The sequence below is a fragment of the Nicotiana tabacum genome, chromosome 5 (genome assembly GCF_000715075.1).
Source record: "Nicotiana tabacum cultivar K326 chromosome 5, ASM71507v2, whole genome shotgun sequence".
NCBI lineage: Eukaryota > Viridiplantae > Streptophyta > Magnoliopsida > Solanales > Solanaceae > Nicotiana > Nicotiana tabacum.
Genome location: NC_134084.1, coordinates 111,046,343 through 111,118,431, shown reverse-complemented (window position 1 = coordinate 111,118,431; position 72,089 = coordinate 111,046,343). Strand labels below are relative to the sequence as shown.

Sequence of the window (72,089 nt, the reverse complement as noted above, 5' to 3'; positions counted from 1 at the left end):
GCTGTTGAGCGATCGAGGACGGGCTACCTTTGCTCGAGGGCGCGATCAACATTAGGGACCCCCAAAACCACCTTCACCCGCTCGTACTATACAGATGATCATCGGCGGTGGCGATGATACGGCAATCAACCACGTAAAGTTCACCACTACACACAAACTCAAACGGTCAATGTGGTCAAAGTATCCTCAGTGGGTCGCCAATGTGGTCATGGTGAAAAAGAAAAATGGAAAGTGGAAAGTGGCGGATGTGTGTCGACTTTACCGACCTAAACAAAGCATGCCCAAAAGATTCCTTTCCGTTACCACACATCGACCAGCTCATCGATGCAACAGTGGGGCACAAGTTGCTAAGCTTCTTAGATGCCTATTCTAGTTACAACCAAATTCTAATGGCAGAAGAAGACCAAGAAAAAACTACTTTTATCACTCACCGAGGAACGTATTGCTATAGATTCATGTCGTTCGGACTTAAGAACGCGGGGGCAACATACCAAAGGTTAGTCACAAAAATGTTCAAAGATCAACTCGGTCGAAATGATACGCCAATCCATACGGTGTCCCTAAATGACTAACAACAAGGCCAAGTATGAGGCCGTAATTGCAGGATTGAAATTAGCCCTCAAGTATGGCGTTCGACGACTCGTCCTTTACTATGACTCCTAACTCGTGGTAAATCAAGTCACTGGGACTTTCCAAATCAAGGAACAGAGACTGCAGAAGTACCAGACAGAAATTCACAAACTACTACCAGAATTCGACGAATGCCTCCTCGACCAGATACCCCGGGCGTAGAACATCGAAGCAGACGGTCTCGCCAAACTAGCGGCAGCTACCAGAAATATCAACAAAGAAAATGTGGTCACCCTCCTCCATTCCTCAATAGACCAGGTCGAGGTACATTCTATAAATTTAACTTGGGACTGACGTTATCGCATCATAACATATTTACAGGAGGGGACGCTCCCACAAGATAAGAAAGAAGCCAAAAAGCTTCGGATACAGGTGTCCAGGTACAGCCTCGTAAACCATGACCTTTACAAAAGGACGTTCGGCGGTCCACTGGCCAAATGCCTTGGGCCAAATCAAACAAGGCGGGTGCTAGAAGAAGTACATGAGGGTCACTGCGGTGCCCATACAAGAAACTGAACCCTCGTTAGATGCATCATCCGCGCAGGATACTACTGGCCTATCGTGAAAAAAGAAGACATGGATTACGTCAAGAAATGTGAGCAATGCCAAAAATGCGCCCTTATGATACACCAAGCAGTAGAACTCCTGCATTCCGTCACTTCATCATGGCCATTCATAAAGTGGGGAATGGATATCGTCGGACACCTCCCAATAGGACAAGCTAAGGTACGTTTCCTTTTGGTTTTAATTGATTATTTGTGGAAGCAGGTGCGAACACCCAAATATGCGAGCAAGAAGTCATCACATTCATATGGAAAAATATAATATGCCGCTTCGGCATTCCCAAAGAAATCAGCTGCGTTAACGGACCTCAATTCGTCGGGAAGAAAACGACCGAGTTTTTTGAAAAAATGGCGCATTAAACGGACACTCTCCACGCCATACCATCCCGCCTGTAACGGTCAAGCTGAATCCTCCAACAAAACAATATTTAATGTATTGAAGAAAAAGCTCAAGGACGCCAAGGGGCTATGACCAGAACTGCTACCAGAGGTACTATGGGCATGTCGTACCACGCCAAAAACCAACACAGGCGAGACGTCGTATTCGTTAGTCTACGGTACTGACGCAGTTATACCCGTCGAGGTTGGAGAACCTAGCCTGCGATACTCCAATGAGAGTTGACCAAGCAACGATGAAAGCAGGTTACAAGACCTGGATGAAGTCGAAGAGCGAAGGGATATGGCTCACATAAGAATGATAGCCCAAAAATAACAAACAGAAAGGTACTATAACAAGAAAGCCAAAGTACGACCACTCAGAGTTGGGGACTATGTTCTCAAAGCCAAAACACAAGCAGCGAAAGACCCGAATGAAAGGAAACTGGGAACAAACTGGGAGGGGCCATATAAAATCATAGCAGCAACAAATAAAGGAGCATTCCAATTAGAGACAATGGAAGGAAAACTACTACAAAATAACTGGAATGTCTGATAAGTTAGGATTTTAACATGTTTTATGCCTCTACTTGCCTATGCTTTGATCATATATTATTACAAAATAGTCCTAAAAGGCTCACAAATTGTGCTTGATCGCAGGTTTGATCGACAAAGTGACGAAATGTCAAAGATCGCCTCAAAAAGGAGTGAAACCTGCTCAAGTATCAAAGACCAAGAAATTTAAGAAAAGAAGGCCTAGTGCGGACCGCGCAAAGTGGAATGCGGCCGCACTAGGTGGTTCAGAGAGTTGGTGAATCAGGCTAGAAGAAGCGCGGTCGCAGTACACATCTCGCGGTCCGCGGTGAAGGCTCCGCAACCGCACTACTCTTTTATGCGGTCCGCGGTCATGAGGTTTAGAGAGATGAAGTTTGCAAAGCCAGTGCCATGCGGTCCACGGTCGTGGTTGCGCGAACCGCGCCAGCTCCCTCCGCGGCCGCGGTCTGTTCTACGTGGTCCGCGGAGTCCAAGTTCAGAGAAGCAGAAGTAAGCCCAGTGCGTCCGCGGTCCATTTAATGCGGCCCGCACTGACCCCGCAGGGTATTTTTGTCCAGTTTTTCCAGCCTAGTATAAATAGAATATTTTACCATTTTTTAGGCAATCAGATACATCAGTGGAAAGCTGCGCTCGTGAGAACATATTTTGTAGCCAGTTTTGGCACTTTTGCTTTACATTTACGATAGATTCTTGTAATTTAATTTTAGCAATTAATTAATATGCTTAGTTCTTCATCTATTTCTTCTATTTCTTTATCTAGCATTAGTAGCTAAACCCATTAGCTAGGGTTGTGGCTCAACCCTAGTGTGGGTAATTAATGGGTGTTGCCATCTAGTGTTAGATTGACTATGGGTGTTTGCTATTTGGGTTGATTTTATGTTTTAATCTAGAATTGATGGTCGCAAACACTGATTCAAGCTTTGTAGGTTTAACGTTTCTTGAGAAAGAGAGTCTATAACCCCAAAATTGACCCAACAAGGAATTGGGATGGACTCATGAGAAATGATAGTCCCAATTAACGGGTTAAACCTCGAGAGAGTAATTACCCTACTTGAACCCTAGTTGCTTGGTCTAATTTGCCTACTCATTTGGTCTTGAGAGAGTCAATTAGGCAAAGTTACTTTCTCTACTGAGAGGTGTGAGAGTGGGTAAAATTGTGCAACGGTTATAGCATAAGCCCCAATTATTTCAATCGAACCTTAGTAACATCTACCCGTCAATTAGCCACCTAGGTAGTGTCACGACCCTAGTGCCCTTATTCCCATTAGATACAACTTAGCAATATTCTCGTAGCATAATTTAGTGTTAATCGATAGATTTATAAAAATAGTTATAATTCGAAAACCCAAAAATGTTTGAAGTGACATTAGGAGTACAAACACATCTCTAGGATAGACAGACAATCCAACTCCACTATTAGCTCCCTGAGGAATTTGATCCCGACCCTCATATAGGGTAAAAGCTATTGCGACCCGCTCTACCTACCTTAGTGTAGCGTCGAGTTGGCAGCGATCAATGTCTCCCACCTCAAATACTTCCATTTCTGAAAAGAGATGTCGCCTAAGTCATACTCTTTTTCCCTCACCCGGGTTTTGTCCCAATCGGGTTTTCTCGGGGAGGTTTTTAATGAGGCGACGAGGGATATGTCTCGAGGTCCGAAGTATTGTTCATTGCCCCGCCTACTGACATCATCTCCAGGCCAAGCAATGAAGGGACTAGGTATAAAGAATCTCCATTATATGTACGAAGTCAACATGTATCGCCATCGTAGATATAAAGAATCTACATTGAACGCACGAAGTCAACATATATTTCCGACAGGAATATAGTCATTTCATTATGTATACGAAATCAACACGCGTCTCCAATGCATGAATAAAATTGGCATATGCGACACTCCAACAAATACAATAGAACGCCATCCTCACGACAGAATACTACTTCGGCACTGGCTCGAAAGTAACATCCCAATGGCTAAGGACATTATCAAAAAATGAGTTCGACATCATTCGAACCATGACGGGATACTACTTTGGCACCAGCTCGAAAGTAACATCCCAATGGCTAAGGCCATCATCAAAAAATGAGTTCGTCATCATTCGAGCTATGACGGGATACTACTTCGGCACCAGCTCGAACGTAATATCCCAATGGCTAAGGCCATCATCAAAAAATGAGTTCGACATCATTCGAACCACGATGGGATACTACTTCGGCACCAGCTCAAAAGTAACATCCCAATGGCTAAGGCCATCATCAAAGAAATTAGTTCGAATTCACTCAAAACACAACGGGTTTAAATATTTCGGCAAAGGTTCGGAATAACGTGAATGCAGCACAAAGGTTACCACCGAATCGACAAAATGATTTTTCATTACAGCAAATATACTACAAGTACCTGTCTTTACAAAGGGCTCAAAGACGTCCTTACAAAAATTGTGAAGCAAAAGTAAATACAAACCAAATACTACACATCATTTCCGGTGGTATACACACCTTCGTACCAAGAGTCGGAGGCAAGTCTATTTGCATCATCATAATTAATATCAACCCCGTCAGGCGTGAAAGGATTGTACCTGCATGCCTCACGAGCTACACGGGCCTTGGCACATACATCCTGAAGCTCTACTTCGGACGCCCTCCCATCAACATGAAGATCCTTATACACATCAAGCTGGGCTTCAGCGTGAACCCACAACTCATACAAATGTTGAGGCACGATGGGATCAGCCGAAATATGAGATGTAGAAGGCTGTGATCATCGTTGTACGTCCTCCATTTTCAAAGAATCCACTTGCTCATTTAACGCGGACAGTTCTGCCTCCAATCCTTGAATACGCCCTTTAAGTCCCGCTATCTTAAGCGCAGACGCCTCCATCTCCTTGGCCCGCTCCAACCTACAAACATAGAGGGCATCTTCTAAAACCGCTGCCTCAGAGATGGTAGTTGCCCTCTCCCTCTCGGTGTGGGCCAATCTATCAGCATTCACGCTCAATTCACCCTTAAGCTCATTGACCTCTGTCGTTTTCATATCCAGTTCAGCAGTTAAATTGACCGCATTTGCTTAGAGGTCGGCATTTTCGGCCACTACTCCCCTACTTAGCTCAAGCTCATCTTCCCTAACCTTAAGGGCTGCCTCAAGCTCACTACTACGGGCAACGACCTTCATGAGGTCCTCATCTCGTTCCTTTAACTCCTCGACCTTACAGGCCAATTGATCCTCCCTCTGCTTGAGCCTTTCGCAGAACAGTTGGAAGTCGCGATCCTGATTGTAGATGTCGTCCATTGCACGATGCTTGGTGCGATATTCTTGATACTTAGAAGACATCTTTCCTTATACAGTCATCCTCCTCCTTTCCCGACGCTCACGCTTGATCTCCATGATGAGGGTCTAACACGAAAAGCAAAGTTAAAATAAAAGGATGGGCCAAAAATAGTAAAACAGATCCAACGACGAAAAGAAAAGAAAGACATTTACCCACAGAGCCATGCCAGAAATGCTCCGTGGCAACTCTGCATCACTCATCGCTCTAAGTGCCTCGCTCTCAGGGGGAGCACACAAAGGGGCAAAAACGGACGCCACCTGATCACCGACAGCAAGTCGTAGTCCCCCGGGACGACTATATGTCAATCAGAACCCTCCATTCTAACCTCTACGCAAGTATGGCACTCTCAAAACTCCTGAACGTTCCCTAGGTCGACGTCCGAACCCAACATATCGTCCTCCACACGTACGCCCCCTCCAATAATAGTTGACGCGCCAACCTCAGCGGAGCGCACAGATCCCCCTCCTTGGTGAACTCCTTCCGTTTGGGGAGACCTCCCCGCCAAGATAGCATCCGCCATAAAAGTGGATACAGGTGTCGTCCCCGACGTACCCGTCCTACTCTTATCAGTCTCAACAGCCATGTCTTTCCCGAGCTCTACCCTCCTCTTTTTTCTCAGCAAATGTTCGTCCTTGTTAGAGGACTCGTCCAAGAGGTGATAGGCCGGTAAAGAAGAAATCTCCTCTCTCATGACCATATCCCGAGAGGAATCTCTCACCTATACCGATGGAGCACGACCCTCTCCGACGGACTCATCCAAAGCAAATTGCATCCCCGCCGAGGCAGCGGCTTAACGAAATGCAGGAACTGGGGCCCTCTGCCTATAAGCTCCATGACCTGTCATCACAAAAAATCGTATCAATAGATAATGGAAAACAGCCGAAAAGTGGTGTAGAGGAAAACACTTACCAGACGAGACCTTCGGCCCAAATCGTTTCATAAAAGTGAGTCAGTCCCGAGTCTCCACTACGTGAGCAAGTAAACAGGATACCCAGTCCCTTATACCGGCAATGGGATGGGGTGTACGCCCCACAACTGCAAAAGAAATCCACGGATAAGTACTAACTTGAACAGAAAACAAAAAAAAGAGTAAAAATGTTATGACACCTATGATTATTATTCCACCGCTCCGGGAATCCAGCGGGGTCCGACACAATATGTTCAATTCTGACAAAGAAATACTTATGCCAAAACTTACGGCTCGCCCGTTCGTCAGTTCCGACCACCAGCCCTTTGGTTCCATGGTGCCTCAAGTGTTCCATAATACCCCTGTGAAAACTGGGGGAAAACAAGTGCAAGAGATGGTGAATATTGACTTCGCACCCCGCCAACTACGCATATTTTGTCAACACCAAAAATATTTTATACGTGTACGGAGAGAGATGCGCTGGGCAAACTCGATAAAACCGACAGAATTCTTCCGCTAACGGAAGAAGGAGGAAGGAATGAGCGATTATAAAAGGGTATTCATAAAAAGCACAGTACCCCGGTCTATGGACCTCCACGAGGTCCCTACCCGCCGGAACCATCTCGATGTGACGGGGAATGTTATACTTGGTACGTAAAGCATTTATATGGGCCTGCTCGGTTTTAGATATTAACGGGGTGGGAGTAGGAGCAGGGTTCTTAATAAAGTCACTTCGAGACATGGAGTGTCTCGGTAATAACTCGTCTACGGTGGGAAAACTATCCCATTCCCCAGCCGTCGCGTCCTCACCACCAGTAGCAAGCGCCACGGATAACGAAGTGGCGCCAGAAATCCCCTCACGTGATCGGTGTGTTCTAGACATGTCTATGGAGGAAGATGTATTAATAAAATAAAAGAGACCAAGAACAATGAGCTTCAAGAGGAAATGAAGAAAATCGCAGAAGCAAAGCTAAAAATATGAAAGGGAATGATCAGAAGAGAAATGGCCAAGAGTTTTTGAAAAAAACAAACCCTTCCCCTATTTATAGGGTTGGGTGGCAGCAAAACCAAAACGACAGGTCATCAATCTCTGCCTCGGGAAGATGCGCAATAATGACGCACGTGAAAGTGACGTCACTTCCCAAATAGAACACATTGCCCAGGGTATAGCAAAGTACGTCATTCTTCCATCATCGGCCAAAATCGTTATGGTATGCAGATCAAATTTCTTCGTAAGTATGGGCGACGTCCGCTTATCAAGGACGCCCCAGGTCGCGACCTCGACAAGCGGAGGGACTAACTATATAGGTCGAAATTTGGACGACCACGACTGTTACCGAGTGTAGCAAAGAACTAGGTCCTCACGATGCAACATCCTTCGATTGTTATGAAGGGTGACAACTAACAGTGGCTAGAGAATGCACGGCGTCTGTAGTAGTGTTATCATGATAGGAAACAATGGGAATATACCTTTCGAATATTTCTTGTGTTGTACCTTTTTAGGGTAAAAAGGGGGATTGTCCCATATAAAAAGAAAGGAGAACACTTTGTAAAAGGAGGGCATTTTGCTTATTACAAATCAAAAAACCCTTACATCATTCTTGGTGTTGACTAATTGCATTCATTGCTATATTCTCTTACATATGAAATTCTCGCATTTATGAATAATCATTTGTTTCCAACACACTAGGAAACATCGTTCACCTTGTCTTTCTCTTACACTATTTAATCTAGATTTTATTACACGTAGCTGAGATTTATCTCTTCACTTTTATTAATTGATTTAATCAAAAAGGTTTCAATATCTTTTGGGTCAAACAGTATATGTTCCTAGGAGTAAAGCTAAAATTTTCATTTCTTTACTTCAAAAAGTATCTAGGAACAGTTTTTTTTTAAATAATTAAAAGATTGGGTTGCAAATGATGCAAAAAGAATTCTTTGTTCACTTGGTTTCACCTCTGCAGCAATCCAGTATGTTTACTTTAGAGGAAAGAAGTCCCAACTTCTAGTCAACGTTTGTGTGATCTTGGATTCTTGTAAGAGCTGAACTTGGGCCCAAAGTTTTGACTTGGGGGTCCAACTCGTATAACCAACCTATACCAACAGTTTATCTGGGCTACCCCGACCCGTCACGGATGAAATGTCACCAGGTAGCTACTTTTGGTGGAAACGACACCAAGTAGCCTTTTAAGCATGTTATTTAAAATAGGGATTTTTACGTATCTATATATTATTAGAAACTTTATTACCCTTCATACTCAAGTCTTAATTTAATTACCTTATATATACAAACTTACCAATTATATACACTTTAGGAATTAAATGAGTATCCCTTTATATTAGGAATCAATTATTTCCCATCCTTATTCTCTCTCCCTCATGGGCACTCTCTCTCCGTCTCTCTCTCCCTCTCTCATGCGCCCTCTCTCTATATGTCTCTCTCTATCTCTCAATCTCTAATTTCAGTAATGTAGAGCAAAGGAAAAGAGAGTAGCAATTCCATCATTGACAGCCATTCAAAAGCTTTGAAGCTTTGAATTCGAATTTGGGTTTTCAAAAAATATTATTTATTTGAATTGGATGTTGTTACAAACAATTGGAAATTCTCTCTACGTCTCTCTCTGTCTCTCAATCCCTAATTCCAGTAATGTAAAGCAAAGAAAAAGAGAGCAGTAATTCCACCATTGACAGCCATTAAAAAGCTTTGAACTTTGAATTCGAATTTTGGGTCTTCAAAAATCATTACTTATTTGGATTGGGTGTTGTTGCAAACAATTGAAAATATTGTTTGAATTTTATATTTCAATTTTGAGGATGTTTTGGTGAAGATTAGACTTGATTTTAGCTGAATTTAAGATTGAAACTCGAAGAAAAAGATATGACATACATTATACTGTAAAATTGTAGTAAAGTTGTAGAAAACTTGTAGAAAAATTATTTTATGTTGTTTATATATATTTTTTTATTTAAATATTGTGTGAAAATTGAACAATATAAAGCTCCTCCTAATGTGTCAGTTAGGAATGCATGCGTCACTCAAGAGATGCTTTAAAGAAGAGGTTTTGCTCCATGCAGTAGATGTCTCTTTTGTGAGAAAGAGCAGAAATCTGCAACTCATTTATTCCTCCACTGTAAATAAGCTGGACAGATTTGGGGTCTCTCCTTAAACATATGTAGAGTGTAGTGGGTAGTGAGTCATGCCTCACAATGTACGAGCTCTAATAGAAAGTTGGCAAAGTCATAAATTGGGCAAAAGGAAGAAGAAGATCTGGAAAACCATCCCTCTCTGCATCATATGAAACATTTGGTTGGAAAGGAACAATAGATGCTTCCAGAATTTTAGATTCCGATCACCACTGAAATATTGAGAAATAAAATACTGAATACACATAGGGAAAAAAAATCTAAATTGCATTTGTTCGGAGAGAAGAGAAAAAAGGAAAAGGGTGTAACTAAATCCCTTGATTGAAGGCACAAACAATGGATTGAGAGCATTTTAAGGTGGATTGTATATATTTTGTAACTAAACTATGTTTAGGTCGGGTAAATACCAAAACATGGATATTTTTCGTAATAAGGTTTCAAATAGTGTATAGGTATGTAAAAATCCCGAATAAAATATATTCACAGTTTATAATGTATTTAAAGATTAACCAATTTTCTCAAATTTCAGGACGCGACGTTTTGAAGTTTAACGCTCAAAGTTCAAACTTCACGACATTGTGTCCTAAAGTTCAAAAATTGTATCTAGAAATTTGAATCTTTTGTCCTGATTTTAATTAACAATTCAAAAGTTCAAGATACTTAGTTCTAAATTTCAAACTAGCAGCTCAAAAATTCAAGATACAAAAATTCAGAATACTTAGTCCCGAAGTTTAGATGAATTGGTTAATCTTTAAATACATTATAAATTGAGAATATTTTTAAGTAGCACGCTTAAAAGTGGCTAATGGTGCACTTCGTCCCTACTTTTAGGATCGCTATTTAGATCTCAACCAACATTGCAAATTATTTAATATTTAGCCACAACTTAAAAAAGGATCAAAGTTTAGTTTTTCGGGACAAACTTTAGTCTTTCAGTTCAAAATTCAGGAGACATTTGTCCTGAAGTTTTTTTTAGTTCAAAACTCGTAGTGTCCTGAAGTTTACTATTTATTTCAAAACTTCGGGACATTGCGTCATAATCAGATTTTTTAGTTTAAAATATCAGAATACTAAGTTCGATTTTTTTGTTCAAAACTTTAGGACCCTGTGTCCTAATTTTATATTTTTTCTATTTAAAACTTCACGATGTTATTAATAAATTTAGTTTTTCAATTCAAATTTCAGAATTTTCAAATTCTGAAGTTCATTTTTGTTCAATTTAAACTTTATATGTCATGAAGTTCAATTTTTCAGTTTAAAACTTCAAGACACTATGTCATGCAGTTCAATTTTCTAGCTCAAAACTTTAGGACACTATGTCCTAAAGTTCAATCCTGAAGTTTAATTAACTTCAAACTTGTATATCAAATTTCAGGTGTGTATGTATGGGGTGAAATTGGTTGATTACAAGTGGCTAAATAGCAAGGTAACACATGGAATCGAGAACAGACAGAAGATGAGTTAATGAATAATCGACATTGGTTATAAAATGCATAATCGGTATAAGATGGATCCCGAATGGAGCACAACCGACGACAAAGACTCAAATGCTTGGCATCAGATAAAATTTAATGAGCAATCGATACAGAGAATATATGTATCCATCAATGACATTTTTATTCTCATTCAAGAATGGTTTGATTTTAGGATGTTGTCTCCCTAAGAATAGCTATAAATATCAGATTGATAACTCTTGAGAAGACATGAAATATTCTGCACATAGAACCGTAACTCGTTATTTTACACTCTATCTAATAGTTTTAGCATCACTTTATCATTGCTTTCATTTATGCTCTCGGAAAGACCAAGGTCGGAGCAAGGCTTGTTATCTTTTTTAATTTCAATCGTTAATCTTATTTCTTGCTCTATTTCTCTATTATTTTAGGATCAAATCGATTCGCTTGTCTATAAACCACGTTACAAATTCGACTATACCGTTTTACGGGTAAACAATATATATCTCTATTTTATAGAATAACTAAAGCCTAACAATTTGAAGGTGAAATTTTTGTTGTTAATTAAAATAAAAGTGATATAGATTTCATCGTTGAATGTGTATATGAATGGAGCTATGTTAATTTATGAATTATTGGTGAAAAAATGATTTCTTTGGCAGAAAGTATTTTGTGTAGTAGAGATAAATTAAGAGTTAAGAGATGTGAAAGAAAAAGAATTGAAGAAGAGAAACGGGCAGAAGAAACGAGAAGGAAAAAATAGAGAGGAGGAGGGAGGAGGCTGCCCCTTTTTAAGGGCTAAGCTTTAAATAATTTTTAAATCCTGGTTGAAACTTAAATAACAGCCCAAAGAATGGCCATTCCTGCACTTTACCCCCCGTCACGTGAAGGATAATCCATTCCAGTTTCTACCACCAGATTGACTTTCTCTTTATTCTTCAAAAGTAATCAGCTCATGGGAGAGCAGAAAGAAGAAACAGAAGTCAACCAACCCACAGACCAATCTCATTCTGTAATTCCGCTATCTTTTTTCTTTTTTCTTTTTGCAATTACGGCTTTGATTCCTGCTTATAGTTGACCAGATTGATCATTCAGTTTAACATGATATTGGGTATTTTTCATGATTAACAATGTGAATTCAATATCTGATTTTTATTCCCGTAGTTTGTGGAATTGACCATTTTGATCCTTCAGTTCGAATTGTAATTGTTTTTCTCTTTTTCCGAATTGCTATGTTGTAATTTCTGTAAGTTTTTCTGAATTCATGGTTCTTATATGGTTAATTATTGTTCGTTTGACCATTCAGTTCATAATGAAATTGTCCCTCTTTTGTAATCAGTCGTTTTATATCTACTAGAATATTTCATTTTGTTAATTGCTATCCTGAATTTTGTAAAAATGATATTATCTGTTGATCCTACTGAAATTTGTGTTTTTTCATACAGTTCTTTATTGACTGCTTGATCATTTAGCTCACAATGAAATTGAGTGTTCTTGTATTCTGCAACTAAAGATTTTCTCCTTTTTTTTCTTTCTAAATTCGACTAGAATAGTTCATTAACTAATTGCTACCTTGAGGTTTCTGGAAGTGATATTATCATTTGATTCTTATGAAATTTTAAAAGGACAACCTGGTGCACAAGGTGAACCGTGTTCATGCAGGGTCCGGGAAGGGCCGCACCCCTTGGGGTGTGATGTAGACAGCCTACCCTAATGCAAGCATTAGTGGGTGCTTCTACGGCTCTAACCCGTGACCTATAGGTCACATGGAGACAACTTTATCATTGCTCTAAGGTTCCCCTTCATCCTTATGAAATTCTGCTATACAATTAATTATCGTTCAGTGCATAATGAAATTGCGTAGTTTTGTAATCAGCAACTAAAATTGGTTTTTACTCTTTTCTATCAGTACAAGAATAGTTCATTTTCTAATTGTTACCTTGAGGTTTCTGAAAGTGATATTATCCGTTGATCCTTCTGAAATTATGGTATATCATTCACTTCACTATGAAATTGGGTATTCTTGTTATCAGTAAGTAAAATTGTTGTTTCTAATTTCTACTAGAATTGTTCATTTTCTAATGGCTACCTTGAAGTTTCTGAGTGATATTGTACTTTTCTGACCCTTCTGAAATTATGTGCTTGAAAACAGTTGATTGTTGCCCATTTGATCATTCAGCAGAATGAAATTTGGAATATTTTACTTATAAAAAAGCTGGGTGTTTTTGCAATCAGAGATTGAAATTGATCTTTCTAATTTCTGCATTGTAGTTTGTGGAAGTGATTTGCAAATGCACCGACAAGACTTGGCGATTTGCTGCTGGAACAGAGGCAAAATTCGCGCTGAAATTTATCAATGACAGTAGGATTGATTCTATCTTGGCAAACCCACCAGTAGCCTATATTGAAGCTGTTAAAGATGGGGAAGTATCTGTCATTTTTGGCCCCAACTCAATTCTTGTGAATTACGGCAAAGGATGGAAATTGCAGCCAGCCACTGAGACAACAAGTAAACTATTATGATATTTAATTGTTTTTCATACCTGAATTACTTAGAAATAGGAAATTGTCAGTGGTAAGAATTTTTGTTATTCTCTTGCAGCAGGTTTTTCAAGAGGGATGCCCGACGACTACGCAGCAGCGCAACCAGCATATGTTCCTCCGGTATGATTGAAACCACACAAATCAAATTACCTATCCTTTTACATGAATTATCGTTCTTTCCATGTCCCAATTTGAATATCCGCATTTAACATGTCTTGGAAGTTAAAATGTAGTAGGCTCACATTTAACTAGTTGCTTTTTTCTTTGTTCTTTTTCATGTGCTTAATAGAAACATATTAGATTGAAGCAGTATGAAAATTTGTAAAGGAGTTCCAAAATAACAATTTGATTGTGTATTACTCCACTGTGATACTAAAAGCTTCTCCGCAAAAAAAGTAGACAGTATTTTGGAAATGATTAATAAAGGGAAGTTGATGTACTTTCAAGGTTTTGCACCTCTCAAGTACAAAGAAGAGAGAAAAACAAAAACACCCCGCTAAAGTTTTTCACAAAACTAGCGAAAGCGTTCTTCAAACTCACGTTAGAAGAATGTAAGATGGAAATAAACCTCACCCACACGTTCCCCAATCCCGCAAGATTGCAAGAAGCGTTGAATAAAGGAAGAACAATGAAATAAAAAGTAAATCACGTTTTTGAAGCAATAGCTTAGAAAAACTAATCACCAATGTTTATTTTCAGCATATTAAGCCCTTTAAATAGGCCTTACAATGAGTAAAATTGGTAAGGTTAAGGAAAACTAATCCTAATTAGACTAGAATAAGAATAAGGCTAAGAAAATCTATCCTAACTAAAATAGGAAAAAGAATTCTAGTAAGAATGGGATACCAACTAACAATTCTAGTTTGACTAGAACTACAAATATAATCCTACTAAAACAAGAATTAAATTACTAGGAAATAAGAAATAACAAATCCTAATCTTTAAGGAAAAGAAATCCTAATCTTGGATGGATTCTTCGCTTCTTGAATTTCATGAATTTTTAGCATTCTTGATCTTGCATCATTCTCCCCTGGTTGAAAAAGACTCGTCCTCGAGTCTAACAGCTTCCATAGATGGCGCAAGATTTGCTATAGTAAGAACGGAGACCCAAGGGGGAAAAAATGGGGACCCAATGCTCACCAGTTTTAAGTTACATTTTGCTAGTTTATCATAGAGCTTCTTCACGTTATAAGCAAATTTGGCATATGGTCGAACTAAATCCCACTTTCTATGTTTCAACTTTCTACCAAGTCTTCTCCATGTAATCTTTCTATATGGACTCTCAAACTTCAACTTACGATATGAAGTTATTGGTATAAACTTGACTAACTCCATGTCTAACTTTGAGTTAAGCATGGAGATCAATGCTCTTCTTGGGAATGCATCAATTGCATCGCTCATACACCAACAGACACTTTGATGATAGCCATATATACTTATGACGTTAAGACATCTTGTCTCTCCAATATCTGGTCTCAAACTCTCCATTACCCACTCCTTTATAGGTAATTTTTCTTCTTGTTCTAGCATATTTCTATGAACTTTAGAATTAACGCAATATGTTGCCTTGTTTGGATTGATTGAGTCAACAATCAAGTCAATATTGTGTTGAGCATCTCTGGACGGTGAAAAGTCAACAACACATATGGCTGGATAATCCAATGGATCGTCATAAAACTTTGGTGGTAATTCCTCAAGTTTTGGATCTAATGCATGTTCCTCGTCTCTTTGATATTGGTCTTTATCAGCTTTGTCTTCTTCACGCCCCTGATTATCTGAATATTTATCATAATGGGCATAGTGCCTTGGTTCTCTTGTGCCTTGGTCAGCTTCAACCTCTTCAGTTGTTTGTGAATGAATTGGTGGATATAGAAGTGGTAGATGTGGCGGTTGTAGGCGTTGTGGCGGAGTTGGTAGTTGATATTGAAACACCAAACCTTCAACTAATTTTGTCAGATTCTCCATTGATTCCTTCAAGTTATTTAGCTGCACTTTAATTTCTTCGTTGTCTCGTTCAAGGATTCTAATTCTTAATTTATGAACTTGTAATTGAAGATCCATTGAAGAGGATCTTGAAAAGGATCCTGAACTTGGTATTTTCTTGTTTGGTGACACGATGAATAAAGTAGCAAATCAAGAATTCGGACCTGGAACATGAGCTCTGATACCAAATTAATGTACTTTCAAGGTTTTGCACCTCTCAAGTACAAAGAAGAGAGAAAAACAAAAGCACCCCGCTAAAGTTTTTCACAAAACTAGCGAAAGCGTTCTTCAAACTCACGTTAGAAGAATGTAAGATGGAAATAAACCTCACCCACACGTTCCCCAATCCCGCAAGATTGCAAGAAGCGTTGAATAAAGGAAGAACAATGAAATAAAAAGTAAATCACGTTTTTGAAGCAATAGCTTAGAAAAACTAATCACCAATGTTTATTTTCAGCATATTAAGCCCTTTAAATAGGCCTTACAATGAGTAAAATTGGTAAGGTTAAGGAAAACTAATCCTAATTAGACTAGAATAAGAATAAGGCTAAGAAAATCTATCCTAACTAAAATAGGAAAAAGAATTCTAGTAAGAATGGGATACCAACTAACAATTCTAGTTTGACTAGAACTACAAATATAATCCTACTAAAACAAGAATTAAATTACTAGGAAATAAGAAATAACAAATCCTAATCTTTAAGGAAAAGAAATCCTAATCTTGGATGGATTCTTCGCTTCTTGAATTTCATGAATTTTTAGCATTCTTGATCTTGCATCATTCTCCCCTGGTTGAAAAAGACTCGTCCTCGAGTCTAACAGCTTCCATAGATGGCGCAAGATTTGCTATAGTAAGAACGGAGACCCAAGGGGAAAAAAATGGGGACCCAATGCTCACCAGGTTTTAAGTTACATTTTGCTAGTTTATCATAGAGCTTCTTCACGTTATAAGCAAATTTGGCATATGGTCGAACTAAATCCCACTTTCTATGTTTCAACTTTCTACCAAGTCTTCTCCATGTAATCTTTCTATATGGACTCTCAAACTTCAACTTACGATATGAAGTTATTGGTATAGACTTAACTAACTCCATGTCTAGCTTTGAGTTAAGCATGGAGATCAACGCTCTTCTTGGGAATGCATCAATTGCATCGCTCATACACCAACAGACACTTTGATGATAGCCATATATACTTATGACGTTAAGACATCTTGTCTCTCCAATATCTGGTCTCAAACTCTCCATTACCCACTCCTTTATAGGTAATTTTTCCTCTTGTTCTAGCATATTTCTATGAACTTTAGAATTAACGCAATATGTTGCCTTGTTTGGATTGATTGAGTCAACAATCAAGTCAATATTGTGTTGAGCATCTCTGGACGGTGAAAAGTCAACAACACATATGGCTGGATAATCCAATGGATCGTCATAAAACTTTGGTGGTAATTCCTCAAGTTTTGGATCTAATGCATGTTCCTCGTCTCTTTGATATTGGTCTTTATCAGCTTTGTCTTCTTCACGCCCCTGATTATATGAATATTTATCATAATGGGCATAGTGCCTTGGTTCTCTTGTGCCTTGGTCAGCTTCAACCTCTTCAGTTGTTTGTGAATGAATTGGTGGATATAGAAGTGGTAGATGTGGCGGTTGTAGGCGTTGTGGCGGAGTTGGTAGTTGATATTGAAACACCAAACCTTCAACTAATTTTGTCAGATTCTCCGTTGATTCCTTCAAGTTATTTAGCTGCACTTTAATTTCTTCGTTGTCTCGTTCAAGGATTCTAATTCTTAATTTATGAACTTGTAATTGAAGATCCATTGAAGAGGATCTTGAAAAGGATCCTGAACTTGGTATTTTCTTGTTTGGTGACACGATGAATAAAGTAGCAAATCAAGAATTCGGACCTGGAACATGAGCTCTGATACCAAATTGATGTACTTTCAAGGTTTTGCACCTCTCAAGTACAAAGAAGAGAGAAAAACAAAAGCACCCCGCTAAAGTTTTTCACAAAACTAGCGAAAGCGTTCTTCAAACTCACGTTAGAAGAATGTAAGATGGAAATAAACCTCACCACACGTTCTCCAATCCCGCAAGATTGCAAGAAGCGTTGAATAAAGGAAGAACAATGAAATAAAAAGTAAATCACGTTTTTGAAGCAATAGCTTAGAAAAACTAATCACCAATGTTTATTTTCAGCATATTAAGCCCTTTAAATAGGCCTTACAATGAGTAAAATTGGTAAGGTTAAGGAAAACTAATCCTAATTAGACTAGAATAAGAATAAGGCTAAGAAAATCTATCCTAACTAAAATAGGAAAAAGAATTCTAGTAAGAATGGGATACCAACTAACAATTCTAGTTTGACTAGAACTACAAATATAATCCTACTAAAACAAGAATTAAATTACTAGGAAATAAGAAATAACAAATCCTAATCTTTAAGGAAAAGAAATCCTAATCTTGGATGGATTCTTCGCTTCTTGAATTTCATGAATTTTTAGCATTTTTGATCTTGCATCATTCTCCCCTGGTTGAAAAAGACTCGTCCTCGAGTCTAACAGCTTCCATAGATGGCGCAGGATTTGCTATAGTAAGAACGGAGACCCAAGGGGAAAAAAATGGGGACCCAATGCTCACCAGGTTTTAAGTTACATTTTGCTAGTTTATCATAGAGCTTCTTCACGTTATAAGCAAATTTGGCATATGGTCGAACTAAATCCCACTTTCTATGTTTCAACTTTCTACCAAGTCTTCTCCATGTAATCTTTCTATATGGACTCTCAAACTTCAACTTATGATATGAAGTTATTGGTATAGACTTAACTAACTCCATGTCTAGCTTTGAGTTAAGCATGGAGATCAACGCTCTTCTTGGGAATGCATCAATTGCATCGCTCATACACCAACAGACACTTTGATGATAGCCATATATACTTATGACGTTAAGACATCTTGTCTCTCCAATATCTGGTCTCAAACTCTCCATTACCCACTCCTTTATAGGTAATTTTTCTTCTTGTTCTAGCATATTTCTATGAACTTTAGAATTAACGCAATATGTTGCCTTGTTTGGATTGATTGAGTCAACAATCAAGTCAATATTGTGTTGAGCATCTCTGGACGGTGAAAAGTCAACAACACATATGGCTGGATAATCCAATGGATCGTCATAAAACTTTGGTGGTAATTCCTCAAGTTTTGGATCTAATGCATGTTCCTCGTCTCTTTGATATTGGTCTTTATCAGCTTTGTCTTCTTCACGCCCCTGATTATCTGAATATTTATCATAATGGGCATAGTGCCTTGGTTCTCTTGTGCCTTGGTCAGCTTCAACCTCTTCAGTTGTTTGTGAATGAATTGGTGGATATAGAAGTGGTAGATGTGGCGGTTGTAGGCGTTGTGGCGGAGTTGGTAGTTGATATTGAAACACCAAACCTTTAACTAATTTTGTCAGATTCTCCATTGATTCCTTCAAGTTATTTAGCTGCACTTTAATTTCTTCGTTGTCTCGTTCAAGGATTCTAATTCTTAATTTATGAACTTGTAATTGAAGATCCATTGAAGAGGATCTTGAAAAGGATCCTGAACTTGGTATTTTCTTGTTTGGTGACACGATGAATGAAGTAGCAAATCAAGAATTCGGACCTGGAACATGAGCTCTGATACCAAATTAATGTACTTTCAAGGTTTTGCACCTCTCAAGTACAAAGAAGAGAGAAAAACAAAAGCACCCCGCTAAAGTTTTTCACAAAACTAGCGAAAGCTTTCTTCAAACTCACGTTAGAAGAATGTAAGATGGAAATAAACCTCACCCACACGTTCCCCAATCCCGCAAGATTGCAAGAAGCGTTGAATAAAGGAAGAACAATGAAATAAAAAGTAAATCACGTTTTTGAAGCAATAGCTTAGAAAAACTAATCACCAATGTTTATTTTCAGCATATTAAGCCCTTTAAATAGGCCTTACAATGAGTAAAATTGGTAAGGTTAAGGAAAACTAATCCTAATTAGACTAGAATAAGAATAAGGCTAAGAAAATCTATCCTAACTAAAATAGGAAAAAGAATTCTAGTAAGAATGGGATACCAACTAACAATTCTAGTTTGACTAGAACTACAAATATAATCCTACTAAAACAAGAATTAAATTACTAGGAAATAAGAAATAACAAATCCTAATCTTTAAGGAAAAGAAATCCTAATCTTGGATGGATTCTTCGCTTCTTGAATTTCATGAATTTTTAGTGTTAGCGGAAACGTAAAAGAAAGAACACAAGATTTAACGTGGTTCGGATCAAAATAATCCTACGTCCACCAGAGAACAATTGCCCTTTTAATATTAACAAAGGAAGGGGAGATTTCCCAATTACACTTAAGAGAATTTCTCTCTTAACTCTCTACTCACTACAATGTATTGTATTATTTTGGGATGATTTCTACAAGTGAAGGAGTGCATCTATTTATAGAGGTAAAGACCTCCTCTTGATGTCATTGGTGACATCAAACTACCTCCTCTTGATGTCATGGGTGACATCAAAGGAGGAAGCTTCCTCCTAGCATCCACACCAACTCTTTCCACCAACTCTTCCAATTGGCATGCCATTGTTGACTAAACATAAACCAACATTTTCAGCATGCCATTGTTAACTAAACATAAACCAACATTTTCAATCTCCACCTTGGTTTGCGTTTCGAGCGTGTGAACAACTCTGGCCAAAACTTCTAAGCTTACTGGGCAACCCCGTTGTAAGAAACAAGAAGAATCAAACCATTGTTGAACATACCACCTCCACCTAGCAACTGTTATCTTCGGAGTTGCATCAGTTGATGCACACCCCCGCCAAGTCCTTGCAGTGTGCAAACTTAGCGTGCGGGACTATCTTGGTCAACATGTCTGCAGCATTATCGTCTGTGATAACCTTCACGACCTTGATAGTTCCCTCATCAATAACATCTCGAATAAAATGAAATCTGACATCAATGTGTTTAGTGCGCTCATGAAATCTCTGATTTTTCATTAGATGAATAGCACTCTGACTATCACATCTAAGAGTTGATTCCAGCTGAACCAAATTCAATTCCGCTACTAAACTTTTCAACCAGATAGCTTCCTTTACCGCCTCCGCTGCTGCCATGTATTCTGCTTCTGTCGTAGACAAAGCGACAATCGGCTGCAAAGTCGACTTCCAACTGACGGCACTGCCAACGAGGGTAAAGATGTATCCAGTTGTGGACCTTCTTCTGTCAAGATCTCCTGCATAGTCAGAATCCACATAACCGAGAATTGAAATACCTGTACCACTTTTTCGAAAGGTAAGACCAACACCAGAAGCTCCTTTGAGATATCTCAATATCCACTTGATAGCTTCCCAATGCCTCTTTCCTGGGTTGGACATGTATCTACTTACCACACTTACAGATTGAGCAATATCTGGACGTGTGCATACCATAGCATACATAATACTACCAACTGCACTGGCATAAGGAATCTTTGACATATGCTCCACCTCATCCTCAGACTGAGGCATTTGTGACTCTGAAAGTTTAAAATGAGGAGCTAATGGTGTACTTACAGGCTTGCACGTTTGCATATTGAATCTCTCGAAAACCCTTTCAATATACCTCTTCTGAGAAAGATGTACAACATCGTCTTCTCTTGAAATCTCCATACCAAGGATTTTCTTTGCAGCTCCTAAATCCTTCATGTCAAATTCCTTACTCAATAGTTTCTTCAAAGCATTTATCTCTGTAATGTTGTTAGCAGCAATAAGCATATCATCAACATACAACAGTAAATAAATCATTGAGTTACCAGACATCTTCTTGTGATACACACAACTATCAAATGCACTCCTTGAGAATTCATGTATAGTCATGAATGCATCAAACCTCTTGTACCACTGTCTAGGGGATTGCTTCAAACCATACAAAGACTTCTTTAGTTGGCATACGTGATCTTCTTTTCCCTCAGCTAGGAAACCTTCAGGTTGATCCATATAGATTGTCTCTTCTAGATCACCGTGTAAGAAAGCAGTTTTGACATCAAGCTGTTGAAGCTCTAAGTCAAATTGTGCAACCAATGCTAGTAGCACGCGAATTGAGCTATGCTTCACGACCGGAGAGAAAATCTCATTGTAGTCAATTCCCTCCTTTTGGCTGAAACCTTTTGCAACCAATCTCGCCTTGAACCTAGCATCTTCCACTTCAGGAATTCCCTCTTTCTTTCGGTAGACCCACTTGCATCCAACTGTCCTCTTCCCCTTTTGTCTTTTCACTAAGACCCATGTCTGATTCTTGTGAAGAGACTCCATCTCTTCAGTCATGGCTAACCGCCATTGTGCGGCATCCTTGCAAGAAGTTGCTTCAATATACGAGGAGGGCTCCAGATCTTTAATCTCTTCTTGTGCAGCTACGAACGCATATGCAATCAAGTTTGCTTGATTTATAAGGCGTTCCGGTTCTCGTGTCTGCCTCTTCTCCCTCCCCTTCGCAATTGTGTATGGTTCATTGACAGCAAGTTCTTCAACGCCTACATCTTCTGACTCATCTTTAACCTGAGTCTCTTGATCCTTTTCCTTGGCAAGCTCCACCGGAAGCTCCACCTGCTCGTTGTTCTTGTTTCCTGAAAACTCCACGGAAACTTTACGGGGATCAAGTATAGAGGATTCATCGAAGGTGACATCTCTACTAACTATAAATTTGAGTAAAGACAAACACCAAAGTTTGTACCCTTTTACTCCATCCACATACCCTACGAATATGGCCTTCTTAGCCCTTGGTTCAAGCTTTCCTTCATTAACGTGATAATAAGCTGGACACCCAAATACTCGTAAGTATGAATAGTTAGAGGGTTCACCTGACCATACCTCATTCGGAGTCTTAAAGTCAATTGCCGATGCTGGAGATCGATTGACAATATGAGCAGCAGTGTGAACTGCTTCAGCCCAAAATACTTTGGACATTTTGGCTTGTAGGAGCATACAACGAGCCTTTTCAAGAAGAGTTCTGTTCATTCTCTCGGCAACTCCATTCTGCTGTGGGGTATGCCTGACAGTCCTATGTCTTGAGATCCCATGAACCTTGCAGAATTCATTAAACTCTTCATTGCAAAACTCCAAGCCATTGTCTGTGCAAAGATACTTGATTTTCCGCTCCATTTGATTTTCAACCAAAATCTTCCACTCTTTACATGCTTCAAAAGCATCACTTTTTGCCTTCAAAAAATACACCCAAACCTTTCGTGAGAAATCATCAATAAAAATGAGAAGATACCTCTTTCCGCCCTTCGATGGAAGTTTAGAAGGACCCCATAAATCTGAATGGTTGTAGTCTAGCACTCCTCTTGTCTTGTGTTTGCCAGTGCTGAAGCTGACCTTCTTCTGCTTCCCTAGAACGCAGTGCTCACAGAAGTCAAGCGTGCTGATCTTCTCACCTTCCAAAAGTTTACGATTGCTCAACATCTCCAGTCCACGTGCGCTCATATGACCCAGTCTCATGTGCCATAGTCTTGCCTTGTCATCATTAGATAACTGCACTGTAGATGCATTTGCAGAGCCAACAATGGTGCTTCCAGCCAATGTGTAAAGGCCGTTCTCCAGCTTGCCTTTCAGCATGACTAAAGAACCTTTAGTCACCTTCATAGTTCCTGCTTCGCTCATGTAGTCACCTTCATAGTTCCTGCTTCGCTCATGTACCTGTAGCCTTGTTCATCCAGAGTACCCAAGGAGATCAAATTCTTCTTCAGATCAGGAACATGACGGACTTGTGTAATAGTCCTCACGATTCCATCATGGCAGCGAACCCGAACTGAGCCAATGCCAACTATTGCACAAGTTGCATTATTGCCCATTACTACGGTTCCTCCACTTTTCTCGTAGCTGCTAAACCAGTCTTTTCGGAACGTCATATGCAGAGTACAAGCAGAGTCTTAACACCCATTTGTTTTCATAACTACTATTATTATTACACGATGTTGTTAGTACATAATCATTATCAAAATTATGTACCTGTTCAACTGTAGATGCACTCGCCTTTTCCTTGGACTTTGACATTGGGCAATCTCGTTCAAAGTGCCCCTTCTTGCCACAACCCCAACACTCTGTATTCTTCTTGTTCACACGAGACTTTGATCTGTGCTTTGATTTGGTCTTTCCCTATTGGCTAGTCCGGCTTCTAACAAAGAGGCCACTTGCCTGGTCATCTCTATCTCCTTCAATGTGCCTCCGCACATCACTAGAGTTAAGTGCCTGCCGCACTTGCTCAAGCTTGATAGGCTCCTTGCTATACATTATTGAATTCTCAATATCACGATATCCTGAAGTCAATGAAAATAGCAAAGCACATGCAAGCGTCTCCTCCTCCCTTTTAATTCCTGCAATCTGTAAGTCCATGACAAGTTTATTAAATGCATCTAAATGATCTTGTAACGAAGTACCTGACCCCATCTTAAATGTGTGAAGACGCCGTTGTAACAACATTTTTGTTGTCACTGATCGGTTTTGGTATAGCCCTTCTAGCTTTTCCCACAACTGTTTGGCCGTCTCTTCGGTACCCGTACTCACTTCACAAAGCACGTTAGGTGCAAGGGATAGTTGGATTGCACTCAATGCATCCCCTTCAATCTTCTCCTTGTCGGGAGCTGATATATCCGTAGGATACTTTCCGTCAATAGCATGGATTGAACCTTCCCTCCGCAGTAACGCCATCATCTGGATCTTCCAGATATTGAAGTTGTTGCGTCCATTGAATCTATCAATTTCAAACTTCATGGAACTTATATTTGCTTGTTCTTTCTCCTTGGATCGTTAAAGAATCCTGTCGCTCTGATACCAATTGTTAGCGGAAACGTAAAAGAAAGAACACAAGATTTAACGTGGTTCGGATCAAAATAATCCTACGTCCACCAGAGAACAATTGCCCTTTTAATATTAACAAAGGAAGGGGAGATTTCCCAATTACACTTAAGAGAATTTCTCTCTTAACTCTCTACTCACTACAATGTATTGTATTATTTTGGGATGATTTCTACAAGTGAAGGAGTGCATCTATTTATAGAGGTAAAGACCTCCTCTTGATGTCATGGGTGACATCAAAGGAGGAAGCTTCCTCCTAGCATCCACACCAACTCTTTCCACCAACTCTTCCAATTGGCATGCCATTGTTGACTAAACATAAACCAACATTTTCAGCATGCCATTGTTAACTAAACATAAACCAACATTTTCATTTAGCATTCTTGATCTTGCATCATTCTCCCCTGGTTGAAAAAGACTCGTCCTCGAGTCTAACAGCTTCCATAGATGGCGCAAGATTTGCTATAGTAAGAACGGACACCCAAGGGGGAAAAAATGGGGACCCAATGCTCACCAGGTTTTAAGTTACATTTTGCTAGTTTATCATAGAGCTTCTTCACGTTATAAGCAAATTTGGCATATGGTCGAACTAAATCCCACTTTCTATGTTTCAACTTTCTACCAAGTCTTCTCCATGTAATCTTTCTATATGGACTCTCAAACTTCAACTTACGATATGAAGTTATTGGTATAAACTTAACTAACTCCATGTCTAGCTTTGAGTTAAGCATGGAGATCAACGCTCTTCTTGGGAATGCATCAATTGCATCGCTCATACACCAACAGACACTTTGATGATAGCCATATATACTTATGACGTTAAGACATCTTGTCTCTCCAATATCTGGTCTCAAACTCTCCATTATCCACTCCTTTATAGGTAATTTTTCCTCTTGTTCTAGCATATTTCTATGAACTTTAGAATTAACGCAATATGTTGCCTTGTTTGGATTGATTGAGTCAACAATCAAGTCAATATTGTGTTGAGCATCTCTGGACGGTGAAAAGTCAACAACACATATGGCTGGATAATCCAATGGATCGTCATAAAACTTTGGTGGTAATTCCTCAAGTTTTGGATCTAATGCATGTTCCTCGTCTCTTTGATATTGGTCTTTATCAGCTTTGTCTTCTTCACGCCCCTGATTATCTGAATATTTATCATAATGGGCATAGTGCCTTGGTTCTCTTGTGCCTTGGTCAGCTTCAACCTCTTCAGTTGTTTGTGAATGAATTGGTGGATATAGAAGTGGTAGATGTGGCGGTTGTAGGCGTTGTGGCGGAGTTGGTAGTTGATATTGAAACACCAAACCTTCAACTAATTTTGTCAGATTCTCCATTGATTCCTTCAAGTTATTTAGCTGCACTTTAATTTCTTCGTTGTCTCGTTCAAGGATTCTAATTCTTAATTTATGAACTTGTAATTGAAGATCCATTGAAGAGGATCTTGAAAAGGATCCTGAACTTGGTATTTTCTTGTTTGGTGACACGATGAATAAAGTAGCAAATCAAGAATTCGGACCTGGAACATGAGCTCTGATACCAAATTAATGTACTTTCAAGGTTTTGCACCTCTCAAGTACAAAGAAGAGAGAAAAACAAAAGCACCCCGCTAAAGTTTTTCACAAAACTAGCGAAAGCGTTCTTCAAACTCACGTTAGAAGAATGTAAGATGGAAATAAACCTCACCCACACGTTCCCCAATCCCGCAAGATTGCAAGAAGCGTTGAATAAAGGAAGAACAATGAAATAAAAAGTAAATCACGTTTTTGAAGCAATAGCTTAGAAAAACTAATCACCAATGTTTATTTTCAGCATATTAAGCCCTTTAAATAGGCCTTACAATGAGTAAAATTGGTAAGGTTAAGGAAAACTAATCCTAATTAGACTAGAATAAGAATAAGGCTAAGAAAATCTATCCTAACTAAAATAGGAAAAAGAATTCTAGTAAGAATGGGATACCAACTAACAATTCTAGTTTGACTAGAACTACAAATATAATCCTACTAAAACAAGAATTAAATTACTAGGAAATAAGAAATAACAAATCCTAATCTTTAAGGAAAAGAAATCCTAATCTTGGATGGATTCTTCGCTTCTTGAATTTCATGAATTTTTAGCATTCTTGATCTTGCATCATTCTCTGAAAATTCAATATTAATATCTTTCATATTGTTCCTGTTTACGATCTATATTTACTAGGATAATCCCTCACACGTCTCCATGTATTGTATTTGTGTCTGTTTACGTGTGCATAGTCAATTTTGGGTAGCTATTCTTATTCCTGTGCTTTGAATTTGCATTTCCTGACAAACTGCAAACTTAAGGCTCAGTTGAATGCAGATACAAAATAGAAGGCATTATAGTAACCCCCCCTGCATTCTCATGTATTTGGATATTATTTCAGAATTGTCATTGTTTCATTCACTGGCAGAACTTTGTCTTTGCATACTCCTCAGACGATTCCTGATGATTTGCACATGGAAACTTCGTAGTTCTCTTAAAAAAAATTTGGCTTTTAAACCCTCATCAGTTTACTTATGTCAAATTTATATTTGAAAATTGTAGTGAAATAAGATGTATGCCTGAGATAAGTGTCTTTCCTTAATCCAGTTACATATATCAATTTTTGTTAGGAAATTGTATGTAAATGCGCATTATGCCAATTTCCACACTTTCTTATAAACTTGCATTTGAATCTCTATACTTTTGCTTTCCTAAATCTGGCTCCACTCATCAGATACTAGATAAGGAGAGAGAACATGCTGAGAATTGTTTGAGAAAACAGAGACACCATTTCGGTTGTCGGGTAGTGATCATTAGTTAATATGGTAGACTAATGGATAGGAAAGCAGTAATACACACCTTTCTTAGAAATTCAACACCTTATTCTCGGATGTGCAACAAACTTCTGACAATGTTTTGAGGCCTATGAGTGTTAAATTTTCCTGCAGTATAGCCGTATCTAGACTCTATTGGACAGAAAAGAATACCTATGGAAGTGTAAAATGGATACTAAGCAGAGTGTGTATTTTCTTTTTATAATTCAGTATTGAAAAAAGCAATTAGCCTAGTTTTCTTTATAATGTGAGGTAAAGGAATTCTGTTCATGCTCATGATAAATGAGGAGATAAGGCATCTCCTCTTCTTGTTTGATTGAAAAGGAGGAGGAGGAGGAGAAGGGAATATGGTTACAAGAAGAATGATAACACTCTGGTTAAGGTGCTGAACAATCTGATATTAGTTTGTTCAAAAACTTTGAGTAACATAGAATCCTCAAGTGTAAGACATACTCTTTATGACCCTTCCCTTAATGTTTTTCTGTTGTTTTCATTTCCCTCTCATCTCTGGGTGCCTCCCACCCAAAAGTTTTGTGGGGTTATGTGATTTAGATGGAGAGTAAGTTTAGCTACAGTCTCAAATTGATTGAACTCGAAGCTATGTACTGAGAAGAAAATCAGACATACTTTCTGATTCTCTGCCTTGAATTGTTTGCAGGTTTCAGACAACTCACATTCTGCAAGGAGAAAATCACAAGCTGCTGTCAGCCCTCTCTACATCGGAAAGATATTGCTTGTATTTTTTCTAATGTTCTTGATCGGTACCCTCTTCACCTTGTTCCTGGAAAACCTTCCACAGATAGTACAAAATCTTAATATGAGCTCAACCATTGAATAGCGTCTAAGAGATGCATATAGCCTGTATTTAAGATCAGCTGCTTGTGTAGCAAATATGAAATATTTGCCTATGGAGATCTTGTTGGGCAATTGTTTCTTTCCACTCTCTTGTGATCATTTGTTGCCTTGTTTCCTGCTGTGTCTGCAAATATGATATTAAAATTTTGGAATTTTCCTTCCCTTGGGATTGTTAGGGGTCAGACACAGAGGTGAATGTAGAGTTGTAATACCGGGTTCAACTGAAACCAGTACTTCCGATGTGAAGCATAAATTTATGTGTAAAAATTCACTAAAATTATAATAAATAGTAGGTTTGAACCTATAGTTTTAAAAATACCATAGGTTCATGGCAAAAATTATTTAGGATTAGCTTAAATTCTGCATCCGCCTCTGGTCATAAACATGATGCAGGTCTTCAGAGTTTGCAGCTGGAACCTGGCCTTGCTAGAAAGTCCGAAGCGTTGAGATTACATACTTAAAGAAGAAATCTTATATTTACCAAGTCTAAGTTTTTTATTGTTCATTTCTCATCCAAAGTTTGGTGAAACTAAAAGATGTTTTTCTTCATATGAATATAAGTTTTAATTTTGAAACTCTTAGATAACACAAGTAAACTGCATATTAAACTAGCAAAGCGTAGAAATAATCACCAATGACAAAAAACCAAGGCCAAATGTTTATATTTACCAAGAATCGATTGCTTTTTTTTGCCCTCAAAATAAAGTTCATGTACACAAAAAAAAAAAACTCTTAGGGCTCGTTTGGTACGATGGATAAGGAATAATTAATCTCGAAATTATATTTGAAATGAGTTTATCTCATGTTTGGTTGGAATAAAATTAGGGTATAAACTAGTTACATTCAACTACATTTTAAGTTGTTATGCGAGCAGTGAGTTTATTCTGCGTGAATTACTTATAAGCAAGCCAAGAATTAGATACAATAATCAGTATACATGTATAACTTCTAGTTTAAAAGTAAATTAAAGTTAAAATTTATTAAGAATTCTCACTAGATAATGCTGTAATGATTTTTACTCTGATTGAAACAAATTTTATTTTTATTTACTAAAACAAGGTGCTTACCTTGACAGATAATTTTGTCATTTTAGGTGCCTTAATTTAGGGGTGGCAAATGGGTAGGTTAGGTTGAATTTGGGCGGGTCAAGATGAGTTAGGTCAATAAATGAGTCATTTTTCAACCCAGCCCAAAGTGTACTTGGGCTAAGATGAGTTGGGTCAAGATGGGTTAAACAATAGGTCATAACCCAACTCGTCCAACTTGAGTTTTAAGACCATGCTCATATTGCATAAACAAAGCCTTTTACCTTTTATACGCCTATGTATAAAATATAAATAAATACTATTATTATTTTGAGAATCAAAATATATTTTCTTAAATAACAAATTAGTATTTAAAATTTGTAAATTGAAAAATATCTTTTATGTTATTTCTAAATAAGTAAATTTCACCACAACTCAATTACAAATTATTCATATTTACATTAAAACTTAAATACCTTGGTTCTCATTTTTTAAACTTAGATACAAAAACTAATGATGAGGCAACTAAGTAAATTTCTAGATAAGTTGGGTTGAGATCCCTTTATTTTATTTTGGGTGAGTTTTATAAGTTGTATTTGGGCTACTTCATGGGTCAGAATAGGCTATAAAAAATGATGGTTTAACTTGGGCTCAGCCCAAATAGATCCATAAGCTAAAATATTTGTAGCTCAACCCATTAATCTCTGGGTGGTTGGATGGGTTTGGGCTCAAATTGTCACCACTAAATTAAAAGCATAAATAACATAACTCAAAATGAAAATATACTTAAGAGAAATTTTCACAAACCACTATTGTTTAGTGGTTATTAGCTATATGTAGCTACCATTTACTATATTACTTCCTATAGCTATGTTTTCAGTTGTTATAAAGTGTATTCGATGTATTTAAGCTACTGTATGAATACAGTAGCAAAACTCGGCGTAAAATAGGGGAAGTCCAGCTAAGCAATTATTGTATTCGCAAGCTGTATTCGTGAATACAGTAACGTAAATTGCGTAAAAATGGTCTTTTCAGCTGTTTTAAAACGGTAAGTGAATCAATTAACAAAATATTCTCCTAATATAACTCAATTAACACAATTATATCACGCATAATCTTTATTTCACGTTGTAGAAAAGATTTCCCATCCGAAAAATACCACAAAAAAGAGAAATCTCTAGATTTTCAATCCTTCATTTTTTCTGTTGTTGTCGTTCGTGGAAGTTCTGTTTTCAACCAATAAATTTCTAGATTCATACAATTGTATACAAAAATTTGATATAATTCGATTTTATATATGACAAGTTTAACCATGCTATTGCGTCATTCTGGCAAGTAGAACAGTGAGAGTAACTATGTCGATTATTCGATTGAGGGGATACTGATAAAGGAGTATGCGTCGTACAATGATTTGGTTGCTTCAATTTCGAATCAACTCGACATAGATTTGAGCTCAAAGTCCATTAAAATTGAATATAAAGTAGAAGAAAATTGCACGCCAATGGAAATACACAACGTCATGGGTTACAAGGTGTATGTAGAGTTGAAAAAAATGAATAGAGAATTCGAGATGTATCATTTGTGCATAACAACAATTGACAAAGAAGTTGTAGCTAGAGATAGTTTAATTCAAGGCGACCTTGTGCAAATTGACGAAACAAATCAAAGGTGTAATTTTGCTACAGATGATACACTTGCTCTTGACGTTGTCAATTCAGGCGAACCGACTGGGGTGTTCGAACTGGACACGGATTTGATTATTTCAAAAACTAATCAAAGAGAGGTTATGGCTGGACAAGTATATAAGGATAAGACTACATTGAAAGAGGTGATGGAGCATTATGCAATATCTGAAAGGTTTTAATTTCGGGTTGACAAGTTTAATGCTATCAGGTTTGAGTGTTCTTAATTACAATTCGTTGAACATCATGTTATGTAGTTAGAATTTTTTGTATATTGTATTCATGGTAGAAATTTTAAATTGTATTAAGATGTATTTAGATATATTTGGATATTTTTACATGACTTTCACTGTTGTACTTATGAATGTGTTATATATTTCAAATACATCTATTCATCTGTATTTTACTGATAAAATATTCATTACAGTGACTTTTGCTGTTTGTTTTCAGATGTATTACGCGTATATAAATGTGTATATATATATATATATATATATATATATATATATATATATATATGTAGCAATTGAGAATTATTATTAATGTATTTTTTATGCATTTATACTGATCATATATATAATGATATTGTAGCTATACATTATTATGTATATCATAGGATTGTGAATAGAGATTTAAGGCTTCTAGCATTAACAAATCACAAATGTTCAAAGTGAGAGAGTTCAATGATAAGCATACATGTTCGTAGAAAGGATAAGGTGTATGATCATCGTCAAACAAGTAGTAGTCTTATCGGTGGTATGATTAGGTCCAAGCTTACTAATCATAAGAGAAAATACACCCCAAAGGATATAATTGATGATGTGAAATCAGATTTTAGCGTTGATGTTAGTTACATGTTGGCGTGGTGGGCTAAAGAAAAAGCAATGAATTTTTTGAGAGGTGAACCGGTTGATTCATACAATAAATTTCCAGGGTACCTATACATAATGGATATGACATATCCTGGTTCCCACATTAGAATGGTAAAATCATCAAAAAATGAGTTCATGTATGTATATATCTTTGTATGCCTTTATAAAGGGGTTCGATCATTGTAGACCCATTGTGGTTGTGGATGGCAGCCACCTAAAATCGGCATACACCGGACATTCGTCTCGGCCAGCACGTTGGATGGTGCAGGTGAGTATGGGGATTATAATAAAATTTGTTAATTCTACTGCCTATTCAATTTTGAAATACATATTTTTAATATGTATGCAATTGTATTTACAGGTCATAGATTGCCACTAGCATATGGTATTATTGATTCAGAGAATGATGTTGCTTGGTCGTGGTTCTTTGAGCAATTCGAGGAAGCATATGGTGAGAGGGAAAATATGTGCATCGTTTCAGATAGGAATGAGAGCATCATCAAATATGTATCGAGAGTGTATCCAACGATACCATATTTTGCTTGTATATGGCATTTATAGAACAACGTATATAAGAAATTCAAAAAGAGTCATTCAAAGTTGAGCGAGATATACTTCTCGATGGCAAAAGCATACACACAGGCTGAATTTGATAGTCTAATGGATAAGGTGGAGAAGGTAGATATTAGGGTGAAAGAATGCTTGGAATTAGCTGGATACGAAAAGTGGGCTAGGTTGTATGCACCTGTTAATAGGGGATGGACCATGACGTCAAATATAGATGAGTCAATCAATGCCGCACTTGTTTCAGCAAGAGAATTGCCAATATACGACTTCCTCGAAGAATTTAGGAAGATGTTTGGACGTTGGAATTGCAACAATCTGAAAGAAGCTTTACACATGTACACAACACTGGGAAAAAAATACCAGGAAATGCTTTCTTTGAATGTGGCAATGTCTACACGTATGACTATAAGTATTTTTTTAAGTCATTGTATCATGTATTTAGCCCTGGTACAAGATGTATTTATTTCTGATTCTAAGAATGGATTCAAATATGAAATGCTCATTGTATTATAACAGTTGTGCATGTTTTCTATTTTATGAAATTTGTAAAAAACTGATCATTATATGTATACATTACTTGTTTATACATTTGCATTTCATTGGTTGAATTCAATAGCTTTATTTCTAATCAAATGCATTTCCTAAGCAGATAGACTATATGTTACTGTATTCATTAGTTAAAATGTCATCAACTTTAATATTCTGCCAGCCTAAATATAGACTATATGAAACGGTATTCAATATATTTCATTGTATATCACTGTATGTCTTTGTATTTTATATATACATATTTTTATTGAATTCAATATATATGATTGTCGCGCTATCTTTTTTCTCGCGGAGTCCGGGTTTTGACATTTCTTGGGAACAACTCATTTTCTTTTGAGAATTGGGTATGAAATTTGAAGAGTCATCACCTAACGGATTTAAGGTGCGTTAGGGCACCTAAAGAAAATAACTCATAAACCGATTTGTGTTACCCGAGATTGGGTAAGAGCTCGAAATAACCTTGAGGGGAAGGTGTTATGCACCCCTCGGGTCCACAACGGTGGGCCCCGGCCAAACTCGAATTAGGTGAATTAATCTTATAAGCAAACAAAGCAATTTAGACAGATAGATATTTTATTTTAAAACAAGGGGTAAAGAGGGTCCTAGGTTTTTTAGCCTATAGGATCACTTTTTTGCAATGCTTGGTAATCGTTCCCAAATTGGGGTGCTACACATAGCATTAGCGCACATGTCATCATATCCTTTACTACCCGATTACCCTCTCCATAATGGTTATATAAGTGATTCTAATTAAACGTACTCTATGCGTGCATTACCTGTCCCTTACTTATGGTCCCGGAGGTGTTTAGGACTTCTAGTTAAGGTGGATCTAGACTCTCCTATAGTGCTTAAAAGGAGAAAATCTAAGCGACAAGCAAAACAAATAGGACTGTCAGATAAAGGAACAGTTAAAGGCTCACATTTTACCTCCACAAATAAGCAGGCAATTATACGTCTCAAACAACAGTATTTCAGACACTTTATAGGTCCTATAGCAGGATATCTAGGTGAGCACAAAGTAGAACATATGTAGTGTTTTTATTAAAGCGAGGCATAATGTACTTAATCAGTTGCCTACTGATTTAGGACTAGTTTAATCTGAGCAGTTCACAAACAGTTAAACAAAGCACAATTTTATAATCTCAAGATTTTAGTCGTCCTACATGCTTCTCTAGGCGCGGATCAGAGATGTTTTATGAATATGATAGCTAATCATTAATCAGAACCACAATAAACCAGTAAACGATTTTAAGCAGGCAATTTGGTTCAGTAGGTCCTATAGGCATGCTGTCTAGGTGTAGAAACTGATTTTAAACTTATAGACATGGTATCTAGATGCGGGAACTGATTTAAACCTTATAGGCATGTTGTCTAGGTGTAGAACTTATTTAAAACTTATAGACATGGTAACTAAATGCAGAAATTGGTTTTAAAACTTTATATGCATGGTATCTAAATGCACAAATTGGTTTTAAAACCTTATTTGCATGCAGAAACTAATTTAAACCTTATTTGCATGATATCTAGAATGCAGAGCTGATTTTAAACTTATAGGCATGGTATCTAAATGCACATAAGTAAACAAACATCGCAGCAACCTATAGGCATGATTTCTAAATGTAGGAACTAATTTAAACTCTATAGGCATGGTATTTACCCGTTCCCAACAAAATACATATAAAAATCCCTCCCAGTTTTACTAATATCCCCAATATCTGTTTACAAAGAAATTATTATTACAAACCAAATATAAATAATGAATTATAGAAGTGAAACTGCTAAAACTATAGGGAGCCTGGATAGGCCCAAAAAGTAAACCTGGAAGAACCAGGCCTTCAACCAAGTATGAATATGCCAATATTCTCATAGTGCACCCAATGGTATCCTGATATGTCAAAGTTCCCAAGGGCCTCCGGGAGCCCGGGCAATGCTCACACCAGAAAACTTTTAAAGAAACCTTTTGTGAGCAAGTTTGGAGAGCCAACCCCAGTATGTCAAAGTTCAGAGGAGTCTCATGGACTTCTAGGCAATGCTCACACTGGAGGGGCAGGACTCTAGATGTTCTAAGAGTAGGAGTTGAAAATAGTATATAAAAATAGGAGACAGTTTTGTTTTTAGAAAGATAGTTTGGGTTTCAGAAGTGCATAGAAGCAGATTATCAGATCACAAGAATCACAAGCAGCACACACTTAGTAGAAGGAGTTCAGCACTGAACTCCATCAATCAACAACAGACAAGGCAAAGTTTCACATGGCCTTAATCCCTTAGCTATTACGAGGTGATCATACAAGTAGACATTGGTCATAAGGCAGTATGCTGGGGTCAGATAGTCATACAGGAATGCAATAAGGTTGAGAACATAGAAATCATGAATCAATCAGGAGTTTGTTAGGGATGAGTACTTAAAACAAGACAAGGAGAACAAGCTAGTTAAGAAATAAATAGACATGGGTCTAATTTATATATAAACAGACATGTAGACATGTTGAAAGCAGGAAACACATAGGTTTAATTAAACATAAGTAGACAAGATGAACACATAGGTTAAACAGAAGTAGATATGCTGATAACAGGACACATAGTTTAATTGAATAGCAGTAAACATACTGGTTAGGAACAATAAATATAAAGCACGAGGATCTAATGAGATAAAAGTAGACATGTTGATAACATGACACGTAGCAATAAACATGCTGATTAGGGAAACACATAGGTTTAGTTAAACAGAAGAAAAGACATGTTGATTATAAGGAAACACATAGGTTTAATTGAATAGCAGTAGTGGAGGCATACCAATTAAGAGATAGAAATAGAAGAGTGAAGCAAACAGGGTCCAAAGGTCTAGCCCTAGCTTCCAGCCGGCCAGAGAATGCAACAAACAAAAAGTAGAAGATTATGATAGAGGAAGAGAGCAAGAACTTTGTGTCTTTCTATGTTTGTGTGCTTGTGTGTTAAAGAAAAAGAATGGGGATTATATAGCATTGAGTAGAGTAGAGTAAATAAGGTAAAGCGGTTTAAAGGTTTGCAAATAAGGCAAAGAAATAATCAGTCAATCAATTTAGGCATGCCAGGGCTAATCAATAGGCAAAAATTATGGGATTGTATACAAAATAACTTGGAATTGAGGTCTAAATAAGGTAAGTGGTAAGTCTGATAGCCAATTAGAGTCAGAACACTAAAAATCTGGCAAGTAACAAGGCAATTAGTCACAAATAAGGTAATACAAGTAAATTAGCGACCAATCTGGAGTTGGTAAGCCAATCAACCCACAAATTAAGCTAAGCAGGAACAATTAAGGCAAGTAGTACTAGTTAGGAGTCCCAAACTAAAGAACGTAAATAAAATTACAGGAAGTAATCACATCAATAAACAAAGCAAATTTCAAAACCCCAGGCAGTGTAGGTATTCAGTCGATTACTCAAGAATATCGGGCAACTATTGGAGCGAACAATGAAATAACTAAAAACTAAAAATGGAACATAGTTACGCAAGAATCAGTGGAAAAAAAGAATCAAATACATAGGAATTTTCTAGAAAAGTTTCGCAGAAACAGACGAAATGAAACCCTAGTTCTCAGAGAACATTAGGGTCGATTAATAATGAGAAAAACAGAAGATCTTTAAGGAAAATATCATGGAAACTCGAAATCATTTCAGGTTCAAAGAGATCTAGATTAGGAAGCAAAACCCTAATCTAGAGGGATACTAAAATCGATTAACAATAAAGAAAACAAGAGATTTTTTTTAAAAGAAAGTTACTGGATAAACTCAAAATCACTCCAGATCTACAAAGATCTTAATAGATTTATGTTGAAAGATGAGGGTTTTGAGAAAAAGGTCGGGGTAAAGGAAAAAATCTAACCACAACCACAAAACCGACGATACTCACAACATTGACGAACACAAGGCGGTGTTCATAAGGAAAGTTGTCACAACCCTAAACCCAGATCCGGTCGTGATGGCACCTCTCGTGAAGACAAGGCCAGCCGACACACTCCCAAGTCATTTTAAGCAATTAAAATAATACAAATTAAGTCTTTAATATAATAATAATCTCAAAATAAAGGTGAATACTACAATTTGCAGAATAGACATAGCCCGACATCGGGGTGTCACCGGTCATGAGCATTTACCAACCGATTTAAAACAGGAAGAGTCTACATAGTCTATTACAGAACTAAAACAAGAGAACATAAGATAGGGGGAGAAGCACTGGGATGCGAATGCCGAGCAGCTACCTAGTGAATCTCTGAAACCGCTTGAGCTGGAAGAAATCAACACTCGCTAGTGGGACCTAAAGCGCCTGAATCTGCACACAGGGTGCAAGGAGTAAAGTGAGTACTCCAACTCAGTGAGTAATAATAATAAATGAAGACTGAGCGATAAGAAATCACGTAAAGGCACATCAACATGCCATAAAGAAGCAGTATAAAGCCAGTAAAAAAAACAATGAAACAGCGAAAACATATAAAGTCACCTTAGTTCAGTTTAAGCTTCTTTAAAATACCTTTTTAACAGTTAAACAAATAAATGACAGGCAGCTAGAAAAGATAAACACATAAAGAACTGCCCCTCGGGCACAATACCAATAGAATCAGCCCCTCGTGCAATATCTCATATCACAATGGGTACCCGCGCTCACTGGGGGTGTACAGACTCCGGGAGGGTCCCCTTACGGCCCAAGTGCAATATCAAGCCATCTTAAGGCATAATTAGTAGGCTCTCGGCCTCATATCAATAAGCCACCTCGTGGCATACAATCTCAGGCCCTCGGCCTCATAATCATAAATCAATGTATCCTCACAACACAGGCCCTCGGCCTTACTCAGTCAGAATCTCATAAGCCACTCGGGCAACAGTAAAACATGATGCTCAGCCCAAATTATCATTTAGAATATCATTTAATGTGTTAAAACAGAGTAAATACGACTGAGTTACGAAAATAGTAGAATATAGCATGAATGAGTACAAGTATAAAGTCAAAATAGTGAGGAAATATCAGTAAAAATCCCCTAAGGGCCCAAATAGTTGGCACGAGGCCCAAATATGGCATTCCGCCCAAAACATGATGGTAGCAAACAATTTTTAGTAAAATACGCGGTAAAACAGTCATTCGGGATGGACTAAGCCATAATCCCCAACGGTGCACGACCCCACACTCGTCATCTAGCGTATGTGTTACCTCAATATAGCACAACGATGTGAAATCCGGGGTTTCATACCCTCAGGACAACATTTAAAATCATTACTCACCTCAATCCGGTCCAAACTCTAGCTCGCGACACCTTTGCCCCTCGAATCGGCCTCAACTCGCGTCGAATCTACCCAAAATCAGAATCACGACGTCAAAATATGCTAAGGGAATGAAGCCCATGCAGAAATAATCAATTTACAATATAAATCCCGAAATTAACCAAAACCCGACCCCCGAGCCCACATCTCAGAATTTGATAAAATTTATATCAATAGATTCCTTATCTCCCCACGAGTTTATACATATCAAAAGTCCCAAAATCGGACCACAAATGGCCCCTCAAATCCTCAAGTCAAGGTCTCCAATACCAAGCCCTAGTTTCCCAATTTTTAACCCTTAATTTCCATTAATCTTAGGCCAAATCAGTGAAATAATGCCATAGGATCGATTATTAGACTCAAAAATCTTACCTCCAGATGATATCCCTTGATTCCCTCTTCAAAGTCTCCCAAAATGCTCCAAAACCGACTTGAAATGGTGAAGAACAACTCAAAAATCGCGAAGGAATGCTTTTATACCTTCAGGCCCAGGCATTTCGCACCTGCGGTCCAGCTACCGCTTCTGCGGTCCAAGACGCCGCATCGCGGTCCTCACTTAATTCCTCAATCTCCGCATCTGCGATGCACAATCCGCACCTGAGCCATCGCAGGTGCAGTTCCTCAACCGCTTCTGCGGTTCCTGCCTTCCTAGGCTCTTTCCGCTTCTGCGACTGGTCTTCCGCACCTGTGGGGGTCGCACCTGCGGTTATAACAGCAGTCCTAAAACTTCAGCTGCTATTTCCAAATTCCAAACTTTCCTCCAACCATTCGAAATCACCTCGAGGCCCTCAGGACCTCAACCAAAAGCACAACCAAGTCCTATACCACTATCCAAACTTGTACCAATCCTCAAAACACCTCAAACAACATCGAATCAACCAAAACACATCGAATTCAAGCCTAAGGTTCCAAAATCTTCTGAATTACGCTTTTGATCAAAAAGTCTACCAAACCACATCCGAATGACCTGAAATTTTTCACACACATCCCAAATGATACAACGGTCCTACTGCAACTCCCAGAATTCCATTCTGACCCTTATATCAAAATCTCACCTACTAACTGGAAAACGCCAAAATTTCAATTTTGCCAATTCAAGCCTAAATCTACTCCGAACCTCCAAAACACATTCCCATCACTCTCCTAAGTCCCAAATCATCTTCCGAAGCTATTCGAACCATCAGAACTCACATCCGAGCCCTCTAACACATAAGTCAACATCCGGTTGACTTTTCCAACTTAAGTTTCCTAAAAAGAGACTAAGTGTCTCAAACCTTTCCAAAAACCTCTCCGAACCCGAGCCAACCAACCCAATCACAAATAGAACTAATAAACAAAGCAATAAGAAGCAGAAATGGGGGAAACAGGGCGGTAACTCATGAAACGATCGGTCGGGTCGTTACATTCTCCCCCTCTTAAACAAACGTTCATCCTCGAACGAGTCAAGAAACATACCTGAAGCCTCAAATATTTGAGGATATCTGCTCCGCATCTCCCGCTCGGTCTCCCGGGTAGCCTCCTCCACGGGCCGACCTCTCCACTGCACTTTCACTGAAGTTATATCCTTTGATCTCAACTTTCGAACCTGACACCCCAAAATAACTACTGGCTTCACATCATAAGTCAAATAATCATCTAAGTGAACCGTGCTGAAATCCAGAACATGAGACGGATCCCCAATATACTTCCGGAGCATAGAAACATGAAATACTGAATGCACACTCGACAAGCTGGGTGGCAAAGCAAGCTCAGAAGCCACCTCCCTAATCCTCCGAAGCACCTCAAAAGGACGAATGAACCGAGGGATCAATTTACCCTTCTTCCCAAATCTCATAAAACCCTTCATGGGCGAAACCTTCAACAGAACCTTCTATCCAACCATGTAGGACATATCCCGAACCTTCCTGTCAGCATAACTCTTTTGTCTCGACTGCGCTGACGAAGCCTCTCCTGAATTACCTTCACCTTTTCTAAAACATCCTGCACCAAGTCCGTCCCCAATAGCCTAGCCTCCCCCTACTCAAACCAACCAACTAGAGATCTACACCGCCTCTCATACAAAGCCTCATATGGAGCCATCTGAATACTCGACTGGTAGTTGTTGTTATAAGAAAACTCTGCAAGCGGTAGAAGCTGATCCCATGACCCTCCAAAATCAATGACACAAGCACGCAACATGTCCTCCAATATCTGATAGCGCGCTCGACTGTCCGTCTGTCTAAGGGTGAAAAGTTGTGCTCAACTCAACCTGAGTACCCAACTCTCGCTGCACAGACCTCCAAAACTATGAAGTAAACTGAGTGCCCCTATCTGAAATGATGGAAACTGGGACACCATGCAAACGAACAATCTCCCGGATATAGAACTCTGCCAACCGCTCTGAAGAATAGGTAGTACACACAGGAATGAAGTGCGCGAAATTGGTCAGTCGATCTACAATCACCCAAATAGCATCGAACTTCTTCAAATTCCGTGGGAGCCCAACTACAAAGTCCATGGTGATTCGCTCCCACTTTCACTCTAGAATATCCATCTGCTGAAGCAAGCCACCCGGTCTCTAATGCTCATATTTCACATGCTGACAATTGAGACACCGAGCCACAAATCTCACAATGTCTTTCTTCATTCTCCTCCACTAATAATGCTGCCTCAGATCTTGATACATCTTCGTGGGACCCGGATGAATGGAATACCACGAGCTATGGGCCTCATCCAAAATCAAATCCTGAAGCCCATCTACATTGGGCACATATCCGGCCCTACATCCTCAATACCCCCATAATCACCAATAGTCACATCTTTGGCATCATCATGTTGAACTCTATCCTTAAGGACAAGCAAATGAGGATCATCATACTAGCGCTCTCTGATGCAATCATATAAGGAAGACCGAGAAATCACACAAGCCAATACCCGACTTGGCTCCGAAATATCTAACCTCACGAACCGATTGTCCAAGGCCTGAACATCAACTGCAAGAGGTCTCTCCCCAACTGGAATATATGCCAAACTCCCCATACTCACCGCCTTTCGGCTCAAAGCATCGGCCACCACATTGACCTTCCCCCGATGGTATAAGATAGTAATATCATAATCCTTTAGCAACTCCAACCATCTCCGCTGCCTCAAATTGAGATCCTTTTACTTGAACAAGTGCTGGAGGCTATGATGATCAGTAAATACCTCGCAAGACACACCATACAAATAATGCCTCTAAATCTTCAACGCGCGAACTATGGAAGCCAACTCCAAATCATGAACGAGGTAGTTCTTCTCATGGGGCTTCAACTGGCGAGAAGCATAAGCAATAACTCTACCCTCCTGAATCAATACGCACCCAATACCAACTCTCGAAGCATCACAATACACGGTATATGAACCTGAAGCTGATGGCAAAACTAACATTGGAGTTGTGGTCAAGGCAGTCTTGAGCTTCTGAAAGCTCTCCTCACACTCATCCGACCATACAAATAAAGCACCCTTTTGAGTCAACTTGGTCAAGGGCGATGCGATAGATGAAAATCCCTGAACAAAACGATGGTAATAACCCACTAAACCAAGAAAGCTGCGAATATCTGTGACTGAGGATGGTCTGGGCTAACTCTGAATCACCTCTATCTTCTTCGAATCAACCTGAATACCCTCACTGGACACCACGTGCCCCAAGAAAGCCACTGAACTAAGCCAAAAATCACACTTGGAGAACTTTGCATAAAGCTTCTACTCCCTCAATCTCTGCAACACAACTCTCAAATGCTCCGCATGCTCCTCCTGACTACGCGAATACACCAGAATTTCATCAATGAAGACTATGACAAACGAGTCGAGATAAGGACGAAACACGCTATTCATCAAATGCATGAAAGCTCCTGGGGCATTGGTCAGCCCAAAAAACATCACCAAGAAATCATAATGACCATATTGGGTCCTAAAAGTTGTCTTAAGAATATTCGAGTCCCTGATCTTCAACTAGTGATATCCTGAACGGAGATCAATCTTGGAGAACACTCTCACTCCCTGAAGCTGGTCAAACAAATCATCAATACGAGGCAAAAGATACTTGTTCTTAATTGTTACTTTGTTCAACTGCCTATAATCGATGCACATCCTTATAGTGCCATCCTTCTTCTTTACAAATAGAACTGGCGCACCCCAATGCGGCACACTAGGCTGAATGAACCCCTTATCGAGGATTTCCTGAAGCTGCTCCTTCAACTCCTTCAACTCCGCTGGTGCCATACGATACGGCGGAATAGAAATGGGCTGAGTGCCCGGCACCAGATCAATACCAAAGTCAATATCCTTGTTCGGTGGCATGCCCGGCAGGTCTGCAGGAAACACATCAGAAAAATCCCTCACAACTGGAACATAATCAATACTGGGAGTCTCTACACTGACATCCCTCACAAAGGCTAGATACGAAAGACAACCCTTCCCAATCATACGCTGGGCTTTCAAGAATGAAATTACCCTACTAGGAACATAATCAGTCAAACCTCGCCACTCAATCTGTGGCACACCCGGTATAGCCAATATGATTGTCTTAGCATGACAGCCCAAAATAGCACGACACAGAGATAGCCAATCCATGCCCAAAATGACATCGAAATCCACCATAGATAATAACAAAAAATCCACTCGGGTCTCCAGACTCCCAATAGTCACCACACATGACTGGTACACATGGTCTACAATAACAGTATCGCCCCCAGAGTAGATACATAAATAGGTGAAACAAGAGACTCACGGGGCATATCCAAATAACGAGCAAAGTATGATGACACATAAGAATAAGTGGAACTGGGATCAAATAATATAGAGGCATCTCTGTGGTAGACTGAGACAATACCTGTAATAATAGCATCGAAAGCAATAACATCGGGTCTATCTGGAAATGCATAGAAACGGGCCTGACCGCCACCTGGTCGACCTCCCCCTCTGGGATGACCTCTTGTTGTATGACCTCTACCCCTAGCTGGGTGGGTGGTTGGTGGTGAAGTAACTGGCGTTGAAGCCGATGGCTGACTCCTCTCCTGAGATGAACCCGCAGGACGACGAGGACACTACCTTCACATATGACCCATCTCTCCACACTCATAGAAACTCCCGGGCATTGGAGACAGGGACTGAAGGGAACCCCTAGCACTGCAATGACTAGCAGATGCACTTGGCATAGAAGAGCCCTGAACTGATGGAGCACGGGATGAACTCTGAGCTGGAAGGGCACTAAGTGATGACTGGCCCTGATGAGAACTGTGAGAACCATGACTCGATGACTCCCCATGATAACCTAGGCGGGCTGGCTGAGCTTGCCTGAATGGGCGGCCTCTGCCATGCTGAAACTGACCTCTCGAAGGAGCACCACCATAGCTACCAGATCCTCGAGACCTCTTGGCCTCCCTCTCATCTCGCTTCTGGCAACGAACTGACTCAATCTCACGAGCAATGTCTACAACCTCCTCAAAAGTAGCACCAGTCACCCTCTCTCTGGTCATGAGAATACAAAGCTAATAAGTGAGGCCATCAACAAACCTCCTAATCCTCTCTCTATCTATCGGAACCAACCAAATCGCATGACGAGCTAACTCAGAGAGCCTCATCTCATATTGCGTCACAGTCATCTCTCCTTGATGCAAGCACTCGAACTGCCTATGCAGCTCCTCTCTGCGAGACTGCAGCACATACTTCTCTAAAAAGAGAACGGAGAACTGCTGCCAGGTAAGGGGTGCTACACCAACAGGCCTACACCTCTCAAACACCTCCCACCAAGTGAAGGCAGCTCCAGAAAACTAAAAAGTAGTAAAAGCGACCCCGCTGGTCTCCAGAATACCCGCTGTGCGAAGAATCCTCTGACACTTGTCCAAGATATCCTAGGCATCCTCTCCCTCTACATCACTAAAAGTCGGAGGCTGAAGTCTACCAAACTTCTCCAACCTACGCTGCTCGTCCTCTAGAATGGCAGGAGCTACATAGTCCTGAGCAGCTGCAATCAGCTGGGCTGGATTTTCCCCCGGTGTTTGAAGTCCCTGTACGACCTGCTCAGGTGTATGAGCGGCGGGAGTCTTATTGCCTCCCCCAGCCTGAGAAGTAGCTGCGGTTGTAGTAACTGAGATCGCCTGAGCTAGGCTAGTATATACTGATAGAATCTGAGCCAAGGCCTCTTGAAGACCCAGAATCACAATGGGCACAACTGGTGCCAGAGTTGGTGCTGATGGAGCGTCCAAAACTAGGACCTAATCCTGAACTAGGGCGGCTGGTGGATCTGTAGGTGCTACCCTAGTTGTTGTGTGGGCCATACCCCTACCCCTACTGCGACCACGACCGCGTCCTCGGCCTCTAGTGGCCACAGTTGGTGATATTGGTGGTCGTCCATCCTAACCAATAGCGCGTGTCCTCACCATCTGTGAGATAATAGAATAACAGAAGTTTAGTACTCGGATCAACAGATTCGCACGACAAGAGTTTCAAGAATATGAAGTTTTTCCTAAAGGTTCTGCAGCGTCTCGAGGATAAATACAGACGTCTCCGTACCGATCTATGAGACTCTACTAAATCTGCTCATGACTCGTGAGACCTATGTAACCTGGCCCTGATACCAACTTATCACGACCCTAAACCCACACCCGATCGTGATGGCGCCTCTCGTGAAGACAAGGCCAGCCGACACACTCCCAAGTCATTTTAAGCAATTAAAATAATACAAATTAAGTCTTTAACATAATAATAATCCCAAAATAAAGGTGAATACTACAATTTGCGGAATAGACATAGCTTGACATTGGGGTGTCACCAATCATGAGCATCTATCTACCGATTTAAAATAAGAAGAGTCTACATAGTCTATTACAGAACTAAAACAAGAGAACATAAGATAGGGGGAGAAGCACTGGGATGCGAACGCCGAGCAACTACCTAGTGAATCTCTGAAACCGCCTGAGCTGGAAGAAATCAACACTCGCTAGTGGGACCTAAAGCGCCTGAATCTGCACACAAGGTGTAGGGAGTAAAGTGAGCACTCCAACTCAGTGAGTAATAATAATAAATGAAGACTGAGCAATAAGAAATCACGTAAAGGCACATCAATATGCCATAAAGAAGCAGTATAAAACTAGTAAAAAAACAATGAAATAGTGAAAACATATAAAGTCACCTTAGTTTAGTTTAAGCTTCTTTAAAATACCTTTTTAACAGTTAAACAAATAAATGACAGGCAGCTAGAAAAGATAAACACATAAAGAACCGCCCCTCAGGCACAATACCAAGAGAATCAGCCCCTCAGGCAATATCTCATATCACAATGGGTACCTGCGCTCACTGGGGGTGTACAGACTCCGGGAGGGGCCCCTTACGGCCCAAGTGCAATATCAAGCCATCTCGTGGCATAATCAGTAGGCTCTCGGCCTCATATCAACAAGCCACCTCGTGGCGTACAATCTCAAACCCTCGGCCCCATAATCATAAATCAGTGTATCCTTACAACACAGGCCCTTGGCCTTACTCAATCATAATCTCATAAGCCACTCGGGCAACAGTAAAACATGATGCTCAGCCCAAATTATCATTTAATGTGTTAAAATAGAGTAAACACGGCTGAGTTATGAAAACAGTAGAATATAAACCTTGAAAACAAGTATAAAGTCAAAACAGTGAGGAAATATTAGTAAAAATCCCCTAATGGTCTAAATAGTTGGCACGAGGCCCAAATATGGCATTCCGCCCAAAACATGATGGTAGCAAACAGTTTTCAGTCAAATATGCGGTAAAACAGTCATTCAGGATGGACTAAGTCACAATCCCCAACGGTGCACCACCCTACGCTCGTCATCTAGGGTGTGCGTCACCTCAATATAGCACAACGATGTGAAATCCGGGGTTTCATACCCTCAGGACAACATTTAAAATCATTACTCACCTCAATCCGGTCCAAACTCTAGCCCGCAACGCCTTTGCCCCTCGAATCGGCCTCAACTCGCGTCGAATCTACCCAAATCAGAATCACAATATCAAAATATGCTAAGGGAACGAAGCCCATGCGGAAATAATCAATTTACAATATAAAATCCGAAAATTAAACAAAACCCGACCCCGGGCCCACATCTCGGAATTTGATAAAATTTACATCAATAGATTCCTTATCTCCCCACGAGTTCATACATATCAAAAGTCCCAAAATCTGACTACAAATGGCCCCTCAAATCCTCAAGTCAAGGTCTCCAATACCAAGCCCTAGTTTCCCAATTTTTAACCTTAATTTCCATTAATCTTAGGCCAAATTCAGTGAAATAATGCCATAGGATCGATTATTAGATTAAAAAATCTTACCTCCAGACGATATCCCTTGATTCCCTCTTCGAAATCTCCCAAAAAGCTCCAAAACCGACTTGAAATGGTGAAGAACAACTCAAAAATCGCGAAGGAATGCTTTTATACCTTCTCACCCAGGCATTTCGCACTTGCGGTCCAGCTACCGCTTCTGCACTCCAAGACGCCACATCTACGGCCCTCACTTAAATCCTCACTCTCCGCATCTGCGATGCACAATCCGCACATCGCCATCGCAGGTGTGGTTCCTCAACCGCTTCTGCGGTTCTTGCCTTCCTAGGCTCTTTCCGCTTCTGCGACTGGTCTTCCGCATCTGCGGGGGTCGCACCTATGGCCTCCCAACCGCAGATGTGGTTATGACTGCAGTCCTAAAACTTCAGCTGCCATTTCCAAATTCCAAACTTTCCGCCAACCATCCGAAATCACCCCGAGGCCTCGGGGACATTACCAAAAGCACAACCAAGTCCTATACCACTATCCAAACTTGTACCAATCCTCAAAACACCTCAAACAACATCGAATCAACCAAAACACATCGAATTCAAGCCTAAGGTTCCAAAATCTTCCAAATTACGCTTTTGATCAAAAAGTCTACCAAACCACATCCGAATGACCTGAAATTTTACACACATCCCAAATGACACAACGATCCTACTACAATCCCGGAATTCCATTCCAACCCTTATATCAAAATTTTACCTACCAACCGGAAAATGCCAAAATTCCAATTTCGCCAATTCAAGCCTAAATCTACTCCGGACCTCCAAACCACATTCCGATCATGCTCCTAAGTCCCAAATCATCTCCCAAAGTTATCTGAACCATCAGAACTCACATCCGATCCCTCTAACGCATAAGTCAACATCCAATTGACTTTTCCAACTTAAGCTTCCTCAAAAGAGACTAAGTGTCTCAACCTTTTCCAAAAACCTCTCCGAACCCGAGCCAACCAACCCGATCACACATAGAACCGATAAACAAAGCAATAAGAAGTAGAAATGGGGAAAACATGACGGTAACTCATGAAACGACCGGCCAGGTTGTTACAAAAGTGAAGAACCTAGGTCGACTCTGAGTCGAACCTCTACGAGGTTTCCTCAGAAAGCAACGAGAGTCGAACAACCAACAGCAGTGATAGGTTAGATAGGGTAGTAAAACCTCAAATAACTCCATATCTAGTTCGGGATCGAAGGGGTTTGAGAGGTTTAGGGGGTGACGACACTAGGGTTAGGGATGGTTTCAGAGAGAACGGAGAAGAAGAGGGATTCAAGGGCGGCATGTTGTAACAAATGACTAGGGTTAGGGGGTCATTTGGGTTGAAAATTGAAAGGGGAATTGTGGACCGTTGATCTTAGATCGACAGTAACGATTAGGGGAAATTTGGGTCTGGTAGAAGTTATTTTAAGTTGGCCTGGGGTAGGAACGTTTGTTTGCATCACGTGCATTTGACTTTGGAGGCTCAACACAGTGGGCTATTTGTTAAATACCCAATTAATTGATGAAATAATTTATAAAAATATCTAATTAAATGATAAAAATGATTTTTATGCATGAAGGTGATTTAAAATAATTACCTAACATTATAAAAAATAAAAAATTATTTTTTGTGTAGATGAAGTAGTTATGCATATGTATGGGCCATTATTGCAAAATATGCACTTATGGTCTTAAAAAATACAAATGTAATTGTAAAAATATAATTAAAATATTTGGGCACTCATATGAGCATAAATGATGAATTTAGATGACTAAATCATTATAAAGTAATATGAGGGATGATTACTAAATATTTATATAATTAAAAATGTAGAAATAAATTGATTTAGGGCTTTTAAAAATTATAGAAAATTTGTAAAAATACTTGTGCATATTTGTAAATGCATGTACAATATTTTGAAAGTATGCATGCATATTTTAAAATATATGAGGAAAAAATTGTGTATCAACAATGATAATTCTATATATTTTATTTGTCTCTTTATTGTATATATCTATACTTTATTTAATACGTTTATTCTTTGAGACATATATGACTTCTTAAAAACATTCAAAACTTATATGTCTATGTTTAAATGTAGGTTGTACCATCGACTGAATACTTGCATACGATGAACGATGAAGGAAGGCATTACATCGTTTGCCTCTTAGAGAGAAAGTGCAGTTGTGGGCGGTTCCAAGTTGACGAATTACCATGCCCACACGCTTGGGCTGTCTTGAAGAGCAAGTTTCTAATACCAGAAGATTATTGCTCAAACTATTACAAACCAAAGTCTGTTGTAATGACATACGAGGTGCCCGTGTATTCGTTGCCTGACCGAAATGAATGAAATATACCAGCACATATATCAGAGGAAGTTGTCTTACCACCTAAATGGAAAAGACCTCCTGGAAGGCCAAAGAAGAAGCACGATAAGCCGTTCAGTGAGTTCTTGCGGAAGAAAAATCAACATTCGTGTAGCATATGTGGGCAGGGAGGACATAATAAGCGTACTTGTAAAAATACTCCACGTAGGACTTAGTTCATGTTCTAACTTGTATTATTGAAATAACGATGAGTCATAGATTCCGGTAATATTTTGGAATAATACATATTGATTTGTTGGTGTATTGGATTATTGCAGGACGATTTCTTTTTAGAACAGTTACAAAAAATATAATTTGGTAAACTGCTTAATACATACTGCATTTATATGTTGAATAAATATGTATACACACAGGTTCAGTTATACAATCTGCTGAATACATGTGAATATAAAATGCAATACACATACATTACAATCTGAACACATATGAATACAAAATGGAGTATGCATACAGTACAACCTCATATATATAAATACACACACACACACAATCTGCTAAATATATTTAATATTGTATGTGTATACAAAATGCAGAGCAATCTCCTGAATATATTAATCTCCTAAATATATTTGAATACATGTGAATATAAAATATAATACACATATAGTACAATCTCTTGAATATATACCAATACATAATGCATATAAAACCTGCTACATATATCTATATACATATATACATATGAATACAATCTACTAAAGGATTAATTTTAGAAAACTGATGAATGCATATTGTATTTATACATATGCTGAATACAACCTGCTGAATAGTAACTGCTGCACAAAACATTGAAACAACATGAATATTTGAAATTACAAACTGTCGAATAAACACTGTGGATATAGTGCATAAAGTGAAAACATGAGTTTTTTCTTAATAGAACACCATCTTTACCAAAATAATATTCAAAAAGCTGTATTCATCATGTTTTTCTTAGACTGAAGAGGCGGTCTAAGACTAAAGTCATCCGAATCATCTTCATTGTTGTCTGAATGAGTAGGACTGTTCACTATATCAACGCCTTCTAGAAGAATCTAAATAAATAAGAAGCTCTATATCACTTGGTTGAATATCACTGAAAACAATCTGAAAAAAGAAATACCCTCAAAATGAACGACCTTTGCTGAATATCACTGTTCATTGAATTACATGTGTATCTGTAAATTGTTTTCTGTATTCTTATATATTCCAGTTAATTTGAAAAATAGAGAAATAAGATGTATGTTGTATGCAACTGTTTAATATTTGATTCTAACACTGTATTATGTATTATAGAGTATGTTACCTAATTTTGAGACTGGGACATTGATGTATGATGCATTGAACTATATTTCAATAAAAATTTCAACAATGATTTCTCTAACAGAAATATATTCTTAAAAAAAAATTCAGCCGCTTAACGAATAGTAAATTACCATGTTTCCTTGGTCATTGAACATGTCGTTCATCAAATAAGCATAAGTTGGCTGGTTGATATTGGATTTCCAATTGAGTATTCTGGGTATCCAGTTATCAACTTGCCGTGCAATTTTAGGGTCAACCTTTGAACAACACTCGTAAAACCATACGTGCATAGCGAGAGGCATCCCCGCTATCCTATAGTACTTCTTCTGAGAATCCATTTTCTTGCTAATTGATTTAACAAGGTATTGGAATGCATCCTTACCCCCATGGATAATCAGAATATCTCCCACTCTCGACCAAGTCGAAATATTTTCTTGGGATGGTAAAAGCGTTCTTCTCGGTGGAAAATATGAAAGTGTATATGAAATACAACACAACTATTTTGATGGCATCTCCATCGTTGTCATGACCCCAATTCTTATCATCAAAGCATTTCAACAAATCTTTCTTCTTGACATTCTTTGCACTGCCAAAGTATGTATCAATAATCCTGTTAGGCACTTTTGTGTTAAATTGAAAATTTTCAGGGTCACTAACACAATTTAGACCAGTGACAAACGCAAACTCCCTGATTGAAAAGGATAATGTTGTACCATTGACGTATACATCATGACTTCCTTCTAGCAGCAGAACCATGAAGCACCTGAACAATTGATGTTGGACCTCACAATGCTTCATATCAAGGAAACTTCCAAAACAAGTAGTACCAAATATTTTGTAATGTTCTGAAGTAAGTTTTTCTCTGAGGTCGGATACTATATCCTTGTTAGTGTAGGAACTGATATGCGGTGATAAAATAAGTGGGTGTTTCACAAATAGTTTTATTTCTTGCATACAACAAAAATTACAAAAAAAAAACATAAATCTTTTGCAATACATAAAACATTCATATTTTGAACGAACTTTTGAATACATCAAAATACGATATGCAAAAGGCATCGTAATAAGTACAAATCAGTGAATGAACTTTTGAATACATCTAAATACAATATGCAAAAGACACTGAAATAATTACAAATCAGTTAAGGTATTTTTAATACATATAAATACATCTACATACAATATGCAAAAGTCACTCAAAAAGGTACAATTCAGTGAAGGCACTTTTGAATACTTATGAATACTGTACATATATATCATATCAACATAAAAGAAGAGAAAACAATGTATTCACTATTGCACACATATAAATACAATAAAATACAATAAGAGAAACCCATTGGAGAAGGTAATACTCAATGTATGAGGACTCAAATACATATAGATACATCAACAATTACCTTTTCGTCCCGTGTATCCGAGCTAGTTCCTGCATCGACCTCCTTTCCCTTAACACCAGAAGCATTATCCATAGGTTTTCTTCTCTTTTCCACATCGAAAAGTGTTGATTCTTTCAAAGATTTCTCAACTTGGACTTCTTTCGATGTATCATTGCATATTTTAGTTCTCTTCTCTGCAACTGTATTTGATGTTGAACCTGCAAATTTCAGTTCCGCTTGCGTGATTTGCAAAGAGAAAGAGGGCCTATCGAAATTGAGTGCTTTGATGGGTATACCTCTGGTAACCCTCTTTTGGGATGTTGAATCAATCATTGGAGAGAAACTTTAAAGTTTTATGTTGGAAGCATAACAATGACATTTATTTATAAAAAATTAGTAGAGACAAACAGAATTAGCACAATAAAAGCGAAAATCTAACTACTTAAATACTTACCACAACTATTTGGAGCAAAAAACATAGAAAATTGAGAGAGATAATGCAGATGAAGAAGCGAAGAATCGCGATTTATGAGAAAGAGGAAGAGAATGGCGATGCGAGTGAGGGAAATTGGGAGTGAAGTATGTATTCGAGAATGGTGATATGAATGAGAGAAATTGGAGAGAGAACATGGAAAGAGAAGTTTACATCAAATACGGTAATTTTGTGAGAGAAAAATAATACAAAGCGTACTTTATGGTTTAGGGATAAGAGGTGACCATAAATAGATATTTGGCTCTAAAAATTAAAAGATAGCTATGGAATATAATTTTTTAAAAGGGTATTTATTTAAAATAAATAAGGTATCAACCTTTGATATAGGAGGTATTTTTTTTTTAATTTTATTTGGATAATACTCCTATCGTAAATGTCTTATCTGGCCACATTGTACTTTTTTCTATTCGTAAAATGATAAAAACAAAAGTATCAACCAAAAAAAAAAAAAAAAAAGAAGAAGAAAATATTTGTATCTCTAAAATGTAAAAAAAAAATAATGAAGATATTCTTTCGTTATATGCTCATACTCAAACCTCACCATCTTCCAATTGACATTTTTCACCATTAAGAACAAAATCAACTATTGTTTGGTTTTTGTTCATCACAATGGGAACGCTAACGAGCTGCAGTTTCAGCACAATGAATATAAGGTTCCGTTTGAATCCTCCAGTTAATCACAGTTTCAGTCGAAGAATCCAATTGAAGAGAATGTCCAAACGGAATTTCGGTAGATTGATTATTAGGTGTAGTAGTGGAAATGGCAGTAGCAATAACAATGGCAGCAGTAGCGATGGGAAATTGGAAAAGGATTCTTCAAATTTAGCTACAGTTACTGAAGAAACCACTGAAGAAAGGAACGGCGGCGGTGGCGCCAGCGGTGTGGAAAATGATTCCGAGGATTCTCCGGTGTCAATTTCTTCCAGAGTTAGTTTCTCTTTTGTTTTTGTTACAAAAATCTGAGCTTTTTTATTCGTTTGTTTATTTTTTATTTTATGTTAGTGTTGTTATTGTCTAAATTTTCAAGTTTTTTTGCTTCTAATTACATTTTTAAAATTTGATGAGAGGTGGAAAATTTGGGGTAAAAGAAGAGAAGGGAAGTGTATTTAACTGATAACTGATGATACAAGTAATTAAGTATTACTAGTATATTGTGTGTAGTTCTTTATGCAGCTGGTTGTTGTACTATGATATAGGCTTATGCAGTAGGAGAACTGATTCTTCCAGCTACGTGTTCATATGCCTCTTTTCCCTGGTTGTTCCCTTGCTTATACAGATAGGAAATAAAGTTAAGGCAATGAATGGAGAGGAATGTTGAAAAATGTGATCTTGAATAGCAAACCTTAAAAGCAATTTGCCTATTGGGCAGAATTTTTAAAAGCTATCACTTCGTTACTTAAGGCAAATGAAGTGATGTGAAGCGCAAGAGCCATGCACTTTGGAGAAGTGTGTGCTTCAAACATGACACGCAAAGTGATCCTGACGAGAAGCACTTGTTCTTTGAATCTCAAATTTAAGGAATTGCATTAGTATCAAAATTATTGTAAATGGGATGCTAAAATTAGTCACTTAATTGCAATTTGATTATTTTTGTGCCAAATTCAAATATGTGATGCTTTTAATTCTCTGTAACTTGCGTCATTTCGAAGGAGCAAGCTCTTCAATACTCGTTTCTTGTTTCAAGCCCCATGGACCTCATCACTTCTTTGCGTTTTTCACTTCAGAAAACACTAAAACTGGAACCATTTCAAAAAAAGCACTGATACTGGGAAATGTTACAACTAGTTTCTTTTGAAATTGCAATAGGCTTTTCACTTCTATATACTGTTTTTCAACTAAGTGACCGGTTTAAAAGAATTGTGGCTGGGGTATCTATGAATTTTAAGAAACTTATCTGGTCATTAAGATAGCAAGAAAAGTGTCAAATAGTTAACTTTATTACATTGTAGTCAGAAAATGTTCAAGTAATCTCTGTTGACTTATAAGAAGCTCGTCACATGCATTCCTGTAATGGTCAAAATAAAGAGTAGCTGCATGATGTGAAGAAACATTAAAGAGATGAAGATGAGAAACCAATGTACTGAATGTGTTTAATTTCTTGGCAGCCAACAATATCCACGGTTGGATCAACTTATAATAATTTCCAAGTAGATTCTTTTAAGTTGATGGAACTTCTTGGACCAGAAAAGGTTGATCCCAGTGATGTGAAGTTCATTAAGGAAAAGTTATTTGGCTACTCTACTTTTTGGGTGACTAAAGAAGAACCATTTGGAGATCTTGGAGAGGGCATTCTTTTCCTTGGGAATCTTAGAGGAAAGAGGGAGGATGTTTTTGCCAAACTTCAGAGTCAGTTATCAGAAATTATGGGTGATAAGTACAACCTGTTCATGGTGGAAGAGCCTAATTCAGAGGGGCCAGACCCACGTGGTGGGCCCAGAGTTAGCTTTGGTATGCTGCGGAAAGAAGTTTCTGAACCAGGTCCAACAACTCTCTGGCAATATGTAATTGCTTTTCTGTTGTTCCTTCTCACAATTGGTTCCTCTGTGGAGCTAGGAATTGCATCTCAGGTGAACTCGTCAACCACGCAGTTTCACTTTAAAACATTGTTTCATTTCTTATTCTTCTCATAAAATTCTCTATTTCTTTAACAATTAAGTTGACGACTAAAATTTATGTTGAACAGATAACTCGCCTTCCTCCTGAGGTAGTTAAGTACTTTACGGATCCAAATGCAATTGAACCACCAGATATGCAGCTTTTACTACCGTTTGTGGATTCTGCTATACCACTGGCATATGGTGTGTTGGGCGTGCAGTTATTTCATGTAAGATTTTTTTGTTATCCTTTTAGTTGATTGAATGGAATTCTCTGTAATGGAGGAGTCAGCCAAGACCAAAAGAAACATGAAAATCTTCTCAAAAGTTCCCAGATCTGTCTCTGACTATGATAGAATGGTGTTATTTAGGCTTTTGATTTCCTTCTTTGGCAATATTGATTACATTAGTTAGGTTGACTAGGGTTTGATTTTCTTCATTAGCTTTGATTTTAGTGTTTCTTTTACTTTGAAGTTTTAAGTTTCAGGTTAAAATTGGATGGTGGGCAAATATTAAACTAGATAGAAATACTAAAGGAACACATTTATTGGCCTCAGAGTAGAAGCTTAATGTTAAGTTATAAAGCATGTTTGCTACTGAAAAGGAGAAAAATAATCTCAACAGAAAGGTTACCGTTAGGGAAAAAGACGAAGTGACAAAACAATGAAGATGCACTTTACTGATTTAGCTATGCTAGTTTGCCACAAAATGCAATGTTAATCATGAAAAATTGTTAGTCTAATAAGAATTGAGAGAATGCGTTAAGACAACTGTCTTACCCCTACGTTCTTTTATAGGCACACATTACAAAGCATACATCTGATGTGGGACGCTATCACATTTAGTGTTACACCTGTATTCCTTTACAGCTTGTTTGGATAGTTGTTATGTATTGTTTCATAATGTGTCGTATCGTATTGTATTGTATCCTTTTGATGCATACAATGTTTGGATAAATTGTATTGTTTGTCGTCGTTTCATGATGTCATGTACCAACAATATGAAGAATAAACTTGCAATTTACAAAGAAAAAGTAAGGTACGAAGTAGAATTATTATATAGGAAGGTAGGGTAAAGGATAAAATAGTATTATTTAATAATAAGAAACGGCAAGATAAGAGGAAAAAACAAGGTAACGACGCGACCACCGAAATAGGTCGTTACATAAAGCATTTTTTGTCGTTACGTAACGAGGGATTTAATGATACAATACAATAAAATTTAAGTAACAATCAAAACAAATATTGTATTTAAAGTAACAATACGATGCAATACAATAGGTAACACTTACCCTCAAACGGGTGCATGAAAGAAGTAGCTAGCTAATACTTCCCATCAAGCAGGTGCATAACATGTTGTATGGACCAAGCCTGCTACATATACAATTGGTTCATGAATTGTTGAGGAGCTTGGTGAATAAGTTAGCAAGTTAGTTGCTCATCTGCACAAACTTAGTGATGATTTTTAAGAACATCTTTTCTTTGGCAAATGGTGATCAATCTCTACGTGTTTGCTCATCTCATGAAACATAGGATTCGATTGATATGAAGTGCAGCTTGAATTTTGAAAACAGCTTCAGCTGGCCTAGGGCATTATCTTGGTTGAGTCGGAGATGTGGGACCTAAAAGTTGAAGTAACCGTGTCGAGGTATTGAACCAACAACTAAGATTACAGAATCAGACAGAACTTGTCTGTGGTTAGGAAATATATGAAAGATCAAGGCTATTGACTAATCTAATCCAACTGGATAATTGATTTACATTGCTGCCACATACATTTGAATACTTGGCATGAAAACCATTTCTTAGTGTTAGGCACCTTCTAAATTAAAGTCAAAAGTGATCAGAAGTAACAGAAGGAAGCATTAGCTATAACTTACTACAGACTTATCAAATAGTCAAAAGTATTCTATAATGCTGGGCTCAGACATGTAGAAGGGACATTTCTATGTATATATTAGCTAAGCTTAGCTTTTGCATCTCTAGATGACATGTGGCTTAACATTGTTGTAGCTCCGTGTGACGACTAGAAGTTGCTGCTATGACATTTTCATTTGCTTTTGGAGAAAGTTTACCTTTCTGCCTTGCTTGTTTGTCGCTGCAGTTCTACCAAAGTAGCATAATTTTAAAATACAGAATAAAACAAGATGTTAAACTGAAAATGAGATGGCGGTTAGTCTCTCCTGAAATGGTTTTATACCTTCATTTCTGTTCTTCAGAACTTATTCCTCCCTGTTCAATTTTTACATGAAGAGTTGATTTGTTGCAGGAAATTGGGCATTTTCTGGCTGCGTTTCCAAGGAATGTGAAATTAAGCATTCCTTTCTTTATTCCAAACATCACTCTTGGAAGCTTTGGAGCAATCACTCAGGTTAGCATATTTTTCTGTCACTTGTCAATGCGTGAAACAGTAAAGATGGCAGCTGAGGATTCTGAACTTTCTGAAATGTTTGTGCAAATGGATCAATTATTTTGAATTCCTCAAAGTGCTGTTTGCTTTTAGGAGAGCCGTGACTGAGTACATTGTCATTCACCAGGTTTTACTAAAAGATGGAACATGCTGGTGATATCCATGAATCTTGTTTTCATTGTTAAAGCTTAAACCCTGGATTATAGGAAACTTAATGGGTTCCTCTTTGTGAAGGGGGTAGGGGTTACATTTCATTTCTGCCCAGAGGCAGGCCTGATGGCAGAATGCATTTACTAAAGGGAATTGGTGTAGAGTGTTGAGCTATGCTACTAGCAATTTCTTCTGGCTGCAGCCTCCTCCAAACAATCTACTATAAATCCTCTAAGAACACGAGGAGTTCCAAGATGGTTCTGTAGTATACAATAGTCAATGGACATTAATCCCTTGGAGCGTTAATAATAAGTATTATTCAATTTCCTTTTCCTTACCCATTTGGTGGTCACATTATCTAGGACTTTTGTCAATTTAGCTTCTTTTTTTTTTAGTTCAAGCTTGTGATAGAGGACTGGAATAAAAGTTCTAAATGTAGGCTGTGATTGGGGAGAAGAGAAAAGAAGTAGAATTGGTGGTGGAGGAGAATCAAATGCTATCTTTGCTGATTGAGATGCTGTGAATGTAACGCCTAAATCAATGTTAATCTGTAATACACTGGCATGCTTTCCTTTCTTAAGTATCACATGTCTTGTTAAGGCTGTGATTGAGGAGAAGAGAAAAGAAGTAGAATTGGTGGTGGAGGAGAATCAAATGTTATCTTTGCTGATTGAGATGCTGTGAATGTAACACCTAAATCAATGTTAATGCATAATACACTGGCATGCTTTCCCTTCTTAAGTATCAGATGTTTTCTTAAAGTCATGCGTAGCATATTTGACAATGGTGTAGTCTAGCATGGAGGGGAAATTTTTTGTGAAGGATCTGTGCTAGATTAATCTACTTCATCAAACCTTGTCATTCCGCCTAATCATCGTCACTCCATCAATCATAAAACATATGCATCAATGTTCTTCTCTTGCTTCCTGCAGTTCAAATCTATTCTTCCTGATCGAAAAGCAAAGGTAGATATTTCGCTTGTGGGTCCTTTTGCTGGTGCTGCATTGTCTTCTTCAATGTTTGCGGTTGGCCTGTTACTCTCATCCAATCCTGCTGCTTCTGGAGAGTTGGTTCAGGTTCCTAGCACACTTTTCCAGGGATCTTTGCTTCTTGGGCTTATTAGCAGAGCCACTCTTGGTTATGGGTAAGTTTAGTCCTCCACAGGGAGCAAAAGCATGAAGTTCTTGGAAAACAATTTTCAGAATGTACATTTGAGTTATTTTTCTACTATAATATGAAGATTCCCTTCGTCAAAACCCCTATATCCGTAGGCCGATCACTTTGAAGTGCATATATATAGTTGTTTTTAAAAGAAACCCTTAACGATTATGTCCATGAAGGCCAGGATTTTTTTTCTTTTTCCACAATGGCAATATATTTTTGTTTCACTTATTCGAATCGTTAGCATATAATATTTGAGCTAATGTGCATTATTTTCACAGAGCAATGCATGGAGCAATGGTTTCAATCCATCCTCTTGTGATTGCTGGCTGGTAAATTTGAGTTTGTTGTAAGTAATTTTGTTGGCTTAAGTTTAGGATGCTTGCTTAAATTTCATTTTGCAGGTGTGGTTTGACTACGTCGGCTTTTAATATGCTACCAGTTGGATGTCTTGATGGTGGGAGAGCTGTGCAGGTGGCCTTTGCATTCTTAATTTATCAATTTGTTTTCATGAACTTGGGACACTGTCAAGGTTAATATCATAGCATAATCGACAGCATCCTACTAAATTCAAATGAATGACAAGTCAGTAACCTTGAAGTGGACTGTTGTTTACATAGTATTAGATGATTGAATGGTGCAAAGCTTGAAAAGATAATACTAATAGACGTACAAGTCCTATCTGATTCTCGTATTGGAAACATGTGGGTCTCCTAGCAAGATAATAGCTGTTGAGACTTTTTAGCATGCTTGAGAAGTTTGGTTTCCTTTGCATTCTTAATTTATCAATTTGTTTTCATGAACTTAGGACACTGTCAAGGTTAATAACAAAGCATAATCAATTGCATCCTATTAAATTTGGATGATGACAAGTTGCTCACTTTGAAATAGACTGTTGTTTACATAGTGTTAGATGATTAACGGTACAAAGCTTGAAAGGATATTACTAATAGATGTGTGGATCCTACGTGATTCTAGTATTGCAAACTTGTGGGGCAACGAAATAGGGGCTGTTGAGACTTTTTAGTATGCTTAGAGAAATTGGTTTCCCGAAATATACTCTTTTATGAAGAATTGTGATCTCAGAAAATAAAGAGCTTTCTTGGCTAAGAGATAACTGGTTGTCCCAGCTAAAGTATGATGACTGTCAACTTCATTTTTTGTTTCTGGCAGGGAGCCTTTGGGAAAGGATCACTTATTGGTTTTGGTTTGGCGACATACACACTTCTGGGCTTGGGCGTGGTAAGCAGTCTTTTGTCATTTGATATAGGGTAGAACTTAAAAGTAAATCTTCACATTGCTCAAAGTTTCGACTAATATGTTTTGTTACTTTGTAGATCAAATGTCTGTCCTTCATATATCCAATTTGTTCCCCCTTCTGTTAAGTTTTAATTAGTATTAGGTTGGCAGTCTGGACCCTTTTTTTACTTATTTCATGTGCCCATTGAGGTCAAATCACTTATGGTCTTTTACACATCTGTCCTTTACCCTTTTTGCTTGGTGTTGCAAATTGTACAATGAGTCACTTAAAACATTCTGTTTGTGCTGCTATCAGCTTGGTGGACCTCTGTCACTTCCTTGGGGATTATATGTGCTTATATGTCAGGTAACAAAAATATGTTGCTTTATGAAATATTATGCTTGTGTAATAATATCGCCATCCTATTTCATGGTATATAAGTGTTAGTCGTTTACAAGTAAAAATCTTGGATCGTGTGACGTACAGAGGACACCGGAGAAACCATGCTTGAATGATGTAACAGAGGTCGGAAATTGGAGAAAAGCAGCTCTTGGTGTGGCTATATTCCTTGTTGTATTGACTCTTCTTCCTGTATGGGATGAACTTGCAGAAGAACTAGGTATAGGTCTTGTAACCAGCTTTTGATTCATTAAAGATGGAGTCCTGCCAATTTTGATGTGGGCATGGGTTTAAGGAGTTGGTATGCATCATTTTAAGTATTCATACTGATCTTTTGACTGTACGTAGTGGACTATGTATACATGTATATAGTGAGGTACCATTTTTTCACTGCAGATTTATTTTAATAAACGTGGAAATTTCTTAAAGAGATTCAAACTCGGAAACGCAAAGCTGAATAGATCCTCTTATAGTAAGTGGCAGTTGACCGATCTTTAAAATCATAAATCAGCAAAAATAGAGATTTTTTTGGCCATTTTGAGGGGTGTCTTTGATTTTTAAAATTAATCTGAAAACAGAAACAGAGTTTTACCTTGAAAATAGAATGCCTTTACACCTCTGTAATCAGAAAAAGTGAAATAAAAATCTCTGCACTATTTCGTTGCTATCATTCATACTAGTACTAATTATCTTTTTGAGACAATTAACACTATAAACACAATTTTGGAATGTCATGTTTCATTTCTGTGCTAGTATTAAAGTGAAGTTGGTGACTTAGTTCTGCTCGGTTATTAGGTAAAGTTAGAAATTTATTAAATTATTTAACAAAGAATTAATTTGATAGTAGAGAATACGTAAAAGCATTACAAAAAAGCACTTCTTAAAAAAGTTGTGATAATTAAACGTATTGAAACTTGACTCAGAGATCGCAAAACAAATATTCCTTTTGGACGCAAAAATAGCCTAATAGTGATACTAAATAATTGTGAAGCATTTCATCTTAAAGATTAAACCTAGGGGTATTAATGGTTCGGTTCGACCGGTCGGTTGCTCTTCAGAATTTGGTTCGTTAATTTTCGGTTATTTTGTTAATGTCATGTAAAAGTCACTAGTAAAAGTAGAATGCAATAACACACATACTTTTAGAGGACTTCGTAAAATTCTATAGACATTTTTACTGTTTAAAGGGTGACGAATTAAGAAAACATGAAAAATGGCTCGAGTATAGATCCATCATCGGTAGAATACCTTGTGTCTTGCTAGTGAATATGCTGGAAATAATTAATTTCAATAGTAGTAGCATAATAAGTTTGAGAATTAGGATTTGGAGTTCAATTACTTGTTGGCATGTAACCATATTCATAATTCCAAGGCCCAAGGATGCTTTATTATATTTATACTTAATATATAAGTATATTCTCTATATGTAAATTTATTCGGTACGGTTTGGTATTTTTTTGATTTATTTTGATAAAATAAAAAACCTACCCTAATTATCGGTGCGATTATAGATTTATATAAAAACCTACAGTTTTATTAAAAGAAAACTGAAAATTGGTTTGATATACATTTTTTTTTTTGGCAAAAAAGTCTCCTGGCCACTTAAACTTGCATCAGTTTGTCATCCCGGTAAACAAACTTACAACTTTCCCATTTAGATACTCAAAGTTGAGAGAATAAGTGTTATCAAATACATCCGACCGTTGACCATGCTTGTATGACAACGCCATGTGTGATGTGGCAATAGTGCGTGCCAATCACACGAATTAGATGCGTGAATTCAGTTTATTGGAATAAAAAATACCCAAAAAAAAAACAGAAACTAAAAATAAAAAAAAACCCCAAATGCCTCCAAGTACCCCCCTCCCTCATCTTCTTCGTTACCCCTCTCATCACAGTCCTCTTATCTCTTCCTTTTTCTTTTGATTTTTTCGTTAACACTTCCCCTTTCCTTCCATTTCTTCTTCTGTCTTGACACAAAAGAAAACTCTTTTTCCTTCTTTATGTTTCGTCGTTCATAGTGCCAAAACAAAAAATCTTCAAACTTAAAATTGAATCAGTAAGTTCCGTAGTATTTCACTACAAAGGAATAAAAACTTAAAAAATGAGCAGCATAGGAATAACTTGTCACTTATCGCTGACGATATTCTCGCCAGACGACAAAGTATTTCAGATCAAATATGATGGCAAAACCGTCGATAACAATGGAAACGAATTATTCAGTGGTTCTTAAAGGTTCTATGGTTGAGTCACACTTTGACCATTGAAAATATGGCTTGGGGGTTTGGTGGGCTCATGGCAGAGCTATGCTAATGATCTAATGGGCAGAAAATCATATGACAATCGTTCACTCCATTTGAGTAGAAAGATTGTAAATGTAGAGTTCTTTGACAGAGACGACTGAAAATGAGTGTTTTTGGGTCTTTAGGTCAAAAATAAATGGACAATAGTCGGTGTTTAGTGGGTTTTCGCGCCTTACACGTGGCAGATTTTAATTCGTTTATTTCTGACTGGGTTGTCACGTTTGTGAAATTGTAATGCACGCGCTATGATTCAACGGTTGGAGGTGTTTATTAGTTCACTTATGCTAAAGTTGAAATGTTAATATGGGAATTTTGAAAGTTTATTTACGGGCATGACAATGGGGCAAGTTTAAAGTAGGCCTTATTGCTTTTTTTTTTTGTCTGCAATAGATGTTCGTTTAATTAGTGTGAGTAAACACATTAAAAATTCCTAGATATTGAAAATAGTGAAAGCGATTGTACTTGCTGTTGAAAGAATACACCGTCTCTGTTTGTGCCATAGAATGTAATTTAACTAATTGCAAACAGTTTTCAGCAACCATCAAAGCATTGATAATTTAATCTAGAAACAACCAAAAACTTGGAATCTTTAGAATACCAAATTGCAATTAATTAATTAATGTATAGGGTAAATATGCCGTGCCAGGTGGCTGCTTAAAGAATGACACGTGGAACCGAATGCAATTATTTCGTTTGGTACTGGAAGGACTGACACTCATAAAGAGGCAATAAATACCCTCAATCCGGTGGCGTTAATGAAGAATATTCCACAACATTGAATGTATTTCCCTTTACAAAGAATTTGTCATTTATGCCCACCGTTACACCTTCATCAATGACCCTCATAATTGATATTAAAAAAGGGCACGATCCTAGTACCTTATTTCGTAGACGTAGCTATAAATAGTGAGCTCTGTTATCATGGTAAAGGACACGAATTTTCTGGCAAACTGATATTATAATCTATTCAAAGCTCTATACAACTTTATCTTCTTACTTGTTGTTCTTATTACTGTTGTGCCTAGAGGCCTCATTACCGGAATCATTATTTTTGCCTTTTCGTCTTCATATCAAGGCTAAGTGCTACATATTTCTTCAATTATTTCATTATTTCAGGATCAAATTAATTTACTTGTCTAGAAACCACGTATAAATTCAACTGTACCGTTTTACGGGTAGACAGTTTAGCACCCAACATGGGGCCTAGATAGCCTTGTAATTAAGTTGATCCTTGCCTCTTTTACTAGCGTGTTTTGGTTATTTGTCTTAGAAAAAATCATAAGAAATGACAGATAACGGTGTTACACACACAAACCTGAGGTTCGAGGAGACCAATCTCATTTCGAGGATTCAATCAGGGACACCCACAATGAGAGGAACGATGCCACGCCGATCCACGATAGGCGATTCCCGTGACATGTTCGGGAGGCAACTCCCGATGATGCCGAGGAGGAACATGTTGTTAATGCGGTAAGGGTCCTACAGGAGCAATAATCTATCATTCTAGGTCACCTCACATAACAGGATAATGTTATGATGGAGTTGAAGCAGGCGTTATTAGGGGCATCTTATAACGCGAATAGACGAGATCCAGTTCTTCCCGGCGCTCCCACAAATCGAACAATGTAGAGGGTCGATAACGACACCTCGAGGGGCGAGGTTGGTTTCGATGGAGCTGGGGGGAGTGAATCCGGCCCCAATAACAAAAACGATCCCTTCAAGAATGAAATTTTACGGTTTATGAGAGAAATGAATGCCCGCATGGACCAAATCCCAGGCACACCACCGATGCTGAAAGGACCAGACTCAAAGAAGTATACTCAGTTGCCATACAAACCAAGCGCGACACCAGAATTAATCCCGAAGCGGTTTCAAATGCCCGACGTTCCAAAACATGATGGAACTTCAAACCCTAAGGAGCATATTACCACCTATACAATGGCAGTGAAATGGAATGATTTAGATCCTCACGAGATTGAATCTGTTTTGCTAAAGAAATTTGGAGAGACTCTCACGAGGGGAGCGTTGACGTGGTATTCACTGTTACCCGAGCATTCCATAGATTCCTTTGAGGTGCCCGCAGATTTTTTTATTAAGGCTCATGCCGGGGCCAAAAGGTGCAGGTCCGAAAGGCCGATATATTCAGAATTGCATAAGGAGAATCCGAGTTGCTACGAGAGTTTGTTACCTGGTTCCAAAAGGAGAAGATGTTGCTCTCGGATGTTCTGGAAGAATCGCCAGCTGAAGCATTCATCAAGGGACTGAATCCGAAAAGTTCATACGCTTCCCGGAAACTGAAGGAATGTTTGCTTGAGTTCCAAGAAACAACTTGGGCGGATGTCCACAACCGGTACGAGTCAAAGATAAGGATCGAAGATGATCAGGTTGGTTTCCCGTCATCAGCAAAGGGACGGGAGAAGAATAAAGAAAAATCAATAGACGACTTCGACACGGACTACGGTCTTCGAGGGGTTAGTTTTTGCCCTACGGACGGACCGAAGGCCATGGTAGAGGTTTCAGATCAGCAGATAGATTCGCTACTGATAGAAGGTCTAATCGCGGTCGGAACAAATGATCATTGCAGGACAAGGAAGCGTCAGGTACGCGGGATCCTTCCTACCCTAGGCTATCAGAATACAATTTCAATGTCAGCGTAGTATAGTTGGTATTAGCTATGAGAAACATCAAACAAGCATGGTTTCCGAAGCCAATGAGATCCGAACCCAACCAGAGGGATCCCAACTTGTGGTGTGAGTACCACAGGATGAATGGACACCGGACTAGGGACTACCGACATCTCTCAGAAGAAGTGGCGACACTATTGAAGAATGATCATCTCAGATAATTCTTGAGTGACCGGGCTAAGAACAACTATGGTTGCAACGGGGACAGCGCGGAACCCTCGAAAGCAGGGAAGATCCCCCGCGCCAGACGATCAACATGGTCACTTTCTCAGCAGCAAAAAAGATGAAAGTATCAATAGAACATAGCATAAAACTCTGGGAAGTTGCCGAAGACGACATCACTTTCAGACGGATTGTTGCTACCACACAATGGCGCATTTGTAATTTCTTTAAATATGATAGACTTTAAAAGTAAACGTGTTCTAGTGGATTCAGGAAGTTCGGCCAATATCATATAATGGAGATCATTGGAGCAAGCTAAACTCACTAGAAGCATTATTCCGGCCACAAAACTCCCCGCCAAATTCAACCTCGAGAGCGTGACAACCCGATGAGATATTTTTTTGCCTACAAACACCGAATGAGTGATTAAAATATCTCTTTTTGAAGGGGTAGATGATGATATGGGATATAATATTATTCTGGGAAGACAATGGTTGCATGAGATGACAATTGTACAATCAACGTATCATCAGTTGCTAAAATTCCCAATGCTCGAAAGAGTTAAAAAGATAAGGGGCGATCAACCGGCAGCAAGGGAGATGAATACGATTTTGGTCTCCAGTAGCAAAGGTAAAGAACACATGACATAGCAATTACAGGAACCAGCGCCCGCTCCCGGATCGAATGAGGTTAGCCCGAGGGGAGAAGTGTCAGAATTCTATTAGGTGCAAAGGTATTTCTAGGTACCAGAAGAGACGGATGCAACAAAATCCATGGTGAAAGAGCTCGAGCAAGTTGCATTGTTCGAAGAATTTTAAGAAATGAAATTCCACTTGGGGACAGGATAGAACCCCGAGCTCAGGTCTGGCCTTAATGAATTTCTTAAATCTAATGCTAATTGTTTTACGTGGTCGCATGCGAATATGACAGGTATCCCGACGGAGGTATCCATACACAAGTTAAGTTTGGATCCCAACATACCTCTGGTTAGACAAAGAAATGCCCTATTACGGTGGCCAGGAATAACTTCGTCAAAGAAGAGGTAACTCACTTACTTGATATCGATTCGATTCTAGAGGTAAAGTGTCCAGATTGGCTAGCTAATGTAGTCGTAGTTCCTAAGAAGAATAATGAATTTCGCATATGTGTAGATTAAAAGGACTTGAATAAGGCGTGCCCGAAAGACTCGCTTCCACTGCCAAACATCGATCAAATGATTGATGCGAGGGCCGAGCACGAGTTAATGAGTTTCCTCGATGCTTATCTGGGCATAACCAAATTAAGATGAACCTGGAGGATCACAAAAAGACTTTGTTCATAACGAATTTCGGCACATATTGCTATAATATCCCTTCAGGTTGAAGAACGCCGGAGCCACTTATCAGTGGCTCATAAACAAGATGTTTGAAAAACAAATAGGGAAAACTATGGAAGTTTATATAGATGATATGCTCGTTTAGTTTTTGAATGCAGGTTATTACCTTAAGAATCTACAAGAAACTTTTGACATCCTAAGGAAGCATAACGTGAAACTTAACCCCGAGAAATGCATGTTCGGGGTCAACTCTAGCAAGTTTTTTGTATCACAAAGAGGGATTGAGGTAAACCCCGATAAGATCAAGGTCATCAAAGACATCCCAAACCATCTGTCAAGCATGAAAGAAGTCCAAAGGCTCACAAGGAGATTAACAGCTTTGAGCAGGTTCATTTTTCGGGCATCACAAAAATGTCACTATTTCTTCGCACTGCTCAAAAAGAAAAACAACTTCTATTAGACCCCGGAGTGCCAGCAGGCTTTAAGAGATTTGAAAAGGTAATTGTCAAGCCCTCCATTACTTTCGAAACCAAAGGAAGGTGAAACACTGTTAGTCTACCTCGCAGTCTTGGAAGTAGTGGTAAGTGCAGTTTTAGTCCGTGAGGATGAAAGAATGCAATCTCCCATTTATTACGTTAGTAAAATTTTAATGGGAGCAAAAACTCGCTACCTGCATTTGGAAAAGCTGGCCTTAACTCTCGTAGTCTCCGTTCGGAAGTTGAGGCCCTACTTCCAATGTCACTCGATAGCCGTGGTGACCACTTTTCCTCTGCAGAACATCCTTCACAAACCCAAACTCTCGGGTAGGTTGGCCAAATGGGACGTCTAAATGAGCGAGTTTGATATAGAATATAAACTAAGGACTGCGATTAAGTCACAAGTCTTAGCTGACTTTGTGGCCAATTTCATCCCGGGATTGCTACCTCTAGCAATGAAAGAGGCAGTAATGATGTCAGAATCGACATCGGGTGTTTGGACCTTATTTACGGATGGATCCTCCAATGTAAAAAGACCCGTGATTGGCATAATATTAATCACTCCTTCAGGGAAACCCTAAAGCAAGCCATTAGAACGATCCCTTTAACTAATAATGAAGCAGAGTATGAGGCTTTGATTGCAGGACTCGAACTAGCCTGTGGACTAGATTCTGAGTTCAAAGAAATCAAGTACGACTCACAGTTGGTGGTAAATCAGGTCTACGGGATCTTCAAAACCAAATAGGAGCGCATGCAACAATACATGGTAAAGGTCCAGGCTCCGCTAGCTCGATTTCGGGAATGACCGATTACTCATATTCTGAGGGAAGAAAATGCAGAAGCAGACGTACTGGCTAACCTCGATTCATCAACTAAAATGAAGGGATCAAGGGATGGTAGTACAACTAATGTACTCAGTCCTGGATGCAGATAGATACTATGAGGTAACTACGACTAATTTGGTATGGGACTAGAGGAATGAAATCATCGATTATCTCGAGCACGGGAAGCTGCCCAAGACTCCAAGGCGTCCAGGGCACTGCGCGTCAAAGCAACACGATATAGCTTTAAAGGAGGCCAATTGCAAAGAAAATCTTTCCAAGGCCCCTTAGCCCGATGCTTGGGGCATCCAAAGCTAATTATATTATGAGAGAAGTCCATGAAGGGATATGTAAAAACCATTCAGGTGCAGATTCCTTAGTGCTAAAACTGGTAAGGGCAGGATATTATTGGCCCCGCATGGAACAAGACGCCAAAGGTTTCATACAAAAATGCGATAAGTGCTAATGCTATGCATCACTGGTACATCAACCGGCAGAACCACTGCATTCGGTTCTATCTCTATGGTCATTCATGAAATGGGGGATGGACATCGCTGGACCACTACTGTCGGCTCCTGGTAAGGTAAGAGTTCTTTTGATTTTGACTGATTAATTTTCTAAGTGCGTGGAAGTAGGTCCTTATCAGAAAATCGAACACGAGGTGGTGGATTACTTGTGGGAAAATATAATTTGCAGGTTCAGAATACCAAAAGAGATAGCATGCGATAATGGGCCGTAATTTATCGATGCAAAAATCACAAAGTTCCTCGAAGATTTGAAAATAAAGAGTATCACATCTTCACCCTACCATCCAAGCGCAAATGGTAAAGCGGAGTCAACGAACAAAGTGATTATACAAAACCTCAAGAAAACGTCAGAAGAGGCTAAAGGTAAATGGCCCAAGGACCTGCCCAGAGTTTTATGGGCATACCGAACATTGGCCAAATCAAGCACATGAGAAACTCCTTTTTCCATTATGTACTGAGCAGAAGCCTTAATTCCGGTGGAAGTAGGGGAACCCACCTTGAGATATTTCCAAGCAAATGAAGAGTCAAACAACGAAGCAATGTTAGTCAACTTGGAGCTACTTGATGACCGCAGGGACTTGGCGCATATAAGAATGGTAGCCCAAAAGTAGAGAATGGAACGATATTATAATCGAAGAGCCAACCTCCGTTATTTCAAAGTAGGAGACTTGGTCCTAAGGAAAGTAGCTCAAAACACCCAGGAGCTCAACGCAAAGAAGCTAGGTCCAATATAGGAAGGCCCCTACCAAATTTCAACTGTCACCGGGAAAAGTTCATATGAATTGGAGAATCAATATGGAGAAACTCTGCCCAACAACTGGAAAGTGGCATACCTCAAAAGATATTATTGCTGATGAACATCACATGTATTGAAAGTATGTGCTACACTCTTTTCCCCTTCGTCTAGTTTTTGTCCCAATTGGTTTTTTCAAGAAAGATTTTTATAAGGTAGCAAGGGAAATCATACTACAAAGAAGGTTTCAATGACATCAATAAGACCTTTAATAACAAGGCACACAAGCGAAGAACCATGTGGACAGTTAGATAATCTTTAGCATACAAGCGAAAAAACATGTGGACGGTTAGATAATCTTTCGCTCGATAGCAAAATTCCTATTGAGAAATTAAGTTTGCTACTGTGCAAAGGTTACTCGACCATACACAAGTGAAAAACACTAAAGGATTGTTAGATAGTCTTTTGCTCGATAGCATAAATTCCTAAGGGGAAGCGAAGTTTGTTACCGAGTATAAGATTGTCTAGCAATTTATTAGTGGGGTCCTCAAAGGTGCAAAACTTCTAGTATTCCTATTCGCATTATTCGCATTCAAACACTGGGGGGAGGGGAATGATATGAGGATACGACAACAATGACTGCCACCTCGACCGGTAAACAAAAATCGGAAACATAGTTGTATCATTGGGACCAGGGACTTCCCGGCCAGCCCTGTAGAAACAAGTTGTACAAGTTAGCCACAAGTAATGGCAATTTATTTTTTAGCATAACAAATGTTTATGTACTTTTTTGAAAATGGAAGGAATAAAATGAAGTCTTTTATTTCTATCTTGTTTCTTGTTTGAACAATGGGTTAACTTTGTCATTTGAAAGTTAAACAAGTACTTCAAATGCTAGTTTCGTATGAACAAGAGACATCCTCTTCAATAGCACCGTAAACATAAAAGGGCCCACTCTTATGAAAACCCTTACATTAAAGGGTTGATTTCAGAAGAACTTACGCCCGGAATCAAAATGCTTTCGAGGAAAAATACACCTGAAGCCTTGCACAAAAAGAAGCAAAAAGCAAACTTGCTCAAATACTTACAAAAACCGTTATGTTAAAGGGTTGATTTTGGATGAGTTTGTGCCCGAAATACAGATGCTTTTGGGGGGAAAAATACACCCAAGGCCTTGCATAATGAGATGCAAACCGCAAAACTTGTGCAAAACACTTAAGACTCATGCATAAATGTTCAAACGAAAGAACGCAGAAAGACTCATGTAATACCTGAGCAAAAGATGTTTTTATAATAAACGTGCCAAAATTGCACAAGTACAACAGTTGAAAAAAAAAAGGAAAAACTAAACTACAGCCTCTACGGAACTCGGAGGAAGAAAAGTGCCCGTGCCCCTAGGGGGAGTAGGTAGATCCGCCGATGGCTCAACATTCTGGCCCTCAACATCATCACCTTCCGATTCCTCTTTAGTTCCTAAAAATTCAAAACTGGAACCAGAAGAAGCATCAGGCTCTACCGGGAGACCATTTTTAGCAGCCAACTCAAGCTCACGGGCCTTAGCAATTTTAGCATAAAAGTCAATGATACTAGCTTTGGCCTTGTCCAAGGTTTTTCTCCTCATACTGTACATAGCATAATTTTCTCAACAATGAGGGAAGCCGCTCAGCTCTTAAGTTCTTCTTTGAGTTGGGTTACCTCGATAGAAAGGTTTTCCGGGGCGGATCTAATGGACTTGAGGCTAACGTCAAGATTGCAGATAGTAGAGCTGAAAATTCTATTGTGCTCAATGGTCTTCTTATACTTGTTCTCCAATCGGGCATATTTCGTCCCCACAACAGCAAGCTCTTCAGTCTTGGAATTCGAGGCTGCCTCTAAATTAATCAATCTTTTAGCAGAGGCAACCTCACGATCGTATGCAGCAAGAATGACATTATGAACTTCAACCCATTTGGCCTTAGCCTCTTCACATTGAACCCTTAGTGGGGTGATCTCTTGGCTAAGGGTATCCACTAATTGCTCGCTTTGCTGCAAACGAGCCTCCAATACAATAGCCTCAGTGGCTTTGACTTCCAGTTCTGAGAGGCAGCGGTACTTTGCTCCCGCTCAGCCAAAAGCTGATCCCGTGCGGAGGTAATTTCTTCCTTTTCACGAATTAGCCTCTGAAGGCCCTCAGAAGTAAGAAATTGTCCTACAAAGCAAGAAAGGCAAACGCAGAATATGTTTAGGCAAAAATATAAGAAATAACAAAGGAAGTAAAGAATGTACCGCTGCGGTGTTGTGTATGGCGTTGTTCAACAGGCACTCTCCCGAAAGAGCCTGTATCTTTTCCCAATATTTCTTTGAAGCCAAAGTCTTCAGATAATTAGCAAGTTCCACTGGCTGGGATAACAAGTTGCATCCGGTGGAGATCGAAAGAGTAATGTTCCTCCTCCTTTGCGAATCTTCAGAGGGGGCAGCATAATTTTGCCCCAAATTCCCATGAGCTGGGGGGTTAGGGAAGAGGAACACCTTCATTTTGGTTAGGTGGCAGAACACCTTCAGTAGCAGTTGCTGGCGGAAGAGCTGGGGAAGAAAGAGATAAAGTATGAGAAGCAGTCGTGACACACGCATTGCTGGTTATTGGCTGCTCGCCAACCGAAGATGGTAGGGACCCGGTACTTAGACCCTCAACACCGGGCACAACAACTGGGGCCCAAAAATAGGAGTTGGCATTTTCTACCATCTCAAACTCCCCCCAAAGTGTCGATACATCATCCTAGGTTGGTGTAACTAACTCAACAAATTAAGCATTCTGTTGAGTTGATGAGGATCATCGCCTTCTATGTAGAGAAGATTCTCCATCACTAGCTTCTCCATCATCGTCGATCATCATGGTATCTATGACCGGCCTAGGAAGAAGCTAGTCACCACAACTTTTGGAGATGACTCGAGGGCAGCAGTCTTTGCCCTCTTATTCTTTCCTCCGGCCACAAAGGAACGAATTCTTTTTGGTTGCATGTTCTCCAGCCGGGGACTCCGTAATGAAACACTTGTAGCCGAAGCATTCCAAGAGACACCTATTTGAGTACGCGCCTCCTGAAGCAGCCTTGCCGCATCAGCAGGGTAAGCCAAAACATCCTCCTCGGGGACGACAACCGAGCCCGTAGGTAGACCTGATTTTAGAAAAAAGGTAGAATTGATGGTAGGCTATAATTACATGTTTTAGTCACTTATTTCACCTAATTTACTGCACTTTAATTGTGTTTGAGCTTTAATCGCT

General features: G+C 38.7%; 2 protein-coding genes across 3 annotated transcripts; both read left to right on the top strand.

The window, feature by feature from the left end:
- The first annotated feature begins 11,680 nt into the window (after positions 1–11,680).
- LOC107799842 (uncharacterized) lies at positions 11,681–28,113 on the top strand. Of its 2 annotated transcripts, none has more exons than XM_075253957.1 (4): positions 11,681–11,966; positions 13,226–13,463; positions 13,557–13,618; positions 27,832–28,113. In XM_075253957.1, exons 1-4 carry the CDS (start codon positions 11,910–11,912, stop codon positions 28,009–28,011), a joined length of 537 nt encoding a protein of 178 aa, XP_075110058.1. In that variant the 5' UTR covers positions 11,681–11,909; the 3' UTR covers positions 28,012–28,113. The 2 variants fall into 2 exon arrangements, with proteins under 2 accessions (XP_075110058.1, XP_075110059.1); XM_075253958.1 differs by having other exon boundaries at positions 11,704–11,966; positions 13,560–13,618.
- A 24,241-nt stretch (positions 28,114–52,354) lies between these two features.
- LOC107772478 (putative zinc metalloprotease EGY1, chloroplastic) lies at positions 52,355–60,237 on the top strand. Its single transcript, XM_075253956.1, has 10 exons — positions 52,355–52,783; positions 53,962–54,423; positions 54,540–54,680; positions 56,719–56,820; positions 57,942–58,153; positions 58,452–58,502; positions 58,575–58,644; positions 59,344–59,412; positions 59,726–59,776; positions 59,897–60,237. Exons 1-10 carry the CDS (start codon positions 52,466–52,468, stop codon positions 60,053–60,055), a joined length of 1,635 nt encoding a protein of 544 aa, XP_075110057.1. The 5' UTR covers positions 52,355–52,465; the 3' UTR covers positions 60,056–60,237.
- Positions 60,238–72,089: the final 11,852 nt, after the last annotated feature.

Excerpts from the sequence above, each read along its gene's own strand:
- LOC107799842 (XM_075253957.1), top strand. The coding sequence starts at position 11,910 with ATGGGAGAGCAGAAAGAAGAAACAGAAGTCAACCAACCCACAGACCAA. Across the intron at positions 11,967-13,225 it reads CCACAGACCAATCTCATTCT|TTTGTGGAAGTGATTTGCAA; the intron begins GTAATTCCGCTA and ends TCTGCATTGTAG. Across the intron at positions 13,619-27,831 it reads AACCAGCATATGTTCCTCCG|GTTTCAGACAACTCACATTC; the intron begins GTATGATTGAAA and ends AATTGTTTGCAG.
- LOC107772478 (XM_075253956.1), top strand. The coding sequence starts at position 52,466 with ATGGGAACGCTAACGAGCTGCAGTTTCAGCACAATGAATATAAGGTTC. Across the intron at positions 52,784-53,961 it reads CGGTGTCAATTTCTTCCAGA|CCAACAATATCCACGGTTGG; the intron begins GTTAGTTTCTCT and ends ATTTCTTGGCAG. Across the intron at positions 58,645-59,343 it reads ATGGTGGGAGAGCTGTGCAG|GGAGCCTTTGGGAAAGGATC; the intron begins GTGGCCTTTGCA and ends TGTTTCTGGCAG.